This window comes from Tuber melanosporum, assembly GCF_000151645.1.
Source record: "Tuber melanosporum whole genome shotgun sequence assembly, scaffold_5, strain Mel28".
NCBI classification, from domain to species: Eukaryota; Fungi; Ascomycota; class Pezizomycetes; order Pezizales; family Tuberaceae; genus Tuber; species Tuber melanosporum.
The window spans coordinates 260,775-315,874 of record NW_003299095.1 but is presented as its reverse complement, the minus strand read 5'-3'; the positions used below and the strand labels follow the sequence as shown (position 1 = coordinate 315,874).

General features: G+C 45.9%; 1 protein-coding gene; it reads right to left on the bottom strand.

The window, feature by feature from the left end:
- Window positions 1–446: 446 nt before the first annotated feature.
- GSTUM_00008690001 (uncharacterized protein) lies at window positions 447–10,583 on the bottom strand. XM_002840199.2 has 8 exons: window positions 9,954–10,583; window positions 2,799–2,933; window positions 2,646–2,735; window positions 2,435–2,589; window positions 2,218–2,356; window positions 1,919–2,168; window positions 1,488–1,869; window positions 447–1,432 (listed from the first exon to the last, which is right to left on the bottom strand). Exons 1-8 carry the CDS (start codon window positions 9,991–9,993, stop codon window positions 851–853), a joined length of 1,773 nt encoding a protein of 590 aa, XP_002840245.1. The 5' UTR covers window positions 9,994–10,583; the 3' UTR covers window positions 447–850.
- Between the last annotated feature and the right edge of the window lie 44,517 nt (window positions 10,584–55,100).

Genomic DNA, 55,100 nt, shown 5'->3' with positions numbered 1-55,100 from the left:
GAAATATGTTACCACAGCAGAGGAGAGAAGAAAAACGAAAAACAAACAAGTAGACCCCTGCGCGGTGGTGGACCTCTTCTCAGCTCTGGTCTGGTCCAGTCATCTACTTGTACGAGTACCGTACTTGTAGTTTTCGCGCCATCGATGGATTCTCGTGTCGTGCGGTACAGTACGCCACAGCACAGTACGGGTACCCTACCGGTTGGAGCTGCGGATCCCTGACCACACAAGTCGACTACAGTACTCGAACAATCGCGGAACAACTAGACACGCACCACTTCCAAATACACAGTCACTACTAATTGGCCCAATCTTAGTAATCCTAGCTAGCACGCCAATCAGTGGTAGCTGTGTATTTTGGTGGGTCGCGTGCTGTATTTGGGTGTTCCGCCATTGCAGTGCACGCTCAGGGATTAAGCGTAGAAACACCAATGGAGCAGCCCATGTGGAAGAAACCATTCTCTTGCTCATCTCCCTATTAACAAATCCCACGTTACGCCAATATATACAAAAAAAAAGGGGGGATACGGCCACAAAAGCCACAGTAAGAAAGAAAGGAAAGGGGAAAGAATGGTTTAGACAAGTTCGTTCGGGTTTCCACCAGCGAGCCAATTTCATACCATAATGATTGTACCAGATCGCCCCCGCTCAAGCAAAGCAAAACATAGAAGAGATAGCGCCTGTTAGCAACCCCCCAAAGAGAATGAAACATGAAAAGAACCACCATCCCCCATGCAGCCACTAGAATATGAAGAAGAAAAAAACCTAATGATACACCAAACCCATCCGCTAAATCGCAAATTATCGAATTAATATGTAAAAAGAATGGAAAAAAACTAATAGAGGGCCTCTATGAAGCCACTCCAATCTTTGCATCAGGAGGATATTGAGGTGGTTGTGAGGAAACATAATCTGATGCTTCGCTCTTGTAATCCGCGCGATGATCTTGATACGGCGAAAATTGGCCTCCGCTCAGGGAAGGATTTCGGCCCGCCGAGTCAAACTCTTTGGACGGTGAATATGGCGCTGGGGGCGTTCGTCCAGTTGCTTCAGTGTCTTTGAATGGTGTGTAGGGTGGTGAAGAAAATGAGCTCTCAGATCTTAATCTTGGCGGGTGGCTGTATGCATCGCTGTCTGCGCGGCCCCTGAGTAGTGCTGAGAACGTGTTAGGATTGTATTCCCTCGGCATTGAAAGTGAGAGGCTGGTATCCTGCCCGGGTTTCAAGACTGCTGGGTGAAAGCATCCAGGTGTCGATGGGGACTTTACTGAATCGAGCATTTCATACGATGGATCGTCGGGGGGGCGTCTGGCGTTGAAGGAGACGAACTCGTCATTTGGCTTCTTCCGAACAAGGATGTTTTTAAAGAAGTTATACCAGCCAACGAAAATGGAGATATTGCCAAGTAGGATGAGAGCCCAGATTCCATTAAACTAAACCACCGTTAGATCAAACCTCACCACTGCCACGTACGAGTGGGCAACTTACCGATAACAAGAACAGCACTGCTAGGGCAGTCGCCTCAGGTATTACAAGTTCCGCCGCAACCTCTAAACACTTCCCCTTATCTCCTTCATTCTGGAGCAAACACATCAACCACTTGAACCCTGCCTGCACATTCTCCGGCGTCTTCTCCGTAGTCCCATCAAATTGCAAGAAAACTGTCGCAAAAAATACCACGTCTGCAAGAATCAAAACAACCACGAATATCCCCCTCCACTGCAGCACTACGACCCTCTGAATCCTTTTGAAAGCCTGTCCTGCGGTCACGGTCCTGACACTCGTCGCATATGGCAGCGGCGATCGTAGCTCTGTTGCTTCTTTCTCTTCCATTAAACTGCGGAGATAGACCTGGATGCAGTAACCAAAGCTATTATTCGTCAGTTGCGTGCTGGTTGGACGGCAGTAGAACCACTCACGTTATTGACTGAGTGACGATAGATGCCGCGGCCACCGCTAAGAGCGGTCCCCAGAAGGTCTGTAGCCCTGCCTTGGAATTGATATGACATGATTCACCAAACCGGAACGATACCCCAGTTATGGATAGCGCTACAGCCAAGAAAACCACGGGTATCGACCATCCAGCGGCCTGTGCAGTGAGGAAGAAGCGGCGTCCAGGAATTACTTGCCAACAAATTTGAAGATGCAGTGATAACGTCCGCAGGAAAACTAGACTTGTCAGCCGGATTCTCAAATCGGTCGAGTTGAGCAAACATACCCCACATGACTGTACACCATCCTCCACCTAATAAGAAGGCACCGGAAAGAGCACAATTAATGCTCGAATACATATCGTGAGGTGTAATCTTGTCAAAGCACTGTGTCGATGAGCTCCCCATAGGTATTATGAAAGATACCTAGTATCGTCAGCCCATCCATTCCATCTCATCTGCCCATCCATCCTATCCCATCCAAAATCATCGAGCCACGCGCACCTGCATTAGCATTATAGCCAACACCAGACACACGCTCAGGTAGTGTCTGTGTGTGCATTCAACCGGCAATATCGCGAAACTAAGCAGCATAAAAACGCAACACCCTACGCCCACAATATTCACGTTTGTAGAGTAGCGTACTAAGTGCTGGAAATCTAAGAGACCCCATTAGTTCGAAAGCCCCAGTGCCCAACTTTGGTGGACAACTCACTATCAGGGTATACCCATTGTTGTCTAGGGCATGGTAGGCAGCACGTTCCTCCGCCGGAGATCATCGGTAGGCAAATTCTAGCATTTGTATCTGAGGGATTCATCAGTAAGACATGATAGTGGGGGGGGCTAGTGGTCGTGCGGTCAAACTTACCACCTCCACTCTCCGGATAATCGCTCCCAGGGACAAACGGTGAAGGGCAACTTGCAGCCATTCCGTTCGTAATTGGGAGCCACTCTTCAGACTCGGTTGGAAAGAATACCCGGCGATTTACGAGACGGACACAAACTTCAAAACTCCCACAAGCAAAACCCTTTAGTTGTAATAACCCGTAGTAGTAGTAGTAGTAGTAGTAGTAGTAGTAGTAGTAGTAGTAGTAGTAGTAGTAGTAGTAGTAGTAGTAGTAGTAGTAGTAGTAGTAGTGCAATAGTATCGGTGCTACTGGTGGTAGTATATGCAGTAGCAGCAGTCGATGGTGTCAGACAATCAAGAAACGATTCAAAACGAATGACGAATGGCCCCGGTGGATTGTATATAATCCTTGGGGAACAAAAAAAAACGAGAGTCGAATTGGGGGGGGGGGGTGAGAGGGGTGTCAAGTATATACCCCAAAAAAAAAGAAAAAAAGGCTTGCTATGGTAAAGGCAAGAGGCACCCGGCAGAAAGGTTACCTTGACGGCTACTCCCGCGGCGGGGGAGCTGGCCGCGATATATACTTATTATGAGCAGTCCAAGGGATTTCCCCCCCCAGCGCATGGCCATGCTGCTCTGCGCTTTACTTTTTCCTCCCTTTTGGCATATTTGGGACATGAATGGTCGCTCACAAGGATACGGTCTGGGAGGAGCGTCCCCCTAAGACACGATAGGTTGTCGGGTCTGCCGGGGGGGGGGGGAAGGGCAGGAAGGGCAGGTGTGGGAGAAGTGGAAGGCGAGGGCTGACGCCCCGGATCACGAAATTCGCCGGACCTAGCCAACGCCGCCCTTTTCCCTCCGCACCTATGATACCACCAGTCAAAAATGAGCGACTGAAAAAAAACAAAAAAATAAACAGGTTCAAGAGACAGATGGGGCGAGTAACCACCAGCAATGGGGGGCTACTACGGCACTGTACCAACCGCAGGATGATACCTCGAGCACCAGTACTAGTACGAGTACATCGCACCAGAATCGCTGCTTGTACAAAAATTTTACTACGGTCTACCTGACTGGGGGGGATCATAGATGGAACTTCATGCAAGGAAGGAAGGGAGAAGCGACAGGCAGCAAGCGTCCAGTCATTACCATGACCAGCCTTTGCCGAGGAAAAAATTTGTGAGGGTTAAATTTACCCCTCCTCCCTCTACCGGTATTCTATCCAAAAGGTACCCCTTCCCTTGGGTCTCGAGGGATGAGAAGAACGACAAGGGCGAGAACGATTAGCACACGCAACCAAATAATATTATGATAATAAACTCCATAAGTTACAAGTAACCCCCCCCCCCCACTATGCAGACCACATTTCATCTCAAAGCCCTGAGATCTGCACATGAATGCCTATTATTAAAAATTTCGCGGATCCAGCGTGGGTGATACCGGTGGAGTGGTGCTGCACTCACTGACCTTGGTACTTGTTGTGCCTGAACATTCTCAATCGAGGTCCGGAATCATGTGGGTATGATACAATACAGTACATATTCCCCCGAGCTGAACGGGGGGGCAAACGGTACATTACGGCGAGATCTCGCTTGTGGAGAAGCTTCTGGGTGCAAGCTGCGGGAGGTTGGAAAACGAAAAGGGCAGTGCGTGCCCTGCATTGACCAATCGCGACCCCGCGTCTCTGTCTCGACCCGTGCTGGCCGCCTTACCAGCTGAAGTACTGCACGAACACCTCAAGCGCCTTTTGTTAACGCTATCCATTAGAAACTGACGTATGGCGGTGATTAAAGCACTCGAGCACGAGAAGAGCGAGGATAAACCGGTTTCGTGACTGCCAGCCGGATGCCCACTGTACCTTTTCCTCGTGGGCTCTTTCTACTCATCCGATTTCACATCCGCTATCATCTGTACAGTAATTGACAACCAGCACCGCGGCAATGGTGCTAGCACTATTGACTCCTTTTCCCTACCGCCTCAAATATTTGCTGGAATGATTTGATTGACTGGATCTATGGAGGAAGATCCGCCTTAAGCCTTGGCTGTATTGTGATCTCTCCTGTACTGTACTAGTACGGTACAGCACCGTAGCCATGCCCTGCCCATTCCCACCCTGGATATTGGCACCATAGGATCATAATGAGGCTGGACCATCCAAGAAAGCAAAATTTCGCTCAGAGAACCCATTGCAAAGCACTCAAACAGCTCCCCCCCCACCTTGTGACTGCTGTTGCTTGCAAGACCCCGCAGCTACGGGGAGGACAATAACCCAGCGGAATTTTTTGCCCCAACCTGCTTCCTGGTTGCCAATGTGGAAAAAAAATCTCGCGATGAAGATAAAGATGAAAGTTCCCTATGAGTACTCGAGTACTGTACTTGTACCGTACAGCACCGCGGAAAAAAAGAAAGGATGAAGAAAAGAAAAGCAAAAACGCTTTACCCGTTAACATGGCGACCATCGTCATGTCTCGTTTTGCCCTAACGAAACGTGTGATTCGGGTCACCCATTGTCTAAAAACCAGGGCATTTCCATAATTCGCCTCTTTCAAGTATACCTTCGGCCCCTCTCCCTGAAGAGAAACACGGAAATTGCTGCGCTTGATAACCTGAATGGCCGCGCGACTGGATGCCACAGGAACTTTGTCGACCAAAGGAACAATTCCCGCTGCAACGACGGTGCAGAGACTAAACAATTGGCAAGCCAGAGGAACGGAAGTGCGGGTGCTCCTGGAGGGGGGGACCCTTGTCATTGGTTTGGGTGGGGAAACGAAACGAAAAGGTTTTCTTATTCGAAAGTGTTTCTACAAAAGGTACAAGTACGAAGTACCATTGGGTCCCCTTTGTTGATCCTGGCCCCTCTCTGATTTCCTCTCATCCCCCCCCTTTCTCCCTCGTATCTGCTTGTAGCCTATCCGCGTTCTTTTCCCAATTCCCCCCTTTTCACTCGAGTACATTTTTAATCTAGACCTCGAATTTAGGCAAAGAAACAAACTAATTCGGTTTCTATTTCCTCCGCCCTCCTCCCACGGCGGACAAAACAGCCTGACCCAATGTCTCCCCTTTCCAAATGATAGCATTCTGTAATGAACCGGCCGCAGCTGCAGAAAGGATAACACACGTTTTTCCACCCCCAAAATTTGCTTATATCGTACCGGCAATAATGGCTGACATTCGGGATCTACGCCGTTAGATACTGCTTACATCTTTCTTACCTCGCATGCCTTTCTCCGCCCGATCAGCTAGGCAGCCTCAGCCAAACAGCCTACCATGCAGTACCCGCACACAGTGCTCGTAGGCAAACCAAGACGGTAGATATATATGTTGAAGGGGTGAGGAGCGTTTCCCTACGATACTGCCCGCTTTGCGCAGATCTCATTCTAAGTTATGACCGCAGATCCAAAAAGTTACACTGGGGCTGCTAATCCTCCGGGTAACCACGAGATTCTCAGCCGCGCATCTGTCTGACAACCGTTCCCTCCTGAATTATCCGTCCTTGCAGGACGGGAATCCGATGAGATGACCAGAGTGTTTGACCCTTTCTTTTTTTCCTTACCTTGCCTCCCTTTCTTCCTTTCTTCCCACATACCGGTACTCTTTTCTTCTTTTCTGCCTTGTCCGCTCGTGCTTTTTGGCTATGCTCGTGCTTGAACCCCATGCATTGACTTTTTTTTTTGCATTCTCTATGACTGATCGCTAGGCCGGGAAAATACCGGTATTAGTAGGGAGAAATACTGTATATGGTCGCACCGTGGCAAATCTTGGATTACTAACTTTGACTAAACGCGCTCTTTCCTCGGTGGTAATCCAAATTCCCATCTATGGCAAGAGGGAGACCAAGCAACTGCCGTAGAGGGAACCCGCAACCAAAAGATCCAAACCCCAAGTTTGAGATAACATCAAAGTTCTACCCTCTACGACGCCCAACTCCTAAGGAGGACATTCAGAGCGCTAACGCAAGAAATTGATGGGGAACTCGATCCGCAAAAAGTAAACATATAATAAGAAGCCGAGAGCCGTCCATCACCCGGTATCAGTGCCGATAACGGATAGTTACCAACCAAGGCAATGACGCCACTTTACCGTAGGGGGAAGCCCGAGGGAGGGAGGAGGAGGAGGAGGAAAGGATCAAATGGAGACAGAGCTTGCTTTTTGGCTGGGAAAAACGAAATAAACAGCAATTGACTTGCTGTGCCTGCCCCCGTGACTGGACATACGACGAGGACCGATAGCTTACTCTCGGGCGTTGTGGCGGGATTTCCAGGCGCCAGGTATTGTACAAAGCAGAGTAGAAATTAGTGATCGCAACCGGTCGGCGAATCGCATGCCTTATCGGGACGATACTAATGTCATTGGAGGCCACCATACCCTCACCAAAGGGTCTTTCCGAACTCGCATTGGCTCGACAAGATAATGAGAGCGGAGTTCGTTTTTCGACCTACGGCGCCAATCCGAAGCAGTTCCGAAGCTCATACCGCGAAACTATGTTTCTGTTGGTTCCAACTGAACTCTCTCGGTCACTCTTTTCCCTCTTGTGACATTTTACCACTAAACTTTCTCGGTGAAGAGCAGCGAACTGAGACGAAATCTGCCCGCTGCTGCTGCTGCTGCTCTTGCGCCCCGTAGACCACTGTACTTCCAATACGGCACATCATATGCTCTCGGATACACCCCAGAAAACTGCAGTGGTGGCTTTCAGATGGCAGACGCCAAAGCCCCAATCTCCACTGCAGCACGTTTGTTGGGATCAACAGTGTGCTCTTTATTTTTTCTTTCCATATTAGTATCATTGTGGTCTTGCCAACCGCGATCCGAGCGATTGATTGACCAATTGGGGCCCAATAAACACGGGTATTTATAAAAATGATATCGCATGCAATAATTCAACGCGCTGCACATCGAAGTGCTCGAGGAAAGGATGGGGTGCATTAAACGAACCCGAGCCCTGATGGAAGATTTTTCTCCAACCTAACATAATAATATAATATTTTAATATGATATACGATACTATTTTAATATTGCCGATATTATGGATAAATATGAACCTATAACTTCAGATAGCCATCGCTACTCCGTGGTCTTGTGCTCGTACTGGTACTCGAGTACGAGTACAGTACAGTACAGTACCTGCAGTCTAACCCATCCGATGGCACAACCTCAAGCCGCCGTCGAAACCAAGCCAATGTTCAGAACAAATCATTACAAACAAGGGTGGAGGGGAGCAAATATCAATAGCTTGTGAATGAAACTTGGTGAGTTGCGTAAATTCTCCCATTCTCTGAGCTCTCAAGCACCAGTACTACCCTTAATCTTCTCCGCCCGTAGATCACAGAGAGGGGGGCAAAGTCAATCGTACTCGTACTGTATGATGGGCTAGCTCTCTCCCCTATCTATCATACCCTCCAGTCACAGAAAAAAAGCTCTCAAGACCCAGGATCCCAACAAACGCAACAATTTGATAGACTACCTGGCACAGTACCTTACTTGAGCAACCAACTTTCAGTCTCTCCTGGAAACCCGAATTTCGCAAGCCGCCACCTCCCCCCCCCTTACTACTATTCCGACCAGGTTTGAAAACCTATAGTTTATCGATCCGCCGAAATACCGCTCTCCACCGAGAGAAATTTGTTTTTTTTCTCCCTCTCACTCGACAAAAAGTACAAACAACAATTGTCGAGGTTTGTTATTTCCACAATCGATAGGTCACGACACCTGGTCTGGGCAGTAAGGCAAATATTAACGCGAAACCGATCCTCATTCGAAACTGCTTATATAGGGGGAGGGGGGAAAGGAGGGGTGGCAACATAGGGTAAAGTTTTGCCGTAACTATCCCGTCCTACTTACCCTACTGGTAACTATGTGCGCTACTACCGTGGCCACAATTATGATAATCCTGACAAGCACAGAGATATCTCATCGAGCGATGGTACTCCGGAATCCTGATATTCCCCGCTGTTTCGGTATCATTATCGTATCATACAAGTAAGCTACGGTACTACCACCTCTTTTTCTTCTTCTTCTTTCCCTCTTCATCCCTTGCTATGATACAAGTTATATATATATACACTTGTAATGCCTATTGTAGCCTTCCCTCCACCTCCGCGGTATTCCTCCAATCCCACGCCACCAGTCGCCCCCCCCCCCCTCGCCGAGATCTGGGCTTGCAATGCGCTTCTAGGACGGGTGTGATACTGATTAAGATGGGGTATGGGGGTACAAGTATGGGGAAAAAACAAAACAAATGAATGGGGTCGAAAGAGAAAAGAAGAAAAAAAAGTGCACGGATCCAAGTTTGGTAACTGTACCGTTCTGGGGAAATGATTGGGAGATTGTGATGCGGATATAAGATTCCTATGGCTTGAAGGGGAAGTCGCCATGTGGGGTTCTCGTGGGACAAATGGGCATGGACGATAAAATATATTATATTCGCATGGTGGTGGATGAAATTATTAGATCCCGTACTCGTACAGCACAGTACTTGTACTATCCACGATAACTGAAAGTTATGATAGCTCTACAGTAACAAGGCAACGTAATACGCCTAAGGACACACGGGGATAACAAGGGAAAAACTAGGGGGGGGACGGCCCATTATCCTCTCTGATCCCCTACCACCACCGAACCCCCTCCTCCACCTTTCGTTGGGCTTTAGAGTATTTTTCGGTATGTACTGGGGCACGTTATCGGAATCCAGTATCGCAGGACACCGTGAACAAGACCGCCACCGCTGCATAAGGATACAAATCTTGCGATGGCCTACCAGTGCGACACCGTAAGTTGCCGTATGATACTGTGTAAATAGGGTATGTACCTGTAGCAACACAGTCAATCCATCACTCGCAAACAAGACTTGACCCCAAAACAACCCAATCCCAAAACAGGAACTAACCCATCCCTCCGTACATTCATTCTCAACCCTTCACCCCGTTCTACTCCACCCTACTCTACAAACAACATACGGTATCATACCATATTTTTGCCCCCCCCATTCGGGAGAGATTACACCGTGCACCCGCCATCTCCTCCGGTACTTGTCCTAGGCCGCAGGTACCCGAAAACAAGGGGGGGGGAGTATCTTATACCGTAATTTGTATTGGTGCTCAGATAAGCCACATATTTTTCCCCATATATTTCTTTAATCGCCGTTCTCGGGCACTTATGGCCTGGGAGAAGTATCACTATGTCTCAACAATCCCGCACCCCCCCTCGCTCCCCACATTTCATTGCCATATTCAACTCAGCCAGCACTGTGCCCGGGGGTAACGCTGCGAACCTCCCATACAGCGGGGTGTTTTGTCTTTCGTAGCTTTCTGGTTTAGCCCCACCCCCAACTACCGTTCGGGTGATCCTCAGCTTGAGCTTGTCAGTCGGTACAAGTACAGCACTCGGAGCGCGAGAAATGATTCGTGGACATCATCATCGCAACGATGTCCGCCTCCCCTACTTGTGCGAGTACCGGTACAGTACCGTATGAGAAAGATTCAGGGAGGAGAGGCTGCTATGGGTCACCGCTTGTACTCGTAAGGCCCCCTTCACGCAGCTCGCACGGACTGGCGTACAGTTAGGCACGATACCAGTGCAGTGCCGTTGACTTGGCCGGAGGAGAGAGAGGAAGGTGGGGGGGAGAAAGGGAGAAAGTTCCAAACGGTTGGGTTGTCGAAACATCGGACGTCGGGTATATCGCTCCCGCTCTCCCGTGAAGTTCTCTCTATTGTTTTTTCTTCTTCTTTTGTCTTTCTTTAGCGATTGTGTGCGCGCGTGCATGTGCTTCAGGTGTTCGCAAATTCTTGGCTGGCTTGGAGGGTGAGGGATGGAGGAGGCGGGGGGGGGAATCGATATCGTAACGTACCGTGGAGCGGGTGTGAGGGGGTGGGTGGGTACGTGCGTGTGCGATTGCGGGTTTGTCGGTTGGAGGTTGGGGTTCCTGGCCGCCTCGCTGCTGATTGGAGTGGTAAATTATCGTGTCCTCGTCCGGGGGAAGAAGCTACTCGAGCACAGTAAGTTAGCCTACCATCGTGACGGCGGGATCCCCCGCGATGCCTTGAGCACCCTTTGAGTGTTGGGGGCGTTTCTAAATTTACTGATACAGAACGGTTGTTGGATCGTGTGCTCTGATACTGTAGACACCGTAGTAGGGAAGTGAAGATTGGGGCACAGCACCTATCCAGCTCACAACGTAGACAGCCCAGGCCGATGGGCATGCAGGGCAGTAAGGCACAGTACTTGTAACGCGGAGTTGGATCAAGAAGCGCGCATCTGTCACACCTACTACTATGGACATCTGTTTGTAATGGAACAGCGTTCGTGAGCCCAGCTACTGTCAATCGCATAGCGCTAAAATTCAGCTCTCTTGCTCAGATCTTAATGTCATGCAATAGCGGTGGTACAGTACTCTGCTTTCACAAACGTCGTTCAATTACGATTATCATACCAGTACTCAGTGCTACTCGTACACCTTCGTACATACCCATGCCTAGAACCGAAGCCACCCATCCCCCTCGCTACAAGTACCTTCATCCCATACATTCCACCCATCCCTCCCATCTCACTAGAGTAAACAGTATCCATACTCGAGTACAGTCAACTAGAACTATCTGGCAGGCCCACTTTATGCCGTCGTGGAGCGGGAATGACAGGAGAAAAAAGGAAAAGAAAAAAACGCCAAATTCCCAAATCCAGCTCTATCGTCCGGGGGGGAAACGCTTTTTAGGTTGCTGCTCACGACAGGCTAATCCAAAGCCTGGACCCGGGAGAGCTTGGGTACATTACCCGTGTGGCTGGGTAGTGGAGGGCGTGAGTTGTGGTTTTTTTTTTTTTTTTTCTTTTCCCTTTTTTTCCTTCCTTTCCATATCGCGCCTCCTCGACGTGGAAAGTCAGTCACCCTTCTGGAAGCTCCCGAAGAAGTCGGGAGATTAGGGGAGGCGGGGTGTGCAGGAATTACGGAATATCGCGTGGGGCGTGGGAGGAAGGAATCGAGCAAGTGTTTTTTTTGGCGGTGTTATTGTCATGCAAGAGAAAAAAAGGGAAGAGATACTTGTACAATGGGTGCGATATCGGCTCCAGTATTGAGGCTGTGACGGGGGCCAGAAAATCTTCACATGGGATAGTCACTCACGTTCCGCTTCGAAGCGAGGCTGGAGTTTTCTGGTGTCGGGTTCGGGTAAGCCAGCCTTATGGAACTCGCAGTGAGGTTCTTGTCGGTGTCAACTTGCGATTATCTTGACTTGTTGCCCGTACCTGTACGGTGCTTTTGCGGCATCCTGCTGTCATAGTATCATACCGGTGTATATATAACAGTAGGGGTTTTCAAAGCTAAAGAAGTGTAAGTTTCCTAGCGTACTTGAGCATGTAAGGTAAGCTTGGCATGAACAAAAGTTGGTTAATGTACTCTGGAGTTACCATACCAGCAAGATACTATTCCTGTGTATCGATACCGAAGTCTAGAGGTCGGTAATTAGCAACATGTACTCACGGCGCCGGTTTGCTCTGTCCGTTCCAATAATGGTATCGCTCATGATCGGGTGTTTTAACCAATAAAGTGCATTGACTAGCCACAAATCCGGTAAGAGTGAAATAGCAAAGGACACCTTAAAACCAAACTGTAACATTGGCTGCATGCATTGTCTATCTATATACAAAACCAAACCCTCAAAGTCAAGGTCTCATGACAAAAACTCCAACTTATTACTACCTGTCAAAGTTATTGTTTCCACTGTGAAGAATATATCTATTAAGCTTTTCATAAAAGCTTTGACAACGCCTATCAATTAATTCCTGTGAAAACTCACTCCAAACTTGAACTAATGTAGTCTTTGCTTACTCAACTGTTTCTTGACTAGCGCTGGTAATCTGGTAGGTCGCAATCTCATCTTTACAGTCATCCCAAAGTCATTTAATTTGATTAAGATCTGGAGATTATTATGGCCATTCAAACTTGATGATTCCCTTTGTATGGCATATATCATGATCAACTCTCTGAATAGTCTGGTGTGCAGGAGCATTATACTCAACAAGATAGGTAACTGGCATGCCAGTTTTTACTTGAAGCTTATCGATTCATGGATATAAGAGAGGATTCAGTACGTGGTTTCGATAGGATACCCAATTAACACCTCTACTGCTGCAATACTGAAATTGTGGTTCCTGATCCTCTTGATGTGGACCTTGTAAACATCTTCTCCTCTTCTCCTCTCTACCTTTTTTTCTATTCTGTTCCTCAATATTTTCATTGATTTCTGTAAGGACCTGGTGCTGTCAGATTCCTGGAATCAATACCTGTATTTGCTTGAATGTTTGATATTGGATTTGAATATTGTTCTCATAGTTGATAATATCTCTATGGCGTAGTTGGTCCTCAGTTGTATCCTTCTCCTATACATGGCAAGGCTCCTTATATCCTAAGCAAAGGGCAAATTAATACATAACACGAATTGTTTGATAATCCTGCTTATCATAAAGCACCCATTAATTAGAATTGACACCTCACTTTCTGGTAACATTGTACGATGTTGAGTAGAATTAAACTCAATCTACATCTCATCTCTGAACACAAATGCTCTATCACCATATTTAATACCATTTGCAAAAATGCCAGACATGCCTTAATATGAAGTGGAGTTAAAAAGGGCTTATGAGTGGCCTTTTTGCGAAACAGATTGCGATAGTCATGAAATACTTTCTCCAAGGTGGACTAGGTTGCATAGATATTTAACTTCTTTGCAATAATGATAAATGGCATCTGCCAATGCTCTTCATCCTTTTAGAATAACTCTACTAATATAAGACTTTATTCTCCTCCTTCTAGAAATCTTGCTTGCTGTCCACCTCCACCTATATCTTCAAGACAGTACAGGATACCATCAAGATCATCTTTATCTATTGCTCACTCCTATAATAATTAGTTATCTTTTGATATCCATAATTAACTCTGATAGAAGTATATCTTAGCTTATTTAATAATCCTTCTGGCTGTTCTTTCATTAACATTAATCTTCTTGGCTATCTTATTAAAGACAAAGCCAGCATACCAACTTAATGCCAAAATTACAGCTCGCTTGAGAAGTGAAACATGAGTAGCAGATCCACGACCTTGAGGCATTTCAATAAGTCTTCAACAAATGACTTTCTAAAGAGCAGTAATACAAATATGGTATCTTAACTACCATGATGTTTAGAACTTTAATTTTGACTCATGAGGTTGCAGGATTGTGGAGGCTAGCACAGCTCTTCTGAGAATTTATGAGTAAGATAGTAGAGGTTCTTGAGATTTAGAGTTTTCTGCACTAAGTAGGAATGGTAGCTGCCAGAGGTTTTCCAATGAACTTGAAGGGAAAAAATGACTAACAACAAGTGACATTATTTTTGGAATGGATAGAGCAAACTGCCACCATGAGTAAAACCTTTTCTTGATATAAAATAACACAATCAGTGTAAAAGGTTGACTAATGTAACGATCCCTCTCTGGATAGTTAGTGCTTGGCGACAGGGAATGATACTTCTCTTCCTGTCTTCTTCTTTCTTTGTCTTACGATAGCTTTAGGCCTCTACCTACGGTACCGATAGTACAAGACCCTTGTCTTCTACCGGGAACGCCTATCGTAAGCTTTCTCTAACTCTTCTTCATAAGGCGCCTTCCTTGGCGTAACGATAACGTTGCAATAAAGATAACGATCGTATAGGTATTTTATATTCGTTAAAGTAATAAGTAGGAAAAGTACTTAGAACAAAGCGTGAAGAACCTATCTTCCTCGGCCTCATTGGCCTCCTTATATAGTATTCTTCCCGCCTGTAGTCATGTGACCTAATGTGGTCACATGTGCGAAACCAAATCATAACAAACTAGTCATGTGACCAAAGTGATCACATGCTCAAAACCCATGACCTTATAGCGAGGTCATGTACAAAACTCATAAATCAATCATAACGCAATAAACAAGTCATATGACTCGACTGAGTCATATGCGCGAAACCCATGACCTCATAATGAGGTCATGTGCAAAACATAAATCATATGCGCAAGGCTTACCCGCAAGGCATACTCGTAAGGCATACTTGTCCAGCGCATGTCCCATGACTCATACTTGAGCCATGTGCGAAAGCCTCACAAATCCCACACATAACAAATCATATAACCCTAATGAGTCATATGTGTGAAACAATAATGTACCTGTGACTCATAACTATGCGTCACCTGAAAACTCTTTTCTCGCTAAGCCACATTTGTGACAACTAAATTCAAACATTAATAAATCAAAATATCTTCTCTTTCACAACAAGTATGTTTTTTTCAACTTCTCTGTTAGGAATACCGAGATCTGATACCTAGGAACCATCCTAGGTAGGGTAACCCCACCCAGAATTGGAATCTCTGGTCTCCAACACTTGTAACCGGTACAGGTACTCGGGTATGGTTTGTTTTAAGCATCGTTTGATACTTGGTTTTGTTTTATGTTTTGTTTTAAGTATCGCTTTGATACTTGGTTTGTTTTAAAGTATTGTTTGATACTTGATTTTGTTTTATGTTTTGTTTTAAGTATCGCTTTGATACTTGGTTTGTTTTAAGTATCGTTTGATACTTGGTTTTGTTTTATGTTTTGTTTTAAGTATCGCTTTGATACTTGGTTTGTTTTAAGTATCGTTTGATACTTGGTTTTGTTTTATGTTTTGTTTTAAGTATCGCTTTGATACTTATTTAGTTTCACCAAAGTGTATCAATTGATACCTTTGATTAGTTTCGTTCATGCTAGACATGAACAGATTTGTGTATTTAAAGACCGCCTGTTTCTACGATAGAAAAGGCAGACTTCGACAGACAGTATTTCAATATACTTGGTTGAACGGTTACTTCTTTGTTCCTTAGTACACCCTCGAAGTCTCCTTTAGTTCTCAGCTCTCGCCTCCTCTCTGGAAGAGCAGGCCACCTGCCAACTATCGTATCTATTACCAATAACGTGATTAGCACCTTGTGAACACGTTACAACACTCCCATCTTGCCTCCTTACAGGGCCCACACATCATCCTACATATCTATTTTAATTGCGTCCTGTAATTATCTGGTGACAAAATTAAAGGTTTTAAAATAACATTGTATACGTCATTACTGTCTGTCTGACTGGATTCTGTTCACAGGATATATAAGGAGTGACCTTTGGCTAGGTCTGAGAAGTAGAACGGAGTAAATCTGTCAACAACTCAGAGAGCTACAAGGCTTCAAAAATGTGATATCTTGGGAATAGGCAATAAGTAACAGGGCATTTTTACACAATGATATTATATCGAATGTTGAAGGATCTCAATGAGAAACCAATATATTCGCACCCACTCTAAGATAGCTAGAAGAGTCCAGAACTTCAAGGAATACTACTATAGAAGTCAATGGACTTCATAGAGTGTTATAACTAGGTCTAGGAATTAGTTATGGTTGCAGAAATAGTTCCTAATACTAGAATGGTGATTGAAATCCTGTTACCCAAAATAATCAAAGGTTGCCAACTGAAGAATTATCTATTAATCCGGTAGAATAGCTTCTTGCAAATTACTAGGAATTTATCTAGAAGATATCTGTTGCTTGGATTCAGAGTCATGGGGGTTTAAAGTCAGACGACCTTGGAAGGTTGCAATTACGAGTACCTCTGCAGATACAATCTGCAGATGAAACTGATCATTTCATTAATAACTGAGACAATTGAAGCCAACTCAGTTCAACTTGAGAACTGGACCATAAGTTTAAAGACTCTGAAGATCAGATAATTACTATTGGGAACAGTATAGTTCCTGGTTTGGCAAAATAGTAATTACCAAAGAGGGTGTGGTGGTTTTCAGGGTCTTCAGGTATTTGTACCTTTGAAGAATACCTGACATTGCGAGTTATAACCAAAGAGGTACATAGTTGTATAATAGAGAGATGTAGTCTGTGAACACTCAGACGTGTAATATAAATATTGAAGTACCTGGCAAGCTTTTAGACATTATCAAGCAAAAGAGAAGAGACCTTAACAATATAATATTGCTTTACAATTCTATTCTACTTTACCGACTTTACTATTACTCTTAGTAGTCATAAACGAAACAAGTATAGTTCGAGCCTTCCTAGACAATCTCCGTCTACAGAAACGAATTTTGATTGGCCTAGACAACTTTGAGTCTATACAGGTTGTCTCCGCCTAACAGTATGTGACATCAATTGAAAAACTTTCACCCACACTACGAACAAGAACTTTTACCTTTATGCACTAACATACCTTTTCCTTGCCACAAGGGGTCTCAAATATGATACCTAAAATATTGGAATGCAATTGGCTACAGCAAATATGTACACTACTGAAGACTAATGCATGTCTGAGTGCTTGCCATTTTACTATGATTTACTCACTTAATTTTTAAAACCCCTAGTATTATATCTTGGTCGCTGCCTACGTTTTATGGCATAATATTATGGAGGGAATTTGTTTGTGCTTCCATCTTGCCACCACAACACGCGCAGTACGTACATTAATATCCACTCTTCGATTCCTGGTAAAATCATTGAGCTTAAACTGCCTGCACAGTAATGTACAGTACAGCGCCCGTTCTCCTTTAGGAAAAACCGCAATGGACAATGGGGGTATGCACTTGTACGAAATTTGGCGAAATGGCTCAATTAACATTATATCTGTTTGCATCCCCCTCTTTGTACCTCGGGCAATTGGCATTGATCTACTGGTATGTACCGCAGGCCATTCAGTTACCGTTCTCTATCGTACGTAGGGACTGGCTATCTAGAACCTCAATTACTAAGTGGTATCGGACCCAGCCACGCTTAACCATTTCTCAGCTCAGGCAATGAGAGGCCGGATAAATTGCTAGGAATGGGGGGGGGGGACAGAACGGGAGCCCCGCGGAGCGTTGGACCTGCGCCCGCCCGCACACTTGAAATTTGAGGAGAGAGCCCAGGAACGGGCAGATTCCGTTGTTCTGGATAGCACCTCCAAGACGTCTATCTTTCTTCACACACGGAATAACTGGTGAAGGGCTAGGTTGAGTCGCAGTCAGCTAGCTGTCGTACCGGTAGTCTCGTATAATTGGATGGGATTTTTCGTCTTCCACCCAGACTATCGCTCCCCTCGCCCACCAGATAGCACCACAAACATCCCGCAATAAGCAGGGACCGTCCCCCCCCCAACCCACCCGCAGTGTGGTCTTGGCAGGGCCCATTGTAGAAGCTCAATTTCACTCGAGGGGGATATCATATACCGGTACTCGAGTAAAAGAAGCTCTCTTTTTCCCCCTCCCCTTACTTGTACGTTACATGTACAGTACAAGTACAGTACACGCGTGTCCTACCATGGAGTAATTGGCCACCACGAAGGCGTCAAATCAATCTCAACAAGGGCCCATGTCTTTTCTGGCTCACCCCCTTCTCTTCCTTCCTTCTCTCCTTCCCCTTTTAGTCTACTCTTTCAGGCTGATAGTGATTCTGCAGGGAATGGTACTCACCATTATCGGAAGTTCACCACTCAGCACCGATTCCACGGGAAGCGTTTACAAAAGGTACCGTACTGGTAATACCCACGCATAAATAGATCGTCGCGGCAGATAGCCGACACGGAAACATACACACACTCGAGAATGCAAGGGGAGAAACATTAATTCTGGACTACCAATATGGGAATGAGGTCACCCTACCGTGTTTTATTTATTTATCGGGTTGGTTAGTGGGTGCTAGGCACCGTTCTGTTCTCAATCACTTAGCGTTCCCGGGGGTTTGACATAGGGTACGGGGTATGATACAGCGCGGTAGATCTTGAGACTACTACTCCAGTACAAGTAACATGGCGGATTTTCCATGTTTCAAAAGAATCACCAACCAGTTGCCGAGATAAAATTGGGCCCGAGCGTGAGATGGAGAAGGGGAAAAAAAAAAAGAGGTTAAAACGGGGAAAGCGGTGAGACATTAGGACGCGCCATCAAGTGAGCAATACGTTAGATCATATCATGTCTGCACCAGTCTCCCCAAGGTGCAGTACCGGTAGTTTCACCTACAGAAGGATACTTGAGAGGCGGACTCAGGAGTACTCCAGTAAGTACAGACATCTCGAAGCCGGGAGTAACGGCAATATTGGTATCACACTCCTGCTAGGGCCATATCGTACTCGAGTACAGTAATCAATGACTCCCGGAATACGGAGAGGGCTGACACAAAAAATAGACCAATTAATATATTTATGATAAGTATAGACTTTTTTAAAGGGTCCTTTATCGTACACAAGGCACCAGCAGCGGTCACAAAGGAACGACACCCTTGACCCCTCACTCTACCTCCGATAAGAGAATCAATAGAGGCATTCAGCCCCGGGGTCGAAAACCGTCTCCTTGGTGTCAGGTCTCGAGCGGATCTATCGTACCAGATTTGTTGTTACACACACACCCAAAGTCTTTCGACCTGAAAGACTTGTTGTGCCCGCCCTTGCCGGTAGTCCGTCGGTGCTGGACCCAGAGACCTGAAAAGTGTCCTTCCTTAACGGGGAAATAAATTGCTAGGGTTCCAAGTTGGGCTAATTCCGCCGGCCCTTGGCCGCCCTGGGGGGTGAAGGGTTCGTTTTTCAATATTGGGGTTGGGTATCCCTAATTCGAGAGCCGAATTCGTATCATACCGTCGTGCTGTGCGCATGCGGAGTTCGACAAGGTGGAGGAATAGGACTTCACTGCATAAATTAAATTAAATTTTCCTGAAGGTTGCGAAAAACTTGCTGGAAAGGAGGGTATGGTACAAGTCCTGCTTTCCTTGCTCCCCTTCAGAAACTCTCTTTTTACTGTAATTAGCACGGTTCGTAACCTTCAGGAAATTTACAATAAACTCTAAATGGATCGGAAATGGCATAGCCATCCCACGTAGGCACAGTAGAATCCCAAACTTGCAATACGTGAACACCACAGACCAATCGGGAACCCGAAACCCTCCTCTCCCCCATCGGAATATTCCGATCATCGAGCACGCGGCTTACAGTGCTGTATCATACAACCCTCCAACCCCTCCTCCGCAATCCCGAAGCTTCGGTCCCCGGCGATCTTGACCGGAGCCTTTTTAGGCACCGTTCGGATCCGACCCAGATCCGCTTATTTGTTTTCCACTCCCGAGGAGCCTGGAAAAACTCCATTCTTGGGCCATAAAAACACCTGTGAAACAGTCACCGCCCCAATTTCTGCACAAAAGAACCAACACAGCTTTTTTTCATGTTTATTCTCTGATCCCCTCCCAGGTTGGCTTCCGAATTGGGAACTCTGAATGTTTTCGGTAGGTCGTTCAACTTCTTCTCTCGCGATGTGACTCGACGGAGGGGTGGTTTTGTTCCCTCCGGATAACTAGTTGAACATCGAGTGAGATATTGTGGGAAATGGCAAGTGCTGGGACGTTATGATGCGGTATGCCTTCCAACTAGTTGTGATTCCGAGCTTGCTGAAATGCTCCGCTGACATCATATTGGTATTGGGGTGTTTGGGGTGTTTTTTTTTTTTAGAGGCGCCCGGGGACTCCCGCTCCGTCGGGTTCAATCTTTATTTATCCTTGTTATGCCGACCCGGCTTCAACATTTCTCCGTCGGGGTGTTTGTGTGTCGGCTATAGTGATCGTGATGGACGTTGAAGGTGGCCCACCGGTACAGTACCAGGACCCGATGGAATTAGCTCACGGTCACTGCTTCGATGGGATGCAAAGCTATGATACGATACATACGGTACAAGTACCAGTTACTCCTCCCACACTCACCCGGACTGTGACCTATCTTGCGTTGAACCAATATACAAGTATCATACTCTCTATTCCGTCATTTGTTTCTGCCTAGACCTCCTGCGCCTTAGAAGAAAAATTCTTCCACCCTCCATCTGTTTCACATTGAACCTCAAATACCCTGCGGCTCTGGTAGAAAGAGGAAGAAACCGTTCTTCAGTGTGACGTCTCGGGGAAGCGCTAGCCGCGGATTAACTTTCTAGCAGGTTATCGTGCTGAGCGCACGGATCCTCTCAGCTCGGCGCCAAAGAGATCAACACGGCGAGGAGTAGGCGGACCTGCTCAAGGTCTGAGGTCCCGTTCCCGGAAGGAAAAAACATCAAAATAAGAGCCAGCTGATATCTGTCCCTTACTTATTTTTCGCATAATGTTCATGCGTGGCTAATTAGACTAGGATTCAAGCTCAAGAGATTAGGGTGGCGATAAGATCTTGTTGGGCTTTTTCGCTTAATCGATTTTCCTTATTTCTTTCCCTCCACCAGCACCGGTACTTTTTTAGCGGCCTGCGCCGCGGCTGCCTATCTGTCTTATGCGTTGGGGTGAGGCGTCGGGATGAGATGATGTGCTGCACTCTATTGTCCTGTGTGGTGCTCCATCTAGAGTATTGTATGATACCGGTAGCCTGGTACATGCCACTTTTCCAATAATTTTTACACTCTGGACCGGTTCTGGCCTCGGAGTTATGCGGTTTTTCTTGTAGTCCTCGGCATGACTGTGCCGGTACTTTACGGTGTGGTGCTCTAGGCCCCTACTATACCGTCCATCGACCAACTCACCCACCACAACCAACCCGACCTCGAAAGCTGCGCCACATCGCACACATCTCTGTCAACCAGCTCAGCCCCTCCCCGGAACACTCCAGCACATGCAATCACTCGCGCGCATGCACACTTGCACATGTGTTGCGCTGTACTGTACTCGAGTACAGTACTCGTACAGTACTCGTACATGGCAGTATTTCTAGCCACCCCCCTCCTAGGAGGAACCAGGTTGCGGGTATCAGAACTGTTTTGAGCGAAAAAAAGTAACTTTGGAAATTCGACTATATAGGAATGTATTGGAGGAAGAGAGGAGAAAGGGGAAATTAAGAATAATGCGACCATCATACAAAGTACAAGTACTGTACAAGGGGCGGAAATAGTCCGGCTACGTCTCTGGATGGATTGGGGTATCCTAGGGGCGCAATGCAACGGTGATCGCGCAGGGATGGACCCGAGTATGGTGGGGTCTACACGTATCCAATTGTGCAAGTGTAAGCACCCTATCGTACTGTGACGCCTAGAGGGCTATCGTTTGAGATTTCTCTTGGGTCATTTTACACGTACCCAGCAAGAGATACCGGTGCCTGAACATTCGCGCCCGAATTTAACGTATGGGCGCCCAGACACGCCCAGCCAATCTGCTGTATGATACTCGTACAGTACAAGTTTTTGATTCCCTGTGTTCGGGCACAACTTGCTGGGTACTGCACAGTTACCTGTATCGCTGAGTTTAAAATTTTGTGTTATTATAATATGATAAGATGTGGTAATAGCGTTTGGTGTGTTACGGAGTGTCTCAGGGCATCAACACTTGAAGTAAATTTACCGGTAACTTAGTACAGTCGTTGCTGTAGACGGATATAGAATTGTTATAAATTTATTATAAATTTTTGGAAGAAAGGAAGGGGTGAATACTTGGGCCTTATCTGGGTTGTTTTTAATTATGGGCGGGGTTCTGAACGGTTCACTAGATTCTGCCCCCCATAGAAACTATTGCAATGCGTGTGTTTGTTGGTAAATTAGTAGCAAATTTTGTCCGGGAAGTGTTCCACTGTAGGCTTCCTAGCGACGCAAGTTGAAAGAAAGGGAAATATTCTCAAGGGCTGTGTTTACTACTACTGTACCTTGTCATACCTCGGCTTTAGATGTCCTCACCGGGAAGGGGACTTTTCCCTTGGGTTCTGTTAAAAGAAGATATGACGGTAGGATGGGGAAATAAAGGAATGGAGTCCTGGTTGCTTGTCTACGCTACTCTAATTGGGTATATCTGGTTAATTTGTCCTCGGGTTTGGGAATTAAAGGCGGTAGGAACTGAGATACATGTCTGGTGCTCTGGAGTGCCAAACTTGAGTATGTGGAGGACGTAGGAGGGAATCGAATGATATTATTCCAAGTATCACATCATATTCGATCATTTCTGGACCAGTCACTGGTCACAGATCCCCTCTGTGTCGAGTGGTCGCGTGAGCGTAGTCCGGTGCTGCTCACCTTCCAAGAGTCTGAAAAAACACAGCAAGCGACATAGGATTCAACTGGGGATTACCTAATTGCCTGGGGGTTCAAGTCTGATTTGGACTGTACTCGTACGGGGGGAGCTTCGGCCACAATTCAGTTGATTACTGATAGCCACGCAATAGCGGCCCCGTTTTCTCCAATGAGCAGCCAGTCAGAGGGCTGGTGGGGCGGGGAACATTGCGTGTATGCACCTCACTTGGTTTGCTGCTCTTTAGCAGTTCACGCATCTAGTTTGGACGGATGCGCGATAAGGAATTTGGGATGACCTTGGAATACAGCACAGTAGGGGTTTCCCATATTCACTCTGAGTGAGTGGTTCTCCTCTAGGGGGGTGAGATTGGTGTCCCAACTGCTTTGGTATTGATTATGTTTCCTGCGCTTCGTATAGTGGCCTCTGGTTCTGCTTTGTATTTCGTTTGGTGGGAGCATAGGGAGAGATTCGGAGGTGTGTGCTCTGCCCAGCAAGTAGCCACCCCGCTGGGGCACTCTGGGCTGCGCTTCGGGGATTGACAGAAAACTGCAGCTGAAGACTTGCTCTCTATCGTGAGGTGTGGTCTATACTGTTGTGTGCTCCCTCCCTTCTCCGGCGAGGATATCGCGTGTGCGCCCCATCTGGGCAGGAAGTGCGAAGTTAACTTTTGTCGATGGCGAGCAGACGGGATATGACCAGCCAGAAATAGTAACGCAACCTCGGACACTGCAGCTAGTTCATCAGCTACAGTGTTATGTCATACCACAGCTCTTCTCACGAACCCCGTGCCCCCACAAAAGTATTTTTTGCCCAGTGCAACAAGACGGAATCACCAATTATCACTCGAATTATCCGCAAGTTGTTCCGAGGGCTCCATCCTAGGGACTGGATTACATCCACCTGGTCCCAGAATCTCCTCTTAGGAGACACTGAACGTCCTCGAGTTTGACTGCACAATATTTTCCTCCGGGGGAACACGGTGGCCCCTACTCGTACGAATTGCCTACATAAGGGCTGGGGCGGACTCGCCACAGATGGAGATATTGGGCAAGACTCGGGTCAAGGGTCTAACACGTGGTGGTATGAAGCGTTTCCAGATACCCAATCTAGCGTCGGAGATACCGGTCCCTTCCGTGTGCCGCGACGGAGGTTTGTGGCGGGGATTGGCCGGTTTCCGCCTTCTTCTGCCAAGTGCCACGTGAAATTGATTCTTTTCCGCAACCAACCGCTATACCGGTACTCGTACGTAGTAAGGAATTAAGGTCCACGCGCTTTAGGGCCGAATCCCTCTTTGGGGTGAATGGGCCTGGAGGATGGAATGGGTAGTGCAGAGGGTGGCGGGCGTCCCATATAGTAGGTGTAAGTCGGGATGGTGGGTGGGTTCAGCTATCGCCACGCTATTCCATACAAACTCAGCTCTTCTCCCCCGGACGCGGAGGGGAATTGAGCTCTGAGAAGATATTGGCCTGCCTGGGGCGTCTATTGGCCTGATCCTCGGAGCTAGAAATGTTTGTTTTCAACAGTTATGTTACCGGGGAGTCGTTAACTTCCACAAGATAATGTAAGCCAGGGTGTACCTGTTCTTGGAGAGAGAAGTCAATGTCTATGGGGAGCAATGACAGAGGGAATTGTCGAAGTATGGCAGGGAAAGATGTACGGTATGGTTATCATGGATCGGTCGGCAGGGCGCTGAGCGTGGGAGTGTAGGGGGGGGGGGTGCAGATCAGCTACTATGGTTTATTCCGTAATTTTTTACCTTTTCTAGTGTCTGATAAGTTCCGGCATTACATGTAACACGAGTGGTAGGAGGCAACCAATGAGTTGGACATGGTATGATACTATTCATTTTTTACTACCCGTAGGGAGACTTCTGGTCGTTGGCTTAACACGGCCGCTGAGTGATTATCGGTGGCGCTGCTGGTAGAGATGCGTTGATGGTGTTGGACTAGCTGGTTAGTCATTGGTTGTGGCAAGGAGATTCTATCCGTAGTTATCTGTGGAGTTGGTTCGTGGGATTACAAAAGCTATTTGCATCCCATGAAGAGAGTACTGTACAGTATCGCCTTAAATGGTGTCTTCCTTATATCTGGGCAACTAAAATTAAAAAGGGCAAAATTCGAGAGGCGCTTCCGGGACACGGGATAGTTCTATTGTTCTTATAATGGGAACCTCACCTGGTATCTCCACGACGGGCCACTGTACTATGCTTTGAGTGTGAGGGTCGGTATAAATACCTAACTCTACTATGACTATAACCGCATTATTGGTTAGCGGGCTCTATCATGTGGGTTCTGCTCGAGTACTGGGAAAACCCCCTTCAGATCAAGTGAGCCATGAGGTAAATGGATAGGGGGAATTTGGCTGTTTACCATCGGTGGTGAGCCATTTTTTTGAGAATAATGAAGATGGTATCATATGAAAACCTCAGCTCTCTCAAAAAAAACTTAACTTATGAAGAAATTTCCCTTGCAGTTGCTGATGGATTTCTCTCTCTTATAATCAAATTCATGCCACATCTCATGGGATAATCTAAACAGTAGTTGAGCTAGCTTGAGACACGGTGATAATTCATGCCCGCATTGTGGCCTCTCGCCCGCTTAAACTGTTTTTAATACTAGAGCTGTTCTGAGCGGATCACTATGTTTCTGCTTACTGTCTCATGGAAAATGCGTGGAGCCTATTTGTAAAGCACAGCACGATAAACACTTATGAGGAGACGATATCACCCGTAGTGGAATTTTGGTAATGATTATGGATGTAGAGACGATGTATGGTATTTTTGGGCCCTTAGAAATTCATGAAGTCACCCTTTACCACATTGAAAAATAAAGAAGATTGATTCGAGATCTCCCATTTTGCTGCCCTTTTCACATTGGGGTAGGGTCAACCGCTTTGCGTACTTGATCCCTGGTCTGCCCTCTACATTTTCTATGTCTATATTGGGTTACTGCTATGGTGTCAGCTTACAGTGATAACTCAGTCTTAGGATACCAGTGGAGCGGTATGGTATTTCATAGAGACTCTTATGATTCATAGACAGAGCTTATTGTTGGTCTTGTTCGTTTATGATACATTCGAAAAAGTGAGCAATGTGAAGGTGCATCTCAGAAGTTCACGCAAGCTACAAGACTGCTACGGTTCAAATATTGATATGCTTGTTGAAATGGCTGCATGCTTTATTAAGCCAATAATGGATGTAATTGGACAATCCGGTGCTCGTGTAGTAAATATGGGTAAAAAACCTTTCCGGTGTAAAATGCCAGACAAATGATAGAATATTAATGAACGGCGCGGTGCCCGTATATTATCAATATGTTATTGCTTGAAGTTATCGGCTGTAATTAGATTTTGTTATTCGAGAGGGTTTATCGCAGCTATATTCCGCTATCAGCAGCTCGGGCATTGTTCATACCGGTATGGTACCGGTATTGTTCGAATGATACAAATTCTGGGTCAAAATTTCTCGTGTTTTTGGTATGCACCTACATAATTTGTATGGAATGACGACTTACTCGGGTAGGATTAGGAATTTTTCGAATGAGAAGAATAAAAAGAAGTGCCAAACTGCTCTGATCACTCGTGTCGGATGGATTGGTTGAACCATCTCGGGGCCGAAAGTCACGAGCAGAATAGTAAATAACACCCACTGTGTGCAGAGCACTCAAACTTTCAAGAGGGCTTTCCTCTAGATATAAGAGGGAGAAGATAGTTTAGTAATCAGTAATTAATACCAAATCGGCCAGCCCTTTCAATCTCTGTGCTCCCGGAGTAGGAGGATTGCAATCTATGGATTCCAGCTTATCCTGGTCCTCTTACACGACTTGACGTATTTCTGCCTAGGTTCTTGGGAAGCAATCTCTTGCTTCAATTCACTGCCTTAGAATTCGTGACAAATTCTGGATGCGGTTGGAGTCTTGTGGTGAATCGAGACACTGGCACAGAGGAATACCCAGCTTTTTCTTTAGCTCGGTCTAGACATCTTTCCCTCTATATCGTGGGACTGTATCCTCAATATATATAGGCCATTAGTAGAATCATATCCGTGGTGTTCATGGCGGGCAGGCCGTGTTAGGGGAGTTGAAGACATGGTACTGTACTGTACAGGTAGCTTGGTTGCGCTGTGGGAGGTTCAGTTGTGCGAGTCATGAATCTTAGCGCCAAGATCGGACAAAGTGCTCTTCTACAAGGCTTCAAAGACCTAATCGCTCCTGGTTTTATTCTCCCTCGTGGAACTATGCATACAACAACCGACCCTACCATAAAACAATCTAAGAACCCATTCATTTTCTACAACCCCCAAAACAGCAAGAAATAGAAAATGGCAACTGTTTTAATACCAATGTTTTTAACAGTGTGAGGAATACCGTGACCGATGAGAGGTCTGAAGTTTTGGCTTGGTTATCTTCACTTGAGCCCAGGATACGGCACCAAGATATCCAAACCCGCAGGGTCGCCGAGGTGGGAGACTGGCTCTTGCAAACTCAGGAATATCTGGATTGGTTTGATGGTAGTCGCGGGGGTGAATCTGATAATTCGGCTTTGTTTTGCTACAGAGATCCGGGGGTTGGCAAGACCTATATTAGGTAGGGGGTAGGATACGCAAGGAAAGAAATGTGTTGCTGATAATCTGTGATGTTAGCTCCATGGTGATAGATACGTTATGCAAGCAGGCCATGGGACGAAATGCTGCCATTGCGTGCTTCTCCTTTGACTTTGCCGGCCAGGAAGAGCAATCCCCGCCTGCTGTTCTGGGTTCAGTGTTGAAACAGATTGTTGCCGGACTGAGCGAGATTCCGGAAAGAATACTCAAAGCTTTTCGGGGCCGGGAAAAGGTCATTGGAGGCCGGAGGCTAGTGCTCTCGGAAATTGTGGAGATCTTGCAGGATATCTCGTCCTCACGGCCTACCTTTATTTGCATTGATGCTCTGGACGAGTGCCTAGCAGGGAATCGGGTGAAGCTTCTTGATTCACTCAAACAAATTCTCCAGAAGTCACTAGGCGCTCGGATATTTCTGACCGGGAGACCACATATCGGGGCAGTGGCTAGATCCATATCACCAGATTCATGCAAACGAAACTAAAAGAGGATGCGGTACCAGACGCGATGGACGAGAGTTTGGGGGAGGAAATTGTAACGAATATTCCCGAGATAGTTTCGGAGACGTAAGTAGGAAGTAAGAGGGCCTATAGTAAAAGCTAAAGTTGTGTGCTGAAAAATGTATCTAGATTCTTGCTTGCGTTCTTGGATATCGAGACTATCCTACAGGAAACGACCATATACCGCAGGAGACAAAAGCTTAGGGCAATGAAGAATGGCTTAGATTTAGGGGGTGCATACGAAGCGACTCTGGGAAGGATAAAGGCGCAGGGCGGGGGTAGAGCAAGACTTGGGACAGCTGCTCTGATGTGGATCTCCCATTCGGTACGGCCTTTGCGGGTGGAGGAATTATGTCATGCTCTGGCAATCGAGATAGGATCTACTGATCTCAATAACGATAATATCCCCGCGATGTCGACTTTGATAAGCTGTTGCGACTGTGAAGTTGATCCATTTTACACTCCAAGAGTATCTTTGCACACATCCCGACCTCTTTGATAGAGCTCACTCGACGATGGCGGAAATCTGCTTGACTTATCTCAACCTCCAGAGTATCAGAGATCTATCGACAGGCCCGTCCCCTGACGCCCGAGGGGAACCCTTCCTTGAATACTCTTCTTTGTATTGGGGAACACACGCTTGAATGGAACTCTCAGATTGCGCAAGAACACTTGCGCTCAAGTTTCTTAATCAGTTCGATGATCACATATCTGCCGTACTCCTTTGGATGTTAATCGGTGGGGGGTTTCGAATTCGCAGTAGTCCTCCTGGTCGAAGGCTATTTTCGGCGCTACACTGCATCTCATACATGGGAATCCCTGGAGTTGCAGATATTTTGATAAAGATGAAAAGATGGGATGTGAACCAAATAGATAATGCGGGTATGACGCCACTCATATGGGCCGCAAAATATGGGCATGAAGAGGTAGTGAGATTGCTCTTGCAAGAAAAGCAGGTTCATCCCGATCAGCGGGACACGGGTTATGGCCGGACAGCCCTCTCGTGGGCTGCTGAAAATGGGCATGAGGAAGTGGTGAGGTTATTTCTTGGCCAGAGGTTTGTGAATCCCGGGAGCATAGGTCGTCGGTGGGACAAGGCGCCGCAAGCTATGGATCTACTATTTGGTAGGAGATATGTCAACCCCGATAGTTCGGATCAGTGCGGCCGAACACCAATCGCGTGGGCTGCCGAGAGTGGCCATGAGGGAATAGTCAGGCTACTGTTGGAGCGGAGAGATATCAATCCCGACCCTCCGGACACAGTTTTTGGCCAAACACCGCTCTCGTGGGCTGCCGGGAATGGTCATGAGGGAGTAGTAAAGCTACTGCTGGGGCGGGAAGATGTCAACCCCGATAGTTCAAGTATATTCGGCTAAACACCGCTCTCCTGTGCTGTCAGGAGTGGTTGTGAGAGGGTTGTGAAGCTACTTCTGAGGCGGGAAGATGTCAACCCCAATAGCTCAAGTATATCCGGCGAAACACCACTCTCGTGGGCTGCATGGACAGGCTATGAAGAAACAGTGAGGCTACTGTTGGAGCGGGAAGAAATCAACCCCGACATCCCAGACACCGGGTATGGCCGCACGCCGCTCTCTTTGGCTGCCGGGAATGGTCATGAGGGAATTGTGAAGCTACTTGCGGGGAGGGAAGGTGTCAACCCCAATAGTTCCGATAAATGCGGCCAAACGCCGCTCTCATGGGCTGCCTGGGGGGGGCATGGGGGAGTAGTGAGGCGACTAATGGAGCGGGAAGTTGTCAGCCCCGATAGTTCAAGTAGGTCCGGCCAAACACCGCTCTCTCTGGCTGCCGAGAATGGCCACGAGGGAGTGATAAAGCTACTGCTGGGGCGGGAAGATGCCAACCCCGATAGTTCGAGTAGGTCTGGCCAAACGCCGCTTTCGCGGGCTGCTGAGAATGGCCACGAGGGAGTGGTAAAGCTACTGTTGGGGCGGGAAGATGTCAACCCCGATAAACTAGACCGCTGGGGCCAAACACCTCTCTCGCGGGCTACTAAACGTCAGCGTGATGGAGTCGTGAAGCTGCTAGAGGTCCAAAAACCTGCAAGACCCGGGGTGTTTTAGTGATCCTGGGGCACAGGCTTTCCCGACGTCATCAGACACGGTCATATGTCACTTTCATAGTGATAGCAGACACTTTCCGGCTGCTCATGCCATCCCCTCAGTGTCTGTTACCTTGATTCTTGCTTAACACCCCGGAGTTTATGACCTTGTCTCGTGGAAGCCGTCGCTTGGTGGTACAAGGAGTGTTAGGCAAATATAAACTTTGTGCGGGGTGACCTTAGGAATCTGTTTTCGAGTTTCAGCCTTTCCTTCTGGCGTTTTGGGGGTTAGGTTAGAAATCTCTTGGATAAGCTAAATCTTTCTCCCGCTACTATGATAGGGTGTGGTATGATATCTTATTCCTTTGCTTAATGTGATGGGTTTAGGTTTAGGTAGAGTATATATTTTGAAGAGATTATTTTTGGGTGAGGTGTCTCAGTCTTGTGCGAACCGATGATACGATAACTCTTTTTTACAATTATTATTTTTGTTTGGATGGAATGTAATCTAATGGGTTTAGGAGTAACGATCGTTGGTGTTTTTTTTTTTTTTGCTTTTCAGATAAACTAGTAGTTAGCGTGCTAGGATGGGGGTGGATGGTAGAGATTGATATTTTGTAAAGTAGAGGAATAGGTGGCGTTGGAGGTTGCGAGATCATGAAAGGCGGTTTGCGATAGAACTGGGTATTGCGGAGGAGAATGGCTAGCTCCTTTCTGCGGTGATCCTGTGCCTGGCGTTTTTTGAATTATATCATACATAAGATATGCCTCCTCACTCTTGAAGTTCAAAGAAGGTTTGATCAGCACCAGCCAGCGTACTGCTCGCCAGTGCCACCACAACGAAAATTATTAATCACTTTCACCCGCCACCGACCACTAGCACAACACTTGAATATTAAGAGCAATCAAACGATCACGGCCTTGATCTTCGTTTGGCCTTGCGCTATTCCTCAAAGGGGGGCCGGACCTTGAACCAAACCACAACTGTACAGTCTTTCTCTCCTAAACCCTGGTAATACTGAAGTTGGCAGGATGTGCGGGTGATATTCCGCCAGATTGAGTAACGGGAGAACCTTTTGAGTTCACCACCTAGTCGAAGGGATGTTAACACGGGGAGAGACCAAAGTGTGAAACAGGGGGCGAGATATCACTATGGGCCAAGGACATCTAAAGGCGAGGTAATGATGATCTACACTCGACAGAGACGCTAATTTAGGGCACCGCAGGAGATATATATATATGGACTCTTTGAACAAAGAACAGCCCTGAAAGCCCCACAAAACTACAGTGCAGCAACCCCAATAAGTGAAACAAAATGTAGAGAAACATACAGGAAACCATAGGGACTCAGCGGAAGTGCCGAGGGAGCAAACAAGCACTCCACAACCATGTCTCCCGATCCACAGCCAAGGTCAATTTAAAACCAACCCCTCAAAACAATGCGAATTAATGGACGGTGTGGAAGGAAACAACAAGAAACTAAACCAAACATCCGGCTCGGATATCTGACGCTTAATGGTGGCGGGTATGAAGATGACGGGGTCAACAGTTGGTGTGATAGTTCAATCGGAGAAAGAACTAACCTAGCGCTCAGCTAAGAATGATATGTTCCGGGGGGGATGAAGATGTTAGGAAAACCATAGATGCCTAGAAAAAGTCCCAAAAATCCGTTGGAGTTGCTAGCGGACCCTGCTATAATGGTAGATTTACCTTGCAATAAAATGTGTGGACACCTTGGCACTGATCGATACCTATGATACCTGTCACCAAGTCGTCCGGGAACTTTATGCTCTGGCAAAAATATCTCCCTTTGCCCGAGAGTCTATTGATCCCCACTCTGCAGTACAATACAACAGGCAGAGAGGATCGGAAGGTTATGGATGTTACTATAGTAGAGCTTCCCACCCTTCCCTCCTGAGTCCTGACAGTAGACAGCTCACACTGGACAGGAAAGAGAAAGAGAAAACGAGAGAAAAGAAGGAAAAGACCTGTGTCTGTCATACAATGAATACATTGTTTAACAGATTTGTAACCCGAGCCCTTCCGGTAGTGGGGGATTGTTATGCGCGTATCCTACTAGCAGGCATCCCTGCTGCGTCCCCGCCATCAGGTAACTGTGAGATTTCGGCGAAATTTAGCAAATACGAACTCTGAGGCGGTCAGAAGGCAATCAGATTGGTGCTGGTGTGTAGCGCTGACACGAGAGCCAAGTCTATTGCTTTTGTCCCCCATCTCCTTCGGCAATTATGATACCCAATCTCACACACTTTTAACACAATAGCCGTGGATTTTAGTGCCGAAATTTAAAGTTAAATAGTCTCTTGACCGCCACCCGGCCAATAATTCACTGATGAGGATCTGGTATCGTACTTGCTGTATTCAGCCCTCTCTAGCCTTAGATTCACTGCCCCCGTGAAACCTTCATCCCGGTCATTGATATACAGCCAGTATGTTCAACATCGTCTCCAAATAACCGAGTAATTATATGTGATCTTACCCACTCGTCCCATTTCATAATCTTCCCGGTCCAATGGAACAGGGTTGAGCCGTTTCGCACCGAAAAGTTCTACCAAATGAATTGTGGGGAACATGTGACGCCAGAACCGTGATTACCACGTTTATTAAGCTTGCCTGTTGCTAATCCGATCGCCCAAGCCATCCGGCAAAAAAAGAGGAAAGTGCACGGCAGGCCTTTGGTCTTTCGTCCTGCTGCAATTACTCGTACAGCCTCAGATCAAGCTAACGCAAAAATTACTCCAAGAGAGTTCAGCAACCGGGATTCCCACATGGTCACCCACTGTAGTACTAACCGGTCGATACGATGCTTGTTTACCGCAGAGCGGACGGGATGCGAAATTTTCATCGTTCTATGGCCGAACACAACACCTATTCTTTGCTAGGGAATTTATACACAAGGATGATTGGTGATATCCATGTTGGTTTTGCGGATACCGGTACGGTAGTCTACACGTACGGTGCGGTACCAGTATCGGGTGGGTTGGTTGTGCTTGTCTTAGGCAAGAAGTGCTAGTACAGAATACAAGTACTGGAGTAATATTTTGGTTTTTGGTGGGATTCACCACCGGCCCATTCTGCTGTTAGCCGGTTGGGATTATAGATGTGGTAGCGTATGATACTGCCATGTCGGTTTTTACCGATACGGTAAAGTACTTGCAGCCTGCTTGTTCTAGTATTGGGTGGATTGATCAAGGGCATGGGGCTGAGATGCAAGTTTTGAGGGTTGAAGGACTTTGGTGTGTTTAATCAAGGCCATTTTCGCGGCGGAACTTGAGACAGTTGGATGGCTCTACTCGTAATTGAAAGGAGTTTGTGAACATGACAACCATTGCTTGACACAACGTAATATATAAGCAAAAAGGCTGAATCCCCTTGGAGATATGCAATAACAGTTTCTTCAAATCTCACTCGATCCTGAGTATGATACCGTAAGTTAAGCCCAGGTATTGGTGCTTGTACTAGGAAAGAGGTTTTCGGAAAATACACTTCTTGAGTTTGTATGACAATTAGATACGTCTAGATTGTTTACTATAAATTTCGCGAAGCCCTATTTTTAGGAGTTATTAGCACTTCCTGCCTACCGTACAGTACCACGAGTGCTAGTACAAGTGCCACCGAAGAAGTGAGTAGACGCAAGCCTTGGCGCGCCCGAAAAAAGACTGTTACTATTATGAAAATGGAACTCCATACAAAAATCAGTAGACTAGAAAGGCCAAAAGTATGATATCTAAGAAAATGAAACATGAACCCAATATCACCATCCTGAATGACCCCCATGACGCAGAATTACCCGAAGTACCCGGATTGGCATGGAATCAATGAACCTATCGACCTTCTCCTGCTCAATTCCATTCCATTCCTCCTGAGCTGCTCGCACTAGTCCTGCAATACCTCTAGGTCGTCGCTGTGGTGTTCGGAATCGGATCTTGAGCCTCTGTTTGAGAGTCCGCCAGAGACTTTCAATGGGGTTCAGATCTGGGCTATACCCGGGCCAGTCTGAGCATACGATGCCATTGTTCAATTTAAACTGGCGACTATATGCAGAGATATGGATCTTAGAACCATCCTCAATCAGCGAAAATCCTTCTGCAGCCCCTCCTACTTCTTCCCACAGCGGTAGGAAGCCAGGCAGCAATACCTCCTGACAGTATTGCTCTGAATCCATTCCACCCCGGTCATTTGGGCGGTGATATTCTGCTGGTTGCCTCTGCCTTATATGAACAAGTTGGCTCCGCCGGCCATGTCCTATAGCAGCCCAGAACATGGTAGACACTGTTTCACCTTTGAATGTTGCCTGAAGATACCGATCTTGGAGCTCAGTTCCAGGCTTTCTCCATACCCATGCATATCCACCCCCAACCCCAATCTCAACCTTTGCCTCATCAGAGTAGAATTTTTTGCGCCAGTTCTCCACCATCCAATGGCGCCTTTGGCGACACCATAGCAGTCTTTTCTGCTTTGCTCTGGTGTTCAAAAAGGGCTTGCGACGAGGTATTCGCAGGTGAATGTCCAGTTTGTGAAGGGCTTTCTTAATAGTGTCAGGATGGCAATTGAGCATGGACTGATTGGTGATTTCAGCCAGGGTTGTGCAGGGATTGTTCTCTACTACTCTATTCAGCTGTCAGAGATTGCGGGGGCCGATTTTTTGTGGTCTTCCGGGACGAGTTCCATTTTTTACCGTCCTCATCACTCTGCATTTTTGGATAATTTTACCCACACTTGCCTTTGAGATCATCATACGATCAGCAATTTGACGATATGAGTAACCCTCAGCTTGGAGCTGGATGACCTCAATGCGCTCTAATTTTGTGATCTCTCGTCGCTTTCCATTGTTGTTTTGTGGCATTTTGTGCAGATATTCGGGGTAGCGATCGTGGGGTTGTTGTTGTGTTGGAACCGAGTGTGTCTACTCACTTCTTCGGTGGCACTTGTACCTGTACTCGAACACATAAGAGAAATGTGCTGCTTGTATCATAGGACATTGTATAGTACCAATACGAATTCCCGGACCCCGAGAAGAGAGGTTTTCGTACGACACGGGGATAGTTTATCTAGCGATACCGGTATACTGTAAAACCCAGTCTGGCACGAAAACATCACCCCAGGCACAGCAAGGCTCTGTGTGTTTTGCTTTTTTCTTGGCTCAGCTGAGGGCTGAGTTTGGGGCGATTTCCATACCCCTATCCCTGAGGGGGGAACTTTAAAAATATACGGTAGAGCATTTCTCGTCTATTCGATCGAGTACTGTACTTGCGATATTGGACCGGGTGTTCCTCCACAAGGCTTCAAAATCATGTGCGCACCCCTTCTTCGTATATAAGATTACCCAAGAACTCATACTCTACAAACTTCGAGAGAACGCAAAGTTGAAAATGTCTCGACACCGCCCCAGCGCTAATAACAACTGCTTTAATTATACCAACGCTTTTAACAATGCGTGGAATAACTGTACTGTGGGGGAGGAGTCTGAGATTTTGGCTTGTTTGTCGCCGCTTGAGTCCCACATAAGGCATCGGGACATTCAAACAAGCAGGGTCGATAGGGTGGGAGACTGGCTCTGGCAAACTCAGGAGTATCGAAATTGGTTTGATGGTATTCGCAATGGTGAATTTGATAATTCAGCCTTGTTTTGCTACGGCAATCCGGGGGTTGGCAAGACCTACATTAGGTAAGAGGGAAACTCGAGAAAAGAAAGGTATTACTAATAAATAAACTGCAATGTTAGCTCCATGGTGATAGATACGTTATGCGAGCAGGCCGTGGGACAAAATTCTGAAGTTGCATGCGTCTACTTCGACTTTGCCGCTCAGGAGGAGCAACCCCCCGGGCCAGCTACCGTTCTGGCATCGGTGCTGAGACAGATTGTTGGCGGGCAGGACGAGATTCCGGAAAGAATACTCAAAGCTTTTCAGGACCGAGGGAACGTCATTGGCGGCAAGGGGCTAGTGCTCTCGGAGATTGTGGAGATCTTGATGGATATTGCGTCCACACGGTGCACATTTATTTGCATTGACGCCCTGGACGAGTGTCCGGTGAATCATCGGGTGAAGCTTCTCGAGTCACTCAAACAAATTCTCTAGGTGTCCCCGGGTGCACGCATATTTTTGACCGGGAGGTCATGTCAACCAAGCCCAGGAATGTATAAAAAAACCCGTCAAATTTAATCATATTATAGAATACTCCAAAGGAGAGAACCCCACGACAATGTTCCAACCCCTAGTGGATGATTGCCAAAGCTACCATCTCCAGCCGGCCCCACCATCGACAGCACTTGCCCGCACACTCCTCCGGAGCACCAACTCACCGGTATACGTCCCCGCGTTCTCACAACTGCTGGGGGGGTGATGGAAGAGGTTAGAGCATTCGGGAATAGTGGGGTGGTGGTACCTTTTCATCAACAATCACTCGACCTTTTCAAATAACAGCACCAAAAGTAGCTGCGGATAACGCTTTTGGAGCTAGGTAAATAATTTACAATAAGTGAGAATCCCCGTATATACACCCTACCCACTGGCGCCCTACGCTCTAGATATGAATATATGGTTACATTGCGCGTGCAAAACTGCGACCGCACCCTCCCCTCTCGTCACCTCCTACTCCTTTTTCCGTGTTTGCACCCCTGCTGCATCATTCGCCTCCTCTCTCTACGCATCTTAATCGTTTCTTCGAGCATCTCCCCAGTCTCATTCCCCGCCATTGCCTTCTCCTGCAGCCCCCTTTCCTTCTTCTTCTCCTTGTACGCCCTAGTCATTTCGAGATCCCCCCCCCTAGCATCCCTCTTCCTCTAAAGCCTTGCGGCCTTCTTCGCCTCCAGGAAGGTAATCGCCTTATCCTTGACAATAGCCCTCACCCCGTCACTGTGGGCATCCTTGATGGCGACAAGCTTTGACATAGTCCTCCTGCCCCCATAGTTCTTTATGTTTCGGCTTCTGCGAGCTTTCGCTCCAAGCGCCCAGAGGTCGCCCCACTTGCTATTCCTCGCGTCTCTGTACCCAACTTCCCGAGGCTCTTGGGAACAACTCAGTGCTCGATGGAGCCCGTCAGAGTGCATAAGTCGAGTATAATGTACGAGTCGCGTTTGATAGGGGGAAGTATGATGCGCAGGAGGGTCAAACTGTAATTGCCGAGTTGATGCATTGTGTGCGGGCTCTGAATTGGTGTATCGGGTTTGCCGTCGAAGGGGGTTATGCCAAAGTCATCTATTTTTAGGTTAATCTCGTTCTTCGTGTCGGCGCGGTGGTCGATCTCGCGGCGGAAGGCGACATATGAGTACTCGAGATCTTCATGGATTTTTTTTTAAAATGACTCGTCCATGAGTCTCTGCAGATAACCGGGGTGCTCATAGCGCTGCAAGAAGCGGCAGTAGTCTTTGGGTTGGTGCCGTCTATGGGGCAGAGGGGAACATGGCATTGTTCTTGGTTCATACACGGGGCAATTACAGCACCAGGCTCCTTTTCGATGGGGGGTTGGCGAAGCCACCGGCATTCTTGATTGGGGGGAGGGGGTTGAAAAGCTTCGCCAATGTCCTTGATCCAGTCCTCTAGGATGGTGGAGCGGGCGTAGGCGACGGCCCCGAAGCCCATCGGCGTGCCCATTTCGCTGGTCGAAAGGACGCTGTCATGACAGAGTGGCCCAGCGGTTTGGCAGCGGAAGCACGACTTCCCCATCGGGAGGATTCTGTTTGTAGCAACGACTAGATCGTAGGGTTTTCCCGGCTAAGCCTTATTCTTCGTCGCCTGGGCCCCCGGCGTGTAGTGTAGGTTTTCAAAATAGATATCCGGCACTCGAGGACAACTGCCCGCAATCCACTCCTCTCCCTCACCACCAGCAGAGCCTTCCCACCCGGGCCAGGTAGCAGCTTCCCTGTTCTTTCCGAAAGCTCATCCTTCTTTCTCTCCTCTTCCGCTTCGACAATACTCTTCCAAGCAAGTACCCGAGCGCCCCTACCCCCCGCATCAAGCGCATTCTTAACACCGTGCTCTCCCCCATCCCGGCTGGGCACCCAATCGCCGCCCAACCGTTTCCACAGCTCGGTCAACGAACTCAAGCACTGCGCGTACAGCCCCAGCATCACTGTTGTGAAAAACATCTCGGCATCAATACCCGACATTGGAGTGTTAGTTGGGTTCAATGGAATAGTCAGTTCGTGCTTATTCCGCTTCTTCGAGCAGATGGGCGATAATTGGAAGTGCGGACCGCCGAGAGCCCTATATGTCGAGTTCACTATATGCAAGGTGACGGCCTCCGCTATCAGAGACTCTGTCCAGCCCCTTACCCACGGCAGAAGCCGGGTGAGACGTCGCGAACCAACCGACTCCAGTGAGAGGGGTGTGTCCGAAAGAGACGAGAACCACCAGTACGGAAGTCCTCATATCTTCCTTCTTCTTCCACCTCTACCCCTTCGGGATGCACGGTCCGCTGGGAAACCCGTGCGTATAAGGCCTCATCCTCAGGCGTCATTGGGGGTGGAAAATTGCGGAGCTCCTTCTCAACCTCTCACTGTGGAACCTCTTACGAGAGCTCCTCGAGTGTTTCGCCCGGCTGTAAAAATCAGGTCGTGCGGCCATAGTAGCTCTCATAGATCCTGTATTCGCCCTAAGCCTGTATCAAACAAAAACCCAAAGTTAGTCCGTGAATCTATCTAGCTTCGCCAAGTTGTTGGCGATCAAGTTCATGAAGTTCATGTAGTCTATTTCGCTGTGCAGAAAATGCCAAAACCCTAGGTGAATCCTATGGGGTCCCCACTTGGTCTGCTGTCAATCCTAGATATTGAAAGTTTTTCTCTCAGCGTCAGTGCAACACCAATTTTTGGTAAACAAAATTGTAAACATAACCTCTTTACAACTGCCCCACTCAAGAACCGATCTTAAGACTATGCAAAGTTGAACCACGAAGCACTATTACATATTTGGGAAGGTTAGCGCCGTTTCTGTGGTGATAAAGACAGCTCAAGTGACAACTGTCGCAGCAAAACCTCCTATTGGGGGGATATTGCAACCAAGCATGCGGGATCGATCATTGTGTTTCCCGTCACAATAACGGAGCTGGAAAAAGTGGGATTTCGCAAATATTAAGGATAATGTTTCCTAACCAGGCGATTTACTAGCTCTAGAATTAGAGTATGTATTATAGTCGAGTACACGTAGACTATATACACGTATATCATAAAGATTCTTCTCCGCGCGCTCAATCCTCTCCACAACAGTGCAGGACAAGAACTCTACGCCAAAGCTATTACAGCAAACGATCCGCACCCTTCACCAGTAAGTGAGAGGATATCTATACATTTTGTCATCAGCACACATGCTAATTAATCATTGATTGGTGGGCAGATATTTTACCTTGTGGGCAATGGACGACAAGAGGACCCAGACCAAAAAGCGGAAGCACAAGCCCGCCGGCGAAGAGTCAGGGGTGGGAACTAGGGAACCGAAGCTGACTAGTAAGTTAGGGCGTATGCTAAAGGGCCTGTTTGGTGGTGATAGTTCTGTTTTTTGAACACGAGGCTAATGTGTTACTACTATTGGGTTGATAGAAGAGGATGATACTACGGAGGGTGGCGGAGCCGATCAAAAAAGGCGAAAGTCGAAATGGACAATGTCCTCATATTCGAAGATGACCATCGAGGAGGCGCAGATGCGTTTGAATGTCAGACTGACCTTACGCGGAATCCCGGTGAAGCAGATGCTGGAGGGGAAGAGAGTATTATTGGACAAGCATCTGATCATGGAAGCGAAGAGAGAAGTGTATAGAGGGTTAGTGCGCTGCCTGGAAGTTGGGGGATACCCGACAGAGGCCGATCCCGATTTCAAGGAGGCCAACATAAACGACCTTGTGGCCTTCACTATCTATCCAATACTTAGCCTCTTCAAGCACGAGACCTCCCGGAAGTTACACCTTTCAAGAGAAAAAGAGATTGCATCGCTTGATTCTAGTACTAGTAGTATAGAAGAGTTCGTTGTTCTGGACTACGTATCTCTTGAGCAAACAAAATACATTTTAATCGTCGAGGCAAAGAAGGTCTCTCTCGGCGAAGCGCGGAAGCAGTGCTTCCTCTCTATGAAGGACATGAGGGATTCCAATGAGGGTGGCATAGTTTATGGGTTTATCACCATGGGTGATAGTTGGCAAATGGTCTCCTTTGATGGAGAATTTAAGATCAGTGAGAAGATTGAGTTGTTATTTGACACAATGGCTGAGGACAAGGAGCGGTGGATGGAAAACTATTCCATCTTAGTTGATTGTTTTAACATTGCTTTAAGCACAGGATCGAACAACCTAGATGAGGTTGTTTGACATGTTCATTTACTTTCTCCCTTTTCTCTTCTCCTTTCTTTCTCACTCTCCTTCTAGTCAATCGTTAATCTAGTTATTATTAATCCCTCCCTTACCATTCCTAAAATTAATCTCCCCGAACTAATTTCTTCCTTTTTTCTAATATTCCATTTCTTCTTACCCTCCCCCCTCCAAGTACAGTCGTACCTCGCGATCCCGGAACGCGCTAGAACGGATACCGGGCTGAACCGGAAAAAATCTTTGGTAACTCTGGATTTCCATACAATTCATCCCGCGGAACCGGAAACAAGCAAGTTCTGGATTCGTATATTATCTAGAGGGGTACCCACGGGGAGGCATTCCTTCCGGCAGTGGGGGGTAGATGTGCGGGAGGGTGATGCTAGTTAGGTGTTATTAGGATTCAAGTTTGTAGATAGCGGATTCTAATGTTGTAAGTAGCAGGGCTTGCATTTGCCTGGAATCAAGGCATGCTTGTTGACCTTTCAATTTAGTGTTGTATTTTTGGTCACGTGACGTGACTCGGAAGTTGTAACCGGTACGGGTACTCGGTTATTGGTTTTGTTTTATGTTTTGTTTTAAGTATCGCTTTGATACTTAGTTTGGTTTTATGTATTGTTTTAAGTATCGCTTTGATACTTGGTTTGTTTTAAGTATCGTTTGATACTTAGTTTTGTTTTATGTTTTGTTTTAAGTATCGCTTTGATACTTGGTTTGTTCTAAGTATCGTTTGATACTTAGTTTTGTTTTATGTTTTGTTTTAAGTATCGCTTGGATACTTGGTTTGTTTTAAGTATCGCTTGGATACTTGGTTTGTTTCAAGTATCGTTTGATACTTAGTTTTGTTTTATGTTTTGTTTTAAGTATCGCTTTGATACTTGGTTTGTTTTAAGTATCGTTTAATACTTAGTTTTGTTTTATTTTTTGTTTTAAGTATCACTTTGATACTTGGTTTGTTCTTAAGTATCGTTTAATACTTAGTTTTGTTTTATGTTTTGTTTTAAGTATCGCTTTGATACTTGGTTTGTTTTAAGTATCGTTTGATACTTAGTTTTGTTTTATGTTTTGTTTTAAGTATCGCTTTGATACTTGGTTTGTTTTAAGTATCATTTGATACTTAGTTTTGTTTTATGTTTTGTTTTAAGTATCGCTTTGATACTTGGTTTGTTTTAAGTATCTTTTGATACTTAGTTTTGTTTTATGTTTTGTTTTAAGTATCGTTTGATACTTAGTTGTTTTATGTTTTGTTTTAAGTATCGCTTTGATACTTGGTTTGTTTTAAGTATCGGTTGATACTTGGTTTTGTTTTATGTTTTATTTTAAGTATCGCTTTGATACTTAAGGAGTTTTACCAAAGAGTATCAATTGATACCTTTGATTAGTTTCGTTCATGCTAGACATGAACAGATTTGTGTATTTAAAGACCGCCTATTTCTACGATAGAAAAGGCAGACTTCGACAGACAGTATTTCAATATACTTGGTTGAATGGTTACTTCTTTGTTCCCCAGTACACCCTCGAAGCCTCCTTTAGTTCTCAGCTCTCGCCTCCTCTATGGAAGAGCAGGACACCTGCCAACTATCATATCTATTACCGATAACATGGTTAGCACCTTGCGAGCACATTACATTTTTTTAACCTCAGCAAGTGTTTAATAACCTGTCCCCAGATTTAGGCCTGATCAACCTATCGATATCCACCTCAGAACACTAGCGGAGAGAAGCGGCAGAATCACAGCACATTCGGCTTCATCTCAAACCCAAGATAGAGTCTTTGATGACCAGGAGTGGGAAGCAAATCTCATGGCAAGACCTTACAAGAAAGAAACAACCCCGGCGCTCTGCTAAAGAGCCCGGTGATCCTGCCAACACGGAAGATACACAACCTCCAGGAGAATTCCCTTCTACTCCAGCAAAGAAGCCTTCCTTTGATTCTCCAATCGACCCCGAATCCAGTAGCAAATCAGATATGGCTAGTACAGGAGGCGGGCCTTCTGGAGGAGGGAAATCTCGGGCAAGGCCTGAAGAAGAGGAGGTACCCACAGCATTTGAACCCCCCAAGTTTAAACTTCACCTCCCAGCAAAATTCACAGGAGAAGGAAAAGACCTCAAACCTGAAGCCTTTGATCGATGGGCGACGGAACTCTCACACTTTCTACTCTTACAAGGAAAAGATGTGGAAGACCCTACAACAGGACTTATCATTGGATCATTCTGCAAAGGAAAGGCAACCAACGCATACCACCAATCCTATAAGGATTTCGGCGGGAATGTAAGATTAAGAGGAACTACAGTTCTCGATTACCTGAAAGGACGATTCCAATCCTCTATAACCAACGTCCTCCGGTACAACAAATTCAACCAGCTCCAGCAAGTTAACGGAACGCATGTCAAGCGAATCACCGATGTGGCCACGGACCTAATGATGTATAAGGACCGAATGGAGAGAGGAAGTATCTCTAAATATAACCTGAAGCGACGATTCTACGACACCATGCACCCTACCCTCCGGTGAGAAGTAGAACCACTCGAGGAAGGCGGCGATGATATTGCAGTAATAATTGCAAGAGTAGAACGAAAAGACGCCTTTCTCCATGAGACCAAGGCCTAAAAAATACAGACATCCTCTAGTAGGAACAGCCAGCCACGGCACAAAGCCTCCAGCAACTCTGAAGACGATACCCTAAGGGTTTTCAAGAAGAAAATAAAATCCTCCAAAGAATAGAGACAGCAAAAAGGAGAAAGCTTTGAATGTGGAAAAACAGCACACATGGCAAGGAACTGTCCTATGAAGAAAGGGAAAGGAAAGGCAATTAAGTAAGAGGCATCGGCAAACAATGTTGAAAGCAATGATACCCAATCCAGTGAATATGAAGAGATCCATATCGGATATATCGATGTGAAATGCAACAGTGTTCGACCTCCGGCTACGTTCAAAACACAAACCGCTCTAGAAGGCACTATCCTGTTCAATGGCAAAAGGGCTCGAGTCCTATTCGATACTGGCACAATCGAAAGAGATATGATCAGTTATGCCTTCGTCTCTGTCCATGGACTCCCAACCCGAGACCTTAACCAACCTATACCAGTCAATATGGCAGTAAAGGGATTACGATCCACAAGTCATAAAACCGGTAGTACGACTATTTGACTTGGTTCTGCAGTCCTACCTCCCCTGGAAATGCTGGTTGGAAATTTAGCCAAATATGATGCCCTAATAGGTATGCCATTCCTGAACCGCCACAAGGCTATAATCAGGTGTGGGGAATCAACCATCGATTTCCCAGATCAGAAGGTCAGAGTCTCATGCAAGCCAACAAGCGGAGAGTACTGAGCCGCAGTCTGTGAAGCAACTGCCCAACGACTATTGGATGAATACTCTGATGTTTTCCCTGATCAAATACCCGAAGAACTACCGCCTATGAGAGAGGTGAACCACCACATTCGCCTCTGAGACCCCTCTAATCTCAAGAGCCAACCCACCTACTCTATTCCTGATGCATACAAAAGCCCACTTTGTGATTGGATCAACCAACAACTAAGAAGAGGAGTCATCTACCGACCAGAAGCCCCAAGTGCCGCTCCTATGTTTGTTCAACCCAAAGCAGATGGCAAAAGAATTCGCCCCTTGGTTGACCTCAAGTTTCAGAACGAAAACACGGTTATGGACAGCTCCGCTATCCCAAATCAAACCCAGATCCTAAATGCAGTTGGACGGGCTAGATTCCGAAGTAAGATTGACCTAAGCGATACCTACTTCCAAACCAGGTTAGTCCCAGAAAGCGAACTCTACAACAGTTTCAAAACACCCTTCGGAAGTTTCATTAGCCGAGTTATGTTACCAGGTGATATGAATGCGCCCGCCACCTTTATGCGAATTATGGAAAACCTCCTAAGCGAATACCTCCACCGTTCTGTTTGGGTCTCTATTGATGATATTCTCATCTTCTCGAACACCGAAATAGAACATGCCTACCATATAGGATTGGTTTGTACCAAACTAAGGGAAGCTAAATTCTCTGCTAGCAGAAACAAATCAATCCTGTTTGCTGACAAACTCGATATACTAGGACATGTTATAGATGATGACGGAATACATGCAGCCCATGGAAAAATAGCCTGTTTAACGGAATGGTTGACACCCCGGAATCAAAAAGAACTCATGCGATTCCTAGGACTAGTCAACTATATTTCCCAGTTCCTCCCATACCACGCCACTGTGACAGTACCACTTACAGACCATACCGGCAATGCAGAATTTGTCTGGACCCCCACTCATGACCAAGCTTTTACCAACATCAAGGAGTTGATTAAAAATGCCAACGTTATTCAACCTATCGACTATAGTAAACCAGAACCGATATGGCTTATTACTGATGCATCGGATGTTGGAGTTGGAGCATGGGTTGGGCAAGGGGCCTCCCATGAAACGGCAAGACCAGCGGCATTACACAGCAGGAAGTTCACTAACTCACAGATGAACTATGGAACAACAGACAAGGAAGCCCTTGCTGTGATTGATGCTCTCGCCGCTTTCAACCACATCCTGATGGGCAATACCTTCACTATTGTTACCGACCACCAACCTCTCACTAACCTTAAAACTGAAAGGATACCCGGAAGGAGAAGAACAAGATGGATAGGTGAAATCAGCAAATACGATGCAAAAATCATCTATACCACTGGAAGAACGAACTATTTAGCTGATGCTCTCTCCCGCCTATATGAGAATCAAGATCTCGCAGATCCTCCTCTTGTCAATGACCACACAAGACAATGCGAGGACAGCCCTGACGACACCTCCTATGAACAAGAACCATCGATGGCTACCACCACCTCTGCCGCTCCCTCCAATCCCATCTCTTACACCATGTATAGCGCTGCCAGAACGGAATGCGGAAAGGACATTGACGAAGAATGGAAAGACAATTGCACGCTCCGCAGCACACCTCCTCACGAACTTGAACAAAGCAGACTCCACTGGTCCCACTGTTACTATGACACCTGCCCTTTTCACTAGACTGAGATTAAGTTCGGAAACAGATACCAGCGACTATACTATATGCCTGCTGATGATTCCAAAGACACCAGCTTCGACACCGCAGAAGGAGAAGAAGAGATGATCGATAAAAATGAGTCAACCCAATCTCCTTATACCCTTAATCCTGCTCCAACACGATACCAAGGTCTTGAAGAACTCGAACAAGCAGCAGCCTATGTAGATGCAATATCCTATTTACATCCCCCACAGTCAGCCCCACCATCCTCTCCTCCCATAATCGATCCACGACCACTATATGGTGGACTCTTACGAGTATACAACAATGAAACCATTGTCTCGGTCATACCCCCTACTATTCCCGAGTATCGGCGTCAACTCTATGAAACCTTTGAGGAAGTGGAAGCCCCTATCGAACCAACAAGAGGATCCCTAATCGAGGATGAACGAGATGTTAGATCAACAACAAAAGAATTAACCTCCTCTTTCCGAAGCCAAATGATAGCAGGATACCGCCATGACCCGATTTACTTCAAAGCCATGGATAGCTCCAGGCATGGAGACCTCGCCCCCTACAACATATCAAACGGAATGGTTTATACCAGCACCCGTTATGGTGAACATTGCCTATACCTACCAAAGGGCCATATGTTCAATGGAATGACTATTAGAGAATATGTCATATCCGAGATTCACAACAAAGGACACCACAGTGCGGACTGCATCCTTCAATATGCTTCAGAATATGTTTACTGGCCAAAGATGCGCAATGATTTCCGCGATTTCGTCAAACAATGTGAACTCTGCTAGGCAAATAAGGAGCGAACACAACTACCTGAAGGAAAAGCAAAGATCCTCCAACTACCATGTGAAATATTCGAATCATATGCCATCGATTTCGCAGGACCATTTAATAAATCCGCTGGATATGACAACATCTTGGTAGCTGTGGACCGATTCTCTGGATACACATGGCTCATACCAATGAAGCTTACCGATTCCTCCAAAGACACCTGGAATAACCTCCAACAATACCTGTTTACCCCCTATGGGTACCCCTTATCTATTTTCAGTGATGCTGATCCCCGCTTTACCGCCAGATTCTTGAAGCAAACCTTGACCTCTCTTGGAATAAACCACATTATGGCTGCCTCTGGACACCATGAGACTAATGGCCAAGCAGAACGAAAAATCCGCGAAGTTAAGACCGGAATAAGGAACGTGATCATTGAACGACAAACCAACTGGGAACCAGCCCTTGTTGAGCTCGCTGCATATATCAATGCCGGAATTTCAGATACCTTGGGAATGTTACCATACAAGGCAGTCTTTGGCCGTCAATACCCCCTCCTACCTATAACACTATTTAAGAACTCCTCAGTCCCTGCCTCTGATGACCATCTAAACCGCCACCAAGCAATTCGGAACGATGCCTTCCAAGCTGTTAAGGCTGCCTGATTCTGAAGCACCACTACTGCCCAGAAACGACGACGCAAACATGTCCCCATCTCACCAGGAGAGATGCTCATGGTACATGGTAACATGTTCATTACCAATTTCGGACGCAGCAAGAAACTGCAACCCCCATGGCGAGGACCCTTCAAAGTCATATCCTTTGACGAGCATACAGAGAACTACACTGTCCAGATGGATGGACGCATGTACCGCCGCAATACTGCAGTGTTTCACGCCTCAGCTGTCAAGTGATTCCATCCAAATGACGACTCCAAGTTTCCTGGAAGAACCGACTCTCGGCCTGCACCTATCATCATCGATAAGAACGATGAATGGGAAGTTGAAGAAATCAGAGACCACCGCCTTTGGCATGGAAATGATCAGTTCCTAGTCAAATGGAAAGGATATCCGACGAGCGAAAACAGTTGGGAACCACTGGAAGGACTAGAGCACGCTATGGATATGGTGAATGGATAGTGGAAAATCAAAATGCCAAATGAATCCCTCCCCCCAACAATCGATTATATCACCATGTGCTGGACACCTACAATGCCAGAAACTGAGCGATGGCATGCAGAACTCGAAGCTAGAGATGGATTTTGGGCACCACACTTTGAGTCTGAGTTTGAAAGCAGCGATGAGGAGAATCAAGCTATGGAGCAGGCTTTCGACAACTTTATCTAGTCACCAATCACCATCCGAATACCATAACGATGTCAAACTATGTGGAGCTCAATGTGAGGCTGCGACAACAGATTGTTGGACTGTTGTTGAACCGCGATGCTATCCAACCTGAAGACTATTTCGAAATCCTCTGGATAGATTACCATCTTGATTGCAATCACGCTTGGGTCGATGTACAATGCGAATCTTGTATTCGTGACTACTGTGATTTACATTTCTTTGAGTCTAAATGTTTCCTTAGGATTTCTTCCTGCCCCTGGTGTGATACTTATGATGAAGAATTCCTTGCAGAAACTGAGGCCATGAGTTTCTCGGAATCCGCTTTTGATGATTATTAGGTTTTGTTTGCTAAACAGTTGTTTTGTTTTGGGGAATGTAACCGGTATGGGTACTCGGTTATTGTTTTGTTTTATGTTTTGTTTTAAGTATCGCTTTGATACTTGGTTTGTTTTAAGTATCGTTTGATACTTAGTTTTGTTTTATGTTTTGTTTTAAGTATCGCTTTGATACTTGATTTGTTTTAAGTATCGTTTGATACTTAGTTTTGTTTTATGTTTTGTTTTAAGTATCGCTTTGATACTTGGTTTGTTTTAAGTATCGTTTGATACTTAGTTTTATTTTATGTTTTGTTTTAAGTATCGTTTGATACTTAGTTGTTTTATATTTTGTTTTAAGTATCGCTTTGATACTTGGTTTGTTTTAAGTATCGGTTAATACTTGGTTTTGTTTTATGTTTTATTTTAAGTATCGCTTTGATACTTAAGGAGTTTTACCAAAGAGTATCAATTGATACCTTTGATTAGTTTCGTTCATGCTAGACATGAAGAGATTTGTGTATTTAAAGACCGCCTGTTTCTACTATAGAAAAGGCAGACTTCGACAGACAGTATTTCAATATACTTGGTTGAACGGTCACTTCTTTGTTCCCCAGTACACCCTCGAAGCCTCCTTTAGTTCTCAGCTCTCACCTCCTCTCTGGAAGAGCAGGCCACCTGCCAACTATCGTATCTATTACCGATAACGTAGTTAGCACCTTACGAGCACGTTACAGAAGTACTATCGCTAAGAGGATAAAATAAGGTATGAGTTAGGATTTCTCACAAAGTAACCCTTCCCAGTTACCGGCAGCCATTTCATTCAAATAAATGGCAAATACTCGAATACCTTGGTGAAAAAGACAATACCCACAGTAAATACTGGTATAGAAATGTGGCTTTGTGGTGTAGTTGTATCTAACACCACGATTTCTGGTTGAAAAACATTGACCCCTCACCTGCTAAACCCAACTTAGCCACTGTTCGTGGGGGCCGAGCTGCACACCTCCCCTTCCTAGACTGCTGCTCTGCATTTGCCCTGCTCCGGGAAACCTGGTACGTTCCTCCAGCGCTGAAAGGCAACCCGTATGTTAGAGCCCAGTAGAAAGTATAGACAAGATCTGATCCTTTGCATTCGGGGCCCAAGAGCATGTTGACAAAAACGACATTGGACTATTCCTACAGTCTAGAATAACATGTGAGGCCAGGGGTAGTGTTCTGAGGCTGACGGATAGTCCTCCATTTATCGTGTTCATTCAGCAATCGATTTGGATATCCTATGGGAGGGCACAGTATCTATTACCAGTACCACACCTTCCTTGTGTTGATAATTATACTCAACAATTTCATAAAACATCACTCGACAAACACCTTTATTCTAGGTTACGCATCGCGAAGATACTGCACCGGCTCCGGCCAGGTGGACGACAGCTGGCTCGTGTCAGCCGAACACAGGAATATATAGAAAACATGTGAAATTTAATAATATCATAGAATACCCCAAAGGAGAGCCTGAGGAGAGAACCCAACAATATTTCCACCCCTAGCGATTGATTGCCAGTGCCAAAGCTACCATCTCCGGTTGGCCCCACTGTCGACAGCGCTTGCCGTGCACTGCTCCGGAGCGCCAACTCACCAGTATACGTTCCCTCTGTTCTCGTAACTACTAGGCGAGTGATGGAAGAGGTTATTGGATTCGGCAGTAGTGGGGTTGGTGGTACCTTTTTACCAATAATCACTCGACTTCTTTGAATGATACCACCAATAGCTACTACGGTTAACCCTTTTTGGGGCTAGGTAGATAGAGAAGCCCTACATATATACCCCACCCACTGGTACCCTACGCTCAAGAAATGAAAATATGGTTACGTTGCGAGTACAAAACTGTGATTGCACCCTTCCTCCTTTCATCACCTTGCATTCCTTTCTCCGTGTATGAACCCCCCAGCTACGTCATTCTCCTCCTATCTCTACACACCCTAACAGTTTCTCACTACCAGGCAGGGTAACTTTGATCTCCTAGTAGCGCCTCTGCACCCCTCTATCATACTTCACATCTTCACATCTCCACATCTGCTTCCCAACAATGACTCTCATGCCGCACATCCACACATCACACCACATATAAAATCCCTACTGGTGATCAGATGATTCCCATAAAGAGAGGTTTCTTAGGTCTAGGCTGGTGCAGTCCTCGGGTGTCTCTGCAAAATCTTTTCCAAATTGCTAGTTTTGGACCTCTCCAACATCAGCCTTTACCTTGTGCACCACCCTTCTCTCTAGGTTCTCACCCCTCCTCCTGATTTTCTCATCTTGCTCTCGCAAATATTGAGCGGCACGCTAACCTCTGTCCACCCCAGGCATTGTGTCGCTAATGGCCAATGAGAGGAGTCTATCTACGGCCTGTTTACTTCTGGGCAAACAAAGATCCTCTCTCTGAATAGAAAGAGATACAATTAAATCTTCTCCAAGGTGTAGCGAGAACAATTTTTCTGAGTTGCATGCCAACAAACGTTACACCTACTATGACAGAACAAGATATATTTCAGTCTTCGATTATATTGATATGAGGGCAATACTTTTCCTGCAACCCCATCGGTTGGGAAAATCGCTTACTCTAAGCCTGCTTGAGCACTTTCATGGTGTACAATACCGAGCTCAATATGATGAACTCTTCAAGGTTTACTGGTCTTATTTCAAACTCCATTTACAGCTGAGCTGTTGGCTTATTTTGTGGAATATAGGATCTGGATGTTGATAAGGATGTGAAGGAGAGCAAGGTTACACCGGGTCAATACCTGATCCTTAGGTTTGATTTCTCGCAAGTGAACTACGGAAGATTTGAACGGGGCAGTCCAGACACTGGCTGAAAATATCATTAGGAGCTTGAAGGAATTCTATTGGGATTATTATCACTACCTGGGGGAGTCCTTGGGCCCGCCGATATCCGAGAACATTAATCCGGGAATTTCAATTGATAGTTTGCTAAATCTCATCCGGCTTGTTAATGGCACTCTTAAAAAGGTCAAGAATGGAGAAGACATAAAATATCCTCTCGCCAATGTCAAAGAAGTAAGTCATGAATAAATCCAACCTGTTACTGGCATGAAGAACCTGAACACCAGTGTGTGAATTTAGTAAGTGTACTCAGATATGTACAGATAATTTGCCATACAAATTTTTGATCCCTGTGTTCAGGTTCTTAACACTGGTAAAATGTTTCTAGACAGGGTCGACATGCTAACTATCTCAAGATTTACCTGCTAGCCAATAAATACGGTGCCTTCTCCAACGAGTACATGGATCCTCACAATCTGCAAGACTGGGAACGATCCAATGTATCGACACTTGTCAAAGATTTCTGGACCACTGTGAAAGGTATGGTGGGCCTACCCGATAGTATTCGCAGATGCTTTATCACAGGCATCTCTCCACTATCCTTGGCCAGCATTACCAGTAGGTTCAACATTGCAGTGAATATGTCATTTAAGGAAGGTGTAGCTGGACTTTGTGGGTTGACTCGGGTAAATGTTGAAGAAGCATTGGAGAGAATTTGCGAATCCAAAACCGATGTCGAGCATCATCTTACAAGGTTAATGAAATATGCCAATGGTTATCACTTCTGCCATTACCAGAAGTCCAAGCCAGTGTTCAATACAGACACAAGCTTAGAATATCTTCAGACAGGTTGCTAGATACTTTTACTGAAATTGATCACCTGTCACCGCTTCTCCAGGAGCTGACCGAGATTGCAATAGGTGGTCTTGACGGGAGAGGATTTCTGCGTCGCAAGCCCTCTAAACTCCAAAGTATCTACGCGATTCTTAGAGATGTGTGCATTTTCACCATGTGTAGTTGCTCTTATTCAAAGTACCCTCACACCCTCACCCAATCAGACAACACCATATCCACTCATTCCATATTCTAGGCTGATTGACAGATTCAACCTCGAGGATCTCCAGAGTAGGGCTCTCGGAGGTGAGGATGAGGTTACATGGCATACCTTGCTGGTGTTCTTTGGAGCTTTTACGTTCGATAAGGAGAATCTGTCCAAATTTCTCACCATCCCAAACCACATTGCAGCAGCATGCTTCAGTACTACTATTCTCTACCGCTTTGGCTTGCTGCGTTCTATGCGGTCTGCCGTCAGGTCTTTGGCGTTAAATAGCGAGATCATTGCCCCCCTAAGCGATTATCAGAAACTGATAGCGGCTCGTGATATCAAACCCAGCGGATATGCGATGAAGGAGCGGGACCACCGGGACAGCTTCCATATAGCTATTCTTGAGAACACAGGTTTGGACCCAAAGATGGAGTATGAGGTTACTAAGGTATGTGGTGCACCATTGTCATCTTATCCACGTTTCTAATACTCTGTCATGGTGTGCAGCTGGGTGGAGCTTCTGGTCTGGTTGATCATGTCATAACATCACCTAGCCAATATGTAGTCACAGAATAGAAGACGGTTGGAATTGACTTTCTAGATCTTGGAGACTCTCGCAGTCAGGACGAGAAGGCTGAAGTTCTAGGTAAACTTGGTATTAACGAAGTTTTGGATCTCAAGTTTCACAAGTGAGAGAAGTACAGGAAGGGAAAAATCAACAGTTGGATCAAAAAAGAGGTTAATACTCAACTAAGGAGCTATGTACTGAGCCCTGAGATCAGAGGGCTGGCTGGATCTCGTACGTTTTATGTACACCTTGTCCTGGTTGTTGGGTCTCACCAGATTTTGGTCTGGCAAATGGATGAGAAGGGCAACTGGATTGGCCAGCCTGATTTGGCCTCGGAGGTGCTGTGCGCGGTTTTTCTGTCCCCCAACTTTCAGTGTATTCCTCAAGTAATAAAATTCTACATTTATTTTTTGAAGCATGTTTTATTTTACCTATTATCTTCTATTGTGTGTCTCCCAATATGATAGGCCAAAGCTTAATCTCATACTGTAACTTCTACAGACCTGTGGGGAGCTCTACAATTATACATCTAAAGACCGAGAATGCCGGTAGGCAAGCGACAAGAGACAGGATCCCAGCAACGAGACAGGTCCAGAAGGAATGAGAACTCGGGGATGAGAATGCGAAGTGGTTCATGTAAGGTTTCTCCATTGTTTATAGGTATTAGTGTCTGCCTTGTTGTTAGGAACTTCTACCCAGCCATTAGTCACTCATTGGCATTGATATACAAGTACCTTGATGGTGGAGAAAAGTCAGAATAATGATCTCACCGCGGTTGTTTTCAAGTGCGTGTGGACAGATACATTATGTATGGGTGTCAGACTTAATATGTCACCTGGTTTCGTGGTATAGTTGGTTCTACACCACGTTGCGAGTAAAAAAAATTGACTTCTCACCTACTAAACCCAATGTAGCCACTCTCCATGGGGGCTGAGCTGCACACCCTCCCCTTCCTAGGACTCCTGCTCTACTTTTGCTCACCCCCGGAAATCCAGTACGTTCCCCCAGTACCCCAAGGCAATAACATAAGTCAAAGCCCAGCAGAAAGTATAGATGAGACCTGAACCTTAGTATTCGAGGCCCCAGAGCAGGTTGATAAAAATTACAGTGGATTATTCCTACCGCCAAGGGTATTGGTGGAAAGTGTATAAAGGTGGATCCTCCGGTGAAATGGCAATTCCGTGGCAACTGATTGGAATTGAGCCAAGAATTGCCAAGACTTGATGAGTAAGGTGAAATGATACACTTGGGGGAAATGAGTGAAGAGGTGAATAGGTAAAATTAAACAGAATTATGTACTTAATATAATATAACAAAGATATTTAAAACAAGATCTAACTGGAACTCTGAGCTGTAGATACACGACGGTGACTTTTATAAACAGTATTAGTATATTGAGCTGTTCCATACAGTAATCCAGCATAGTAAGCATCAAGTATATGTGTACTCTTTCACCAGTACTTGAGAAGTAACGGGGAGGGTATTTCTTGCAGTGCTTTTAGAGTAATCTTCACTAGTGGAGGCCAATTATATTGGTAATTCTTCCTTGTATACCACTTTGCCCTTCTCCATCTATACTCAATCCAGTTTAATTCACAATGAAACTTAGGAAAGAACAAACACAAATAACCCTTTTATTCTATCTCCTATTGAAGGTGGGACTTTTGGTCAAGAAAGTCAGGCTGTACAGAGAGTAATCTTTGAGCACAGCATGAATTACTAGAGTACTCACAATCTTTCTTCCATTTTTTACTCTTGCAGTCATGTCTTAACCCTTCTGCTGGCCATAGGCCACGCTCCTGTAAGACTCTTTTGTACTCTGTGGGCTTACCTCTCCGTTTTGCTGGCACTGATAAGTCATCTGAATCAAAACTCATCTTTTGATGGTACAATATGACTTCTATAGGGTCGTAGAACTATCCATCGCGTAAATGCAGCTGTTTCCTACTAGGATCCGTATTCATGTGAGACATTCGAAGTGCATCTAATGCATTGGTGGTATGAGAAGTAGCATGATTGAAAAGAAATAGTGCTTGTACATTGGGAAATGTTGCTTCGAAAATTGGAATTGCAACATTAAGAACTTGGTCAATAAGATTTTAACCTTTCTACCAGGATCCTTGGTCGACTTTTATATATTCAGTAGCCTGTCCTAGGTTAATCATAAGACCAGTGATTGGTTCAATGACTCGCTGCTGAAGAGTTTGTAGTAAGGGGACAGGATTAGTCTGAGATAACTTGATAGACTTCAGAGTTGTCTAGGCCAATCAAGATTCATTTCTGTAGACAGAGATTGTCTAGGAAGGCTCGAATTCACTTGTTTCGTTTATGACTACTAAGAGTAAAGTAAAATTGGCAAAGTTAGATAGAATTGTAAAAACAATATTATATTGTTAAAGTCTCTTCTTGCTTGCTTAAGGATGCCTAAAGCTTGGAAGGTACTTCGATATTTATATTCCACGTCTGAGTGTTCGTGGACTACATTTATTTATTATACAATGATGTATCTCCCTAATTATAACTTACAATGTTGGGTATTCTTCAAAGATGCGAATACCTGGAGACCCTCAAAACTACTACACTCTCTTCAGTAATTGGAATAGAGCTAACTGGGAATTATGCTATTCCCAATAGTAATTCTCCAATTGTTAGAGTCTTTAGACATATAGCCTAGTTCTCAAGTCGAACTGAGTTGGCGCCAATTGTCTCTATCATTGATTAAATGATCAGTTTCATCTGTGGGTTGTATTTGTGAAGGTAGTTGTAATTGCGACCTTTCTAGGTCGGCTGACTTTGAACCTCTATATTTCCTTACTCAACTGATAGATATCTTCTAAAGGACTCCCTACTAACTCACAGGAAGCTATTCCACTGGGTTGACAGATAATCACTCTGTCGTCCATCCACCCTAGCCACTATACTGCCAGATGCTGGTTTGCGCGGTCT

Bases quoted from the DNA above. Each gene is read 5' to 3' on its own strand.
- GSTUM_00008690001 (XM_002840199.2), bottom strand. From the start codon at position 9,993: ATGTGGGGAGCGAGGGGGGGTGCGGGATTGTTGAGACATA. The intron at 2,934-9,953 runs GTGATACTTCTC...GGAGTTTTGAAG, and splicing joins TGCGGGATTGTTGAGACATA to TTTGTGTCCGTCTCGTAAAT. The intron at 2,736-2,798 runs GTAAGTTTGACC...TGAATCCCTCAG, and splicing joins TTATCCGGAGAGTGGAGGTG to ATACAAATGCTAGAATTTGC.